Source organism: Coregonus lavaretus (assembly GCF_964263955.1).
Source record: "Coregonus lavaretus genome assembly, chromosome: 23".
Lineage (NCBI taxonomy): Eukaryota > Metazoa > Chordata > Actinopteri > Salmoniformes > Salmonidae > Coregonus > Coregonus lavaretus.
This window is the reverse complement of record NC_140010.1, coordinates 43,063,772-43,130,821: the sequence shown is the minus strand read 5'-3', so window position 1 is coordinate 43,130,821 and position 67,050 is coordinate 43,063,772. Positions and strand designations below refer to the sequence as shown.

Here is a 67,050-nt window from a genome sequence, read left to right as displayed (position 1 = left end):
GAAAATCACATTGTATGATTTTTAAGTAATTAATTTGCATTTTATTGCATGACATAAGTATTTGATACATCAGAAAAGCAGAACTTAATATTTGGTACAGAAACCTTTGTTTGCAATTACAGAGATCATACATTTCCTGTAGGTCTTGACCAGGTTTGCATACACTGCAGCAGGGATTTTGGCCCACTCCTCCATTCAGAACTTCTCCAGATCCTTCAGGTTTCGGGGCTGTCGCTGGGCAATACGGACTTTCAGCTCCCTCCAAAGATTTTCTATTGGGTTCAGGTCTGGAGACTGGCTAGGCCACTCCAGGACCTTGAGATGCTTCTTACGGAGCCACTCCTTAGTTGCCCTGGCTGTGTGTTTCAGGTCGTTGTCATGCTGGTAGACCCAGCCACGACCCATCTTCAATGCTCTTACTGAGGGAAGGAGGTTGTTGGCCAAGATCTCGCGATACATGGCCCCATCCATCCTCCCCTCAATACGGTGCAGTCATCCTGTCCCCTTTGCAGAAAAGCATCCCCAAAGAATGATGTTTCCACCTCCATGCTTCACGGTTGGGATGGTGTTCTTGGGTTGTACTCATCCTTCTTCTTCCTCCAAACACGGCGAGTGGAGTTTAGACCAAAAAGCTCTATTTTTGTCTCATCAGACCACATGACCTTCTCCCATTCCTCCTCTGGATCATCCAGATGGTCATTGGCAAACTTCAGACGGGCCTGGACATGCGCTTGCTTGAGCAGGGGGACCTTGCGTGCGCTGCAGGATTTGTATCCATGACGGCGTAGTGTGTTACTAATGGTTTTCTTTGAGACTGTGGTCCCAGCTCTCTTCAGGTCATTGACCAGGTCCTGCCGTGTAGTTCTGGGCTGATCCCTCACCTTCCTCATGATCATTGATGCCCCACGAGGTGAGATCTTGCATGGAGCCTCAGACCGAGGGTGATTGACCGTCATCTTGAACTTCTTCCATTTTCTAATAATTGCGCCAACAGTTGTTGCCTTCTCACCAAGCTGCTTACCTATTGTCCTGTAGCCCATCCCAGCCTTGTGCAGGTCTACAATTTTATCCCTGATGTCCTTACACAGCTCTCTGGTCTTGGCCATTGTGGAGAGGTTGGAGTCTGTTTGATTGAGTGTGTGGACAGGTGTCTTTTATACAGGTAACAAGTTCAAACAGGTGCAGTTAATACAGGTAATGAGTGGAGAACAGGAGGGCTTCTTAAAGAAAAACTAACAGGTCTGTGAGAGACGGAATTCTTACTGGCTGGTAGGTGATCAAATACTTATGTCATGCAATAAAATGCAAATGAATTACTTAAAAATCATACAATGTGATTTTCTGGATTTTTTTTTAGATTCCGTATCTCACAGTTCAAGTGTACCTATGATAAAAATTACAGACCTCTACATGCTTTGTAAGTAGGAAAACCTGCAAAATCGGCAGTGTATCAAATACTTGTTCTCCCCACTGTATGTGATAATTACCTGTATCACCTGTCGCAGCCGGTGTAGCAAGTGCAGGGGCAGACGACTGCAGCTGTGAGGGCTGTGGTTGAGCTAATAGGGGTGTCAGATCTAAAAGAGAAAGGAACAATTTTCTTAAGTGAAAATAATTATACAACAAAACAGTGAGTGATTTGAGTGAGTGAGTGTGTATACGTTTGTGTGATAATTACCTGGACCACATCCCACTGCTTCAGGTCTACAAGCCTCTGGAAGTTCCATCATGCCACTCCAGGCCTGGAACAGCTTGGTGGAAACACGATTACCTGTCACCCACTGAGCCTGGTTGGCAGATCTGAAAGACAGGCACAATATAATTTAAATGACAAAGCCTTGCCTACACACTAACCTAAACAGAACAGACTATGTGAGGTGCACAGTACTACATAGAGCCATCACTACATGGAACTCTATTCCACATCAAGGAACTCATGCAAGCAGTAAAATTAGATTTAAAAAACAGATACAAATACACCTTATGGAACAGCGGGGAATGTGGAGACACAAACACAGGCACAGACTCATGCATACGCACGATAACATACGCACTATACACACACGTACACATGGATTTTGTGTTGTAGATATGTGGTAGTAGAGTAGTGGCCTGAAGGCACACACTTAATGTGTTGTGAATGTATTGTTTTTACAATTTTATAACTGCCTTAATTTTGCTGGACCCCAAAAGAGTAGCTGCTGCCTTGGCAGTAGCTAATGGGGATCCATAATAAATACAATACAAAAAAATGTATTAAGTTTGTGTGTGTGTGTAGGTGTAGTGCTCAGTTGGTAGAGCATGGCGCTTGCAACGCCAGGGTTGTGGGTTCGTTTCCCACGGGGGGCCAGTATGAAAATGTATGCACTCACTAACTGTAAGTCGCTCTGGATAAGAGCGTCTGCTAAATGACTAAAATGTAAAAATGTAATGTGTGTGTGTGTATCGGGCAACCACGCAGCAGACTTCATTTTCCCCAACTGCTCATTGTACATGCCCTCGCAATTTATGGTGTGCGTGTGGTCTGTGTTATTGTGACTTAAAAGTGTCAAACTGACCACATCCTTGTAGTAAGACATTCAGTGATTAGCTTTGGAAAAAATCACTATCAACAGGGTACAGGAAAAAGGATCATATAAAATATTCAGATCTGGATTGACAAGTAGGCTAAATCATGTGAAGTTACAAAACCTATAGGGCTTGGTCTACACTTAAATTAAATAAAGGATGCAGAACCTGAGCTCTAGGACCATGCCTCAGGAATACCTAGCCTGATGACTCCTGGCTGTCCCTGTCCCCAGTCCACCTGGCCATGCTGTTGATCCAGTCTCTGCTGTTTCTGTCTGCGGCTATGGGACCTGGACCTACTCAGGGCTCACCGAAAGTGCTACCTTGTCCCAGACCTTCTGTTTGATCCTCTCTCTCTACCGGACCTGCTGTCTCAACCTCTAAATTCTCAGCTATGAAGAGCCAACTGGCATTTACTTCTGAGGTGCTGAACTATTGCACCCTCTGTAACCACTTTGATTATTATTTGACCCTGCTGGTCATCTATGAACATTTAAAAGTCTCAATATATAATCTCCACCAGCACAGCCAGAAGAAGACTGGCAATCCCTCGGAGCCTGGCTCCTCTGGGTTTCTTCCTAGGTTCCTGCCTTTCTAGGGAGTTTTTCCTAGTCACTGTGCTTCTACATCTGCATTGCTTGCTCTTTGGTGTTTTAGGCTGGGTATCTGTATAAGCACTTTGTGACAACTGCTGATGTAAAAGGGGCTTTATAAAATACATTTGATTGATTACTTGTATATGCTTATATTCATGTCAGTAACTCTAAATATGACATTGAGTTATCTTAAATTTCCTCAATAGGAAGTTGTACCTTAAGCCAACATTCTTTCCTGGTCTTTCCTGCTGGGGACAGGGGGCTTCAGGTTTGGGAATGGAGGACCTAGTGAATTGTAATATGAACAATAATTAGTTCCCACATTTATGAATGAAATTCAATTTGGGTTAACTGTGTATTTCATCTGATTGATAATTGCTGATGATATACTGTATATGTCTATTTTATTTTTTGAAAATCTACAACTGATTATATCTAGTGAGAGTGTACACAACTGTTATCTTATTTTACCAGGTCAAAAATAACAAACAAAATTCAAGGGAGACCTGGCAAAGAGTGCAGAGCTCTCAAGTAAAAGGCTTATCCATAGCAGCAGCTACGGTATGGATAAAGACAATGTGACACCACTACAGCTGCATTAACGTGTGATCTTTCTATAATATTAGCTAATTTAACCATTTCCAGACCCAACGAACAACAGAACAGTAGGAAGGCTATTGTTGCTGTATTGTAGCCTACTTTACCTCACCCCATCAACCAACTACTAGCTAGTGACAAGCCTACGTTGTTATCATTTAGTAATGTTGTACTGTAGCCTAATGTACCCCGTATCAACCAACTTGTCAACCAGTAATTCTGTAACGGTACTGTAGCCTACTGTACACCACATTAACCACCTCCTGTAGTTAGGTAGTGATAGCATAGCTAGCTAGCGCCAAAGAAACAACCAATGACATCAACAGGCTTTTTAACTAAATATATATCTAGCTAGTATGATTGCATGTAAAACAACTTTAGAGATGATTACAAAGTTCGAAAGCAAAGTTGACTTAAAGGTCTGCTGCTCTTGGGAACTAGATGGAGGCATCCACATAGGCCGTTATAAAACTATCTATGCAGCAAGAATGTCGAGGTCAAAAACAAAATAAACTATGTTAAGCCATGCTGATTTAGTGAGATAAGTCCAATCGGACTGAAATAATTAACAGGCTGAACGTAAATTTATGTGACTCACTAGCTAACTTTAGCTTGCTAGCTTAGTGACTGCTGCTGGGCGAATATGCAACTCTTCCTGTTTACAGTGTTCCCTATGGGAAATCAGACTAGTGCCACAAAACCGACCAGTGGCACGATTTATATCACACCCGGGTTGGTTTAGAAACCCCATTGACAATGCATGGGAAATGGTTTAGGGCTGTTTTCTTATTTCATTGAAAAGCAAATCTATGAAAAAAAAACTAAATAAACTATAAGTATCATGAAAAACAACATAATATAGGTTGAATGATGAGTGTTTCCAGCTTACTCCATTCCTCACTTGAACCCCATGTAAAGTGATGTGCTCTACAATACATGTCTTCTTGTTTGTCTCCCTACCAGCAGACCCTTTCTCTCCACCCGCAGCCTCTCTGATGGACTGTCTCCACCTTCCATTACCGTGCACCAAATACTCAAAATGTAAATCTGAAGGCTGGCACCCTGAGCCTGAGCTGGTGTGGCAGGACAGTAAAGGAGTCAATCACAAATGTGAAAACTGTTCAAGGGTGTGTAGACTTTCACTACATTTACATTTTAGTCATTTAGCAGACGCTCTTATCCAGAGCGACTTACAGTTAGTGCATACATTATTATTTTTCATACCCCCTGTGGGAAACGAACCCACAACCCTGGCGTTGCAAACGCCATGCTCTACCAACTGAGCTACATCCCTGCCGGCCATTCCCTCCCCTACCCTGGATGACGCTGGGCCAATTGCGCGCCGCCCCATGCGTCTCCCGGTCGCGGCCGGCTACGACAGAGCACTGTATACCCATTGACTCTTGAAGAAAATAAGTTATAAATGCTTGTTGAGCTTAGTTTAACTGTTCTTCCCCATCAGAACCAAACATAGGCCTGTTTAACTGAAAACAAACGCTGTATAGCCTCAAAACTCCTGAGTGGGGCAGTGGTCTAAGGCACTGCATCGCAGTGCTAACTGTGCCACTAGATCCTGGTTCGTATCCAGGCTCTGTCGCAGCCGGCCGCGACCGGGAGACTCATGGGCGGCGCACAATTGGCCCAGCGTCGTCCAGGGTAGGGGAGGGAATGGCCGGCAGGGATGTAGTTCAGTTGATAGAGCATGGCGTTTGCAATGCCAGGGTTGTGGGTTCGATTCCCACGGGGGGCCAGTATAAAAAAATATGTATTCACTAACTGTAAGTCGCTCTGGATAAGAGCGTCTGCTAAATGACTAAAATGTAATGTAAATGTAAAACATGGTTAAAACTATAATTTGTATATAATGGATGGCCAATCCTTGCATCCATAGTTCCTATATGTTTATGGTCAGTGCTAACTGGGATCCTTGGGATGTCCTTACCCTAACCTTACACATAACCAAATCCCTTACCTACCCTTAATCATTTTAATTGTCAACTTCAGTGGGGTAGGGACGTTCAAAGGAAGCTGAATAGCATGGACCATATGTTTATCATCTGAGAGCTGTATCCATGAATACTGTGCAGGGGACACAAGATAAGAGAGACTGGTGTGAGAGACAGACAGTGGCCTGACCATAGAATTACGAATTAGAATACTATTATGACATAGCCTGACAATAGATCATAGAAAATAATGATTTTCAGAGAGAAGTTGATCTGAGATCTTTGCGGCCTGCGTGTCGCCAGTTGCCCATCCCTGACCTAGAGTCCTGAAATTCTGTGCATAGTTCCATCTTCTCACAAGAACATTTTGAATTTTAGAAAAACACTTAAATGACATCTCCTCCGGAACCACAGGGCCGATCTGGAAGAAACTTGATATATGGATGGCATCTATGGACCAATGCTTTCAACGCAATAAACAACTGACCAATAAACATTCATGTGGGTGTGGTCTGGCAAATAAATCAGACACAGATATTTGTATTGTAACCAAACCTGGAACACATGTTCCAAACCCTGTCAAGACTTAACAAATGCGAGCACATTCAGATTGACCACACGGTGGCACTACAACAGGCACATATTTATATCTCTTGATCTGTTTGACTCGGTGTTGAAATTGAAAACCTCTGTAGTTATTGTGTTGTGTTGATTTGCTTCCCATTTGAGGTCTGGATTGTGATTCCTAGGAATTTTGTGTGGTGTCAAAATCTGACTAATTGTTGTAACTACTTATTTCGCTATTTTTTTCTGTAATTCAAAGGTGCTGTCAGGAGAAACACTTTCACATCCAAAGGCTGCAGCTTGCACCAGACAGAGACGGAGGCAGAAAGTATAGGACCGAACACAGCAAGGAAAGGGCGGATAGACCCAGAGAGACATAGATACATTTACACACATACATGTAAGGGATAAACACTGACGCTTTGTACATTATCTGGAAATAATGGACGATTTGGTACTGCCCAACTTTATTCGTTCTAGATAATGTACAGAGCGGTGGCGTTTATCCCGCTTATATCACTGTTGCCAAAGAAAACAAGCACACATTTACTAGTAAAAATGACATGTTTTCATTGAGATTTTCATTTTGATAAGTAAATGCATACTCTTTCTTCCGTCCACTAAACCTGGTTGTTAGTTCTATCGGTTAGGTTGCTAGACAAGCGGACTTGTTGTTCATCATTTGTTTGATTGCTATGCAGGCTGGCAATGTTCTTATCCCTTGCTTGCTAGCTAGCCAACTATGGCTAACACTGCAGCCAGAATGTGCTGCCATCTTGTTAGAAGGTAACAGATTTATTTTATTATAGTGATTAAGAGTGACTTTCATTGTGTTCCATGCTGTTTAGCGCCCCCTAGTGGAGCTTTCTGGTACTTAGAATTATGTACGAAAACCCGGAAGTAAAGTTGTTATTATGCACGCGACAAGCAGCTAGAAACAACGTTACTGTACAGTTCTTTCAGTGCAACTATTTCTTGTTACGCTTCAGCCTCGGAAAATATTTGTTTGTAAGTTCAATTCAAGCATATTGCAAGTGATGATAATATTGTTATTGACAGAATTGCTTACTTATCAATGTTAATTGGTTACATTTACTCACGCAAATTGCATTGACTTTCATGGATGCCGTTAGCTGTATTAGTTTGCTCGTGCGTCATGTAAAAGAAGTGTAAAACATACTATAGTTTGTTACTGTTTCTAGTGTAATATGTTTTATTATTGTACAGAGGTGTTTGTACATTATTAGAGTAATGAAAGGAGTTGGCTAGTTGTTACTCATAGAGTAATTATCTATTTAGTTGTCGTCATGCCAGATATATGGTAACTTGGCACTTGCTTTGTATTTATGCAACTTTCAACTTGAAATGTATAATGTACAGCTACAGTATGTCAATGTGAATTGAATACTAAAGTATATTCTTTTCTGTATTTGCAGTTTCACAACATAAACGTTTTCAATACATTCGTTCAAGAAAAGTCACGCCTTGGAAGTTTTATTGAAGACTCAGTTGTTAGCTATCTGTCTAGTTTTGCACGGGAACGCAACTCAAGGGCAGAATAGTGAAAAAACATCATCACGGCGGGCTCAAGCACAAGAATAATCGCACGTGGTGGTTATGATTCTACGTTCATTGGCCAACAAAGCCTCTGATCCTAGGGATGACCAGCAATCTACGATGCAGCAACCAGAGGCAAGTGTTCGACAGAAAGAGGAAGAGGAGCGAGTAAGAGAGATGGAGGAGCCTCTTCAGCACATTGAGACCAAGTCTCAGTCTACAAGATCAAGGTCATCAAAACAGTCAAGCAGATCCTCAACGGCGAGTTATGCAGCCATCAAAGCACGTGCCAAGGCGGACGCAGCGCGTGCTAGAGTCTCCTATGCTGAAAAGGAAGCTTCTATGATGAAACAAAAAGCGGAACTGGATGCAAGTTTATATGTTCTCCAAGTTGAGAGAACAGCTGCTGCTGCGTTGGCTGAAGCTGTAGCCTTTGAAGAAGCTGTAGAGTCTGAACGCAGAGATCTCCACAGAGAACTCAACACAGGGACACAGCCCTTAAGTCCAGTCCAACGTACTCGTGAGTATGTGCAACAACATGCTAGGCCCTACTTTGCTGAAATGCCATTTGAAGTAGAGACACAAGAGCTTAGTGTTGACCCAGATACAGGCCACAATCCAGAAAGTAGCAAACAACGGAGCATGAGCAGAGACTCTCCGTACAAAAGAAATGAAAAGCAGCATGGTGGAAAGGGAAAACAGACCCACTTCCAGTCACCGACACAAAGCTTCCCTGAGTCACAAGTGGCACCAGAACTCACCAAGTACCTCCTGCGCCGTGAGATGGTGAGTTCCGGACTCCTGAAGTTTGATGATCGTCCTGAAAATTATTGGGCATGGAAAGCATCTTTTCTCAATGCGACCAGAGACTTGAATCTATCAGCCAGGGAAGAGTTAGATCTAATTACCAAGTGGCTAGGGGCAGAGTCGTCTGAGCAAGCAAAGAGAATTAGATCTGTCTATATTCTCAATGCAACAGCAGGGCTTAACATGGTCTGGCAACGACTAGAAGAGTGCTATGGTACACCCGAAGTGATCGAGAATGCACTGTTGAAGAAAATTGATGAATTTCCAAAACTGTCTAACAAAGACAATCACAAACTAAGAGAACTGGGTGACATTCTTCTCGAACTGGAGTGTGCTAAAGAAGAAGGGTACCTTCCAGGCCTCGCTTATCTGGACACATCTCGTGGGGTAAACCCTATAGTAGAGAAACTTCCATTCAGCTTACAAGAGAAATGGATAGCACAGGGATCCAAATACAAGGAGGACTATCGGGTAGCATTCCCACCATTCTCGTTTTTCTCGAGATTCATCAGGAACCAGGCGAAAATTAGAAACGACCCCAGCTTCACCCTCTACACCTCAACTACCCAGGTGTCTGTGAAAAATGAGAAACCTGTCAGATACAACAGCAAGACACCTGTGACTGTACACAAAACAGATGTGTCATCTGAGCCCTCAGACCACCAAACCAAACCCAGTAAGACAAAGGTTGAAAGCCCTGACCATCACTGTCCAATACATAACAAGCCTCATCCTCTTAAAAAGTGTCGCGGATTTAGATACAAAACTCTAGATGAGCGCAAAGCATATCTCAAAGAGAATGGCATTTGTTTCCGATGTTGTGGGTCAACTCAGCACAGAGCTAAAGACTGTAAGGTGTCAATCAAGTGCTCCGAGTGTGACAGCGACAGACATCTTGCTGCTCTGCATCCAGGTCCAGCTCCTTCAACGATAGATACCGCTACAGCAGAGAAAGAGCATGGCGGGGAGAAAGGTGAAGATGCTCTTCTATCAGTCACCTCAAAGTGTACCGAGATCTGTGGTGAGGCAGCCAATCCAAGATCATGTTCAAAAATATGCCTAGTCAAAGCTTATCCAGCTGGGAAAAGAGAGAAAGCTGTCAAAATGTATGCAGTGCTTGATGAACAGAGCAACAAATCTCTGGCCAAGACAGAGTTTTTCAATCTCTTCAACATCAATGACAACTCTGCTCCATACACCATGAAGACCTGTTCTGGGGTAACAGAGACTTCAGGCAGGAGAGCCGTCAACTTCATGGTGGAGTCTATAGACGGACACAAGCAGCTCACTCTCCCTACTCTGATAGAGTGTGACATGATGCCAGACGATAGAATGGAGATTCCCTCCCCAGACATTGCGCATCATCATCCCCATCTGCAACCAGTGGCGGACAAAATTCCAGCTGTGGACCCAGACGCTCCCATCCTCCTGCTCTTAGGACGAGACATCTTAAGGGTACACAAGGTACGAGAACAAATCAATGGGCCCCACGACACTCCTTATGCACAGCGACTCAACCTCGGGTGGGTCATCGTGGGGGAAGTTTGTCTGGGAACGGCTCACCGACCAGCCAGTGTTAACGTGTTGTCGAGATTGCGTAATTCAAATCTGGTATTGGAATAAGAATCAAGAGATCTTCAATCCAAGCTTAATTTATTATATGCAGAATGTATTGTATGATAAGTATGAAAGTTCGTATACGGGCTCACTGTCAAACCACGCAGGGCCGACAGAGAACTAAGAATCTGTTTTCAGATTCTTTCTCAAATACTCTGACAGAAAGCAGTCCCTTCTTCTGTTGGCCAACCAGAGCAAAGGACTGAGTGTGGTTCAGCCAATCCGTTGGCGCAGGGGTGGGCCCAACTCCTCGGCACTCCATTTGTTACTAGACATGGTTGCTATGATAACCTGCAGAGCCAGCACCCAGAAAGACATCCTCCCACTGTACTCCATGTTCAAGGACAGTTTTACAGAATACAAAGAGGCAGTGAGGTCTAGTACTTTGAGACACAAGTTCTTATCTCCCCTTACTCCCTAAAACAGCTCCTCACATTAATCACAGCTTGCCAAGTGAAACAATCTACATCAATGCATTCCTTCCAAGGTAGTCATCTCATACAGATCCAATTATGAGAAAAATAAAACCCAACAATTCCCTCTTTTGACGCCCTCTAGGGTGTCACTCATTAAAATACAATACAAACAAAAATAAACACTTTTATTAATAGACAATTTGATAATAAAAGTCCTTCAGTCCTTCAGTCCTTCCATCGACACCCAACTTGCAAACTGTTACTAGTCATCAAAGAAGTTCAAACCATCACATAAGGAAAGACAAACATTCACATGGCTAACTTGATTAATAAAGCATAAAACACAGGATTAATAGAACACAAAACACAAGATTATTAAAACTCTAGGGTGTGATTAAAGATTTTTAAAGGGACATTTTTGAATTCCCTCTTTTGACACCATTTATGGTGTCACTCTAAACAGAGTATAATCACCCTTAAGAATAACAGGATATGGAAATTAAATCACAACATTTAATGTTAATAAAAAATAAAAAATTATAATTTTAACCCTCTATTCCTCCCCTACACCTAACATGTACTGAGTTGGCTACCAGCCACCCAGGAATCCTTTACCTTCACATCAGGAAGAATAAACAATCACAGTGGTTAGTAAAAACATAAGGTAATAAATGAGCAAGAACTGAAAATAAATGCGTGTATGTATTTTACTAGGCAAACCATGGATCATCCAGCTTGGTCTCAGAGTCAGTAGCAGAGTCACCCGCATCATCCTGGGCCGGTAACAACAGCATCATACCTGACGCCTGCACCACTCCTACCACTGACCTCCTGAGACAGGGGACGATGCAAGCAGCACAACACATTAACAGCAAAAACACAATTATTAGGGTCAGAAATCCAGTAACCACCATAGAAGTGTACTCACCAAACCAGTCACTCAGCCAGGAAATAAGACAACATCCACAAATAACAAGTATACCCATAGAAGCTATAACTTCATCCAGAACAGTCACAACAATAGTTTTCCATTTACCAAATATGTTATCAAACCAACCGTTTATGGAGCTATCAATACCAGAGTTCTCAACCAGTTCGTTCGCCAGCGTGGTGATGGTCACTCAAGCGCTTTGGTCACGGGCCCGTCCGGTGCTATATTGTTGAAGATGAAAGTACAACACATATATCCAAACAGAACACAAACCCCGCCCCTCTCAGCCAAAAGCATATCTAACGCTATTCTATTCTGCTTTGTCATTAAGATAGTTGCCGCTGTCTGCTCAGCTAATCCCTTTATTGCATCACGAGTGTGGTTTATAAATATTTTGCTGGTTATATTAAATATAATTTATCCAATCTATATTTTTATTAATTGTTGACCATCAGAAAATACTTGATTCAAACTCAGCTGCGATCTGATTCCTAGCTTTGAATTGTTCTGTAACCTCTCGAGGTACTCCTATCCCATCACAGGATCCTTTCATCAAAGGATCCCGGGAGGAGGTCCTACTTTCTATTTGACAACTCACCAGTCTCTGACACGTTTGATTGTTTACATATGTAGTTGAGTTCACAATCAGTTATCACCACACAACCATCAGATGTCAGCACAGGCCTGGTTTTGGGTCCTACAATCCTCTGTCTGCAACAAATAGGAGAGATTAGTCATGTTCTCTTTCAGTTGTGATATTCTCTGTGTAGGAGCAGAGCTAAGATGCCCTACTCTGTATCCTATCTTACTAGTCCTAGAAAAACAATTAGAATCCCCTGAGACTTCAAACGTAGGCAACCCAGGTCGGGACGACCCCGTTATCGGGCTTGCATGGAGGATAAACCTGACAGAGAGTCAAAGCCTGTCAAGGGGAACGGAGTAGTTGTCAACCCTGGTTTGGCTGTCCCACAGGCAAAACAGTCCTCTTTAGACATAGTTTTTTGCCGTATACTGAATCCATTCCAACCACAGGTTAAGATTTCTATACCCCGTTTCCACCTGTACTACTTCCTCCAGGTCTATAGTTTTGCACTATCTTTACCACAGCCCCGGTCTCACTACCTCCCTCAGAGAGGTTTACTCTAGAATTTCCCCTTTCCCTACGTCTAGCTGTCTCCTATGCCTTTTCAACTTGTGTTAGGTTAACTACTACTTCTGGCTGAAACAGGAGGGTCCGTGTGTGTTAGGAATATGGCCCCCACAATCAGACAGCTACCTACCGTCGGGAGACCTGTGAATCCCCACCCTTGCCCTGAGAACATGTCAGATGCCAGAGGCCAACCCATTGCTTCACCTTCTACCGAACTCACACAGGGATGATCAGACAGGGTAAGGGAATCTTCGTTAAGGAGCCAACCCCCGGACCCTTGTGGTTATCGGATCTTTCTCCTAACTCTGTGTTTGTTCGTCAGGTGTAGCTGGGTTTGCCTTTTTACAGTGTGTGACATGCACCCAGATTGATCTAATAGGACTTGATAGGGCCCTTCCCAACAGGCCTGCTTCCAGTTTTTCTTCTTTTAGGGACTGGATCCACACTCAGTCTCCTGGTGTGATAGAGTGGGTCACCTTCTCCTTTAGTTCACCTGTGGGGCACAAAACCTCTGACATACAGGTGTGGTTAATAAACTATCATACATGTTTTTTTTTTAAAAGTATTTTGTCCTCTCCTTCGTATATATTTAATATTTAATATTTAATATTTAATCCAACCATCCCCCTCTTTGACACATGATTTGGCCATGTGTCAATATTACCACCTATCTAAACAATCACTTTAGTTAATATTGGTAATTCATTATCCAATTGCCATTCCTCCACTCTCTCTTCTGTTATTTTATGGTTCAAATCAAATATATTATTACCAAATTATAATCTTCTTCACAATTTTCACAGTACTATAAATTACCCTCAACTTAGTAAAATAAACTATCTTAAAGTCCTCCTCTCATGCCTTTAGAATTTACTAGTGTGGATGATTAAAATAACACCAGAATGTTAAAACAGAGTTCAGAGGCCATTGAAATCATTTAACGAACTGTTTAATCCCATAGTATACTAAACATTACCATTATTCTAAATATTTCATAAATGTTAGTTATCCCAAGTGTTCATTAAATCCTCATGACATTCATTCTCATAAGAAATCATATATACCCCAAACTCAGCCAAAAGCTAAAAAACTCCATAAAATTCACTGTGTGCTCCTCTAAGACCTATCACCCTTGACCTGCTGAAACCCCCCAAAATTGAAACAACAAGGCTTTATAAACATCATACTAGGTGTGTTGTTTTTTATTTGAAAACCCAATTTGAAAAACAACCACAAATAGCCAGGCCTTAATTTGGTAGTTCACTTTTATGACCTAAATACGGCCTAACTTCACTACTGCTCCCCTAGCCCTTGGCAACATTCCAACGAGATGAGCTAATCTCTTTCTCCTAGTGATATTCTAAAGATGGTAGTACACACAAAACATGATAGATATTCCCAGTCTTAACCCATCAATAATTGTTTGTATCATTCTAATTCCTCCTAACTAATCCATTAAACCACTCAAAATTCCTCGAGTATACTATGATTATTTAATTGATTACCCTAACTCTGCTACATGTGATCTCATCTCAAATGATCCATTTATCAATTATTTATTCAACTCCCTAGGAAAACCTGTCTTCCCTTCTATTGCTCCTGTCCTCCCTGTATATGTCATATTTGAGTTTTTAGCCAATACAATCACAGTTACATCAAATGTTCCCTAATTTAATGGTATTTTCTTCCTAATATAACTTCCCTAAATGAGATTAAATCCCCTGCCTTCCTCTACTATCCTTATATCATTACTGGATCAATGATAATAACTGTAATAACTATCAATAATAATTGTAATAACTATTTCACATTAAATTGTGTCTTTTTTCTGATAATGTCATAATTGTAGCCTATTCCATCACTTTTAGTTTAAAATATAAGTTTATGTAACAAATCCATAACCCACCACAGGCTGGCGCCATTCCCCCATCACAACAGCCAATGTCACTTGCATCCACTTAACCAAAATACATTATCGTTCTAAAATGTACCAAAAAAAATATTTCCCAGCTAAACCATTTCAGTTCGCTATTCAATTTATTTAACTGTTCTCTCTGATTATGCCCTAATTAATAAAACAAATACTTGCTATCGTTGATTAGCATACATTTAATTATGTTCCTACCATCTGAACTGTACTGTCTCTCACCCTCCCCTTTCTCCTTCGGAGAGAGCGCATGGTAACCTTATAACATATTTACATAGCTTAAAATAGAAGTATTCTAGAAAAGTATATCTAATTCAACCTTTCAGGTATATAGCCCCACTGCGTAAGCTTTATCTACTGTCCCTACCTGTGTTCGAACCAGGGACATCGCCAGTCACTTCACACCTATTTAACCCCTAAACACGCTCGCTACAAATAGTCCATTCAACATTACCAAACCAAATACTCATCGTACCCATTCAATCAACACATCAGCCGTGGAATTTACACTCATAAATGCAGATTATTACTCCAAGCCTTGAAATGATAAATAGATTTCCACTAATAGTACCATTAATGATCTCATCTTACCCTCTGACACAAAATGAAGTTCCCTCACTGTACTATGTTAGCTCTACCATGATAATTAGTTCAATTTAACCCTCTATTTGTTTTGTACTCTATTATACATTACGTCTAAAACAACATTACTTATGGTCAGTTTAATCCGCCATCATATTATCCAACAACGCCACAATCTTAAACTCATATGGGGCGGCTGGCAGTTTAGTAACCATTAGCGCCGCGCCAACAACCGAGAGGTCACCGGTTACAATCCCCGAGCCGACCAGGCGAAAAATCTGCCGATGTGCCCTCGAGCAAGGCACTCAACCCCAATTGTTCCTATAAATCGCTCTAGACTAGAGCGTCAGCCAAATTACCACAAATGCAAATGTAACATTTTCTACTTTCTCACCCACGACGCTCGGGTGAGCAAGTTCAGAACATCTCTCGTCAGAAACCCACATGCACCTCTCAAATAATCACCCCGTGGTGTTCCCAGCCAACTCCCAGTCTTTCCTCGCTCCAAAAGCCACAGTTTCGCTCTCTCCAGCCCCTCCCCTCGCAACTCTCTCTTCAGCTTTTGAGGAGAGCAGGCCTTTTGAAGAGCTGTTTTTCGTTTTAGTGTTCCAAATATTCTGCCGTTATTTAAACTACTTTAGTCTAGTTATTTAAATCAAATTATTCCCACCTAATTAGTTAAAGTTGGTGCATGTTTATATTTAAATGATAAACCGAATTATTTCAGTCTAATTGTTTAACCAGTATTTTGCAGGGTCAAACATTAAACGTTAAATCAAATAATAAACCAAAAAGCTTCAACCCAAACACCTAGAACCAGTATTATGCTATGTCAAACATCAAACACTGAATCAAATAATAAACCAAATTGTTTCAACACAACTATTCAAAACCAGTTCAGTCACACAATTAATCACTTTAGCTTTATGTTCCCAATTGTTATTGATGGGTTATATGGTTTAAACAATCACGAACCCAACAGTTATCCCCAAATTACACAGTTTGGACAGCCACAGACGTTTTAACTTCCAATTAGTTTTCTAACAAAGTATACAGGTTTGTCATTCACACTCTCATGCATACGACAACACTCGCACTGTCTAACTTTTAAAGTACCAACAATAGGTACGTTGCCACGCCCTTACCCCTTTCGTTTAACCTACTCTATTTCTTATGTTCCCATTTACACCCTATTGGTGCAAAGACAATAAGTTTATACTCTCTCCTAATTTGCAGTATCTCACTTATGTTCCCATTTGCACCCTATTGGTGCAAAGACAATAAGTTAATACTCTCTACTAATTTGCAGTATCTCACTTATGTTCCCATTTGCACCCTATTGGTGCAAAGACAATAAGTTAATACTCTCTACTAATTTGCAGTATCTCACTTATGTTCCCATTTGCACCCTATTGGTGCAAAGATAATAAGTTAATACTCTCTACTAATTTGCAGTATCTCACTTATGTTCCCATTTGCACCCTATTGGTGCAAAGACAATAAGTTAATACTCTCTACTAATTTGCAGTATCTACCCATGTTCCCAGTTGTCCCGGACAACGACAAATGGCGATTTATACTGTCTTCTAAGTTTTTAGGAGTGCTGTCCTATGATCCCAACTATATTCAAACTATGTTCCCAATTATATCCATCCCAGACCGATACAATGACAATAGATTTTTATAGAATATAGTGACAAATAGCGTACACACTCGAGTGCTGTCCTATGATCCTAACTATATCCAGACTATGTTCCCAATTATATCCAGCCCAGACTGATACAATGACAATAGATTCATTAGTCTATGTTCCCAATTATATTCAGCCTAGACTGATACAATGACAATAGCTTTTTATGGAATATAGTGACAAATAGCGTACACACTTTTATCCAATAATTCCCTATATCCCCAGCCCACCCCTGGTGGTACCTAGTCTGGGGATTTCAGTATTTTCCCAGAACCGCTCTTCTGTGGAACAATACTCAATATACCATGGCTTTTAACCCTCACATTTATCAAACATTTGCATAGTATATTATGAAATCGAAATAGTATACTGTAATCGTTATTTATAGTACAATAGGGTTCACTTACATCAAACAGGTGCTTCACAAAATTAATTTGGATAAAGCCAATGTGCAAAACTTCAGTTATATTACAATAGGTGTTTTGCTTACCTTTTTAAAAGCCCGGGCAATTTGTGAAACACAGTTCGATGACAGTGATGTCCAATAGGCTGGGTGAATTCCAGCGAAGTTCCGCCACCAGATCACGTCGGGGTCACCAATTGTCGAGATTGCGTAATTCAAATCTGGTATTGGAATAAGAATCAAGAGATCTTCAATCCAAGCTTAATTTATTATATGCAGAATGTATTGTATGATAAGTATGAAAGTTCGTATACGGGCTCACTGTCAAACCACGCAGGGCCGACAGAGAACTAAGAATCTGTTTTCAGATTCTTTCTCAAATACTCTGACAGAAAGCAGTCCCTTCTTCTGTTGGCCAACCAGAGCAAAGGACTGAGTGTGGTTCAGCCAATCCGTTGGCGCAGGGGTGGGCCCAACTCCTCGGCACTCCATTTGTTACTAGACATGGTTGCTATGATAACCTGCAGAGCCAGCACCCAGAAAGACATCCTCCCACTGTACTCCATGTTCAAGGACAGTTTTACAGAATACAAAGAGGCAGTGAGGTCTAGTACTTTGAGACACAAGTTCTTATCTCCCCTTACTCCCTAAAACAGCTCCTCACATTAATCACAGCTTGCCAAGTGAAACAATCTACATCAATGCATTCCTTCCAAGGTAGTCATCTCATACAGATCCAATTATGAGAAAAATAAAACCCAACAATGTTCAGGACAAACATACTTCAAAATGGTCGCACGTCCTATCTGAGCCCTTGCCCTGACATCATCCAGGTGAAAGAGAACTACAGCAGCGTAGATCAGCAACACATTTCTCTCTCTACAGGGCACTCGAGAGATCCAAGCACAACTGTAAACACTGACAGCAATCCAGCAGACCATGCAACCAGGCCCATACGAGCCGCACTCTTAAAGCACACCAATTGGTTCTCAGGTCCCCCTTTTCTGGCTCAAGCAAACTCAAGTGAGTCTGAGACCATCAATTTTGACCTTGTAGAGCCTGACGCAGACGCAGAGATTCGGCCAGACGTCACTGCCTTCGTCACTAAGGTTTCTGGAGCTCAATTCGGCTCTCATCGCTTTGAGAGGTTCTCGAACTGGAAAGCTCTCAATCGAGCCACAGCACGACTCATTCATGTTGCCAGATCCTTTCACAAAAGTGCGGACGACAACAACTGCAGAGGCTGGCATCAGTGTAAAAAACCATGCAGTACAAGTGAGTTGTCACAAGCCAAAACAGCAATCATTCACTGTGTGCAACATGAAGTCTTCAAAGAGGAATTCAAATGCCTTGAGAAAGGAAAAGAGTTACCAAAACAAAGTACACTCAAAAAGCTGAACCCAGTGATTGATGAGGATGGGTTGCTGAGGGTGGGAGGCCGATTATCCTCTGCCGACCTGTCACAAGACGAAAAACATCCTCTCATCATCCCACGGACGCATCATGTCGCCACTCTGCTGGTAAGACATTATCACGAGCAAGTGGCTCACCAGGGCCGTCATTTTTCAGATGGAGCTATTCGAGCAGCAGGCTTCTGGATTATTGGGAGCAAACATCTGGTCTCTGGTATCATCCACAAGTGTGTCACCTGCCGTAAGGTTAGAGGAAAGTCAGTTGACCAAAAGATGGCGGACTTACCTGCAGACAGACTCACATCAGAGCCACCATTCACCAGTGTTGGACTTGATGTGTTTGGACCATGGAATGTCATAACTCGTCGCACTAGAGGTGGTAGTGCAGACTCCAAGCGCTGGGCGGTACTCTTTACATGTATGTCTACTAGAGCAGTCCATATTGAGCTCATCGAATCCATGTCCACATCCAGCTTCATCAACGCGCTGAGGCGTTTTTTCTCTATCCGTGGTCCAGCAAAAGTGCTATGCTCTGATCGAGGTACAAACTTTATAGGTGCCTGCAGGGAACTGGGAATCGACACAAATGACTCAGAGTTGACTAAATACCTCTCAGACAAGGGATGTACTTGGATATTTAATCCCCCACACTCGTCTCATATGGGTGGTTCTTGGGAGAGACTCATTGGGGTTGCCAGACGTATCCTTGATGCTATGCTGTTTCAGACGGGCTCCACTCGTCTCACACATGAGGTCTTGAGCACTCTTATGTCTGAAGTTATGGCAATAATCAATGCGAGACCCCTAGTGTCAGTGTCAACCGATCCTGACATGCCTGCCATTCTTACACCCTCAATGTTACTGACACAAAAGACCAACGCTACCTCAGCCCCTTCTGGATATTTCCACATGAACGATCTTCATGGAAAACAGTGGAAGCAAGTCCAGTGTCTCGCTGACACTTTTTGGAAAAGGTGGAGACAGGAGTACCTGACAACACTGCAGAGACGCAGAAAATGGACAGCAGAAAAGCCAAATGTGAAAGTGGGAGATGTTGTCTTATTGAAAGACAGTCAGACGCACAGAAATGACTGGCCAGTCGGACTTGTGGTCAAAACCTTTCCCAGTACTGACGGAAAGGTCAGGAAAGTAGAACTAAAGGTTGTCAAGCAAGGGATTGCTAAGGTGTTTCTGAGACCAATCTCAGAGATTGTTGTTCTTCTTTCTGAAGCATCCTAGAGGAGAAATATTTTATTTCATAGTGGCACAATCTCATTATACCAGGCGGGGAGTGTGCTGCCATCTTGTTAGAAGGTAACAGATTTATTTTATTATAGTGATTAAGAGTGACTTTCATTGTGTTCCATGCTGTTTAGCGCCCCCTAGTGGAGCTTTCTGGTACTTAGAATTATGTACGAAAACCCGGAAGTAAAGTTGTTATTATGCACGCGACAAGCAGCTAGAAACAACGTTACTGTACAGTTCTTTCAGTGCAACTATTTCTTGTTACGCTTCAGCCTCGGAAAATATTTGTTTGTAAGTTCAATTCAAGCATATTGCAAGTGATGATAATATTGTTATTGACAGAATTGCTTACTTATCAATGTTAATTGGTTACATTTACTCACGCAAATTGCATTGACTTTCATGGATGCCGTTAGCTGTATTAGTTTGCTCGTGCGTCATGTAAAAGAAGTGTAAAACATACTATAGTTTGTTACTGTTTCTAGTGTAATATGTTTTATTATTGTACAGAGGTGTTTGTACATTATTAGAGTAATGAAAGGAGTTGGCTAGTTGTTACTCATAGAGTAATTATCTATTTAGTTGTCGTCATGCCAGATATATGGTAACTTGGCACTTGCTTTGTATTTATGCAACTTTCAACTTGAAATGTATAATGTACAGCTACAGTATGTCAATGTGAATTGAATACTAAAGTATATTCTTTTCTGTATTTGCAGTTTCACAACATAAACGTTTTCAATACATTCGTTCAAGAAAAGTCACGCCTTGGAAGTTTTATTGAAGACTCAGTTGTTAGCTATCTGTCTAGTTTTGCACGGGAACGCAACTCAAGGGCAGAATACAGAATAACAACAGTAGCTGCATTTGCTTTGTTTAAGCTGTTTTCTGGTGACATTTATTTGGATGCATCCATGCTACAGTACATACGCAGTGCCTGTTGAGGGATGACACCCACACAAAGTCAATTTCATCTATTTAAATAAAAGCTTTAAAATGAGAAAATGTCACGTCTTTTTTATGTTTCTGTTGTTCATAGTTCAGTTAATAGCTGGAATATTACTACCTACATTTAATATAATATTACTACCTACATTTAATATATATATATATACACCTTACCCAGCAATATATATATATATTGTGGGTAAGGGGGAAGAGTGGATTTGGATTTGGGCCATTGCTGGGCCCTAAAATGGCAGCTTTGGCTCAGTTCAGGCTGCCAGATCTGGAACGAATGACTCGGGTCTAGTCTGTACCATCATTCATTTCGGACTCGGGCTGGATCCGGCTCCAAGACCCAGGCCAGCAGTCTTAGATCTGGCATGCCGGAATCAGGCCAGATATACACAAAAAAAATAATTATGCACGCACGACTGTAAGTCACTTTGGATAAAAGCGTCTGCTAAATGGCATATTATATATTATATATTATAGATATGGGCCAGATGTTTGTGCTACCTGGGTAGCTAGCTAGCTACATGTCTAAACAAAAAACTCCACTATGCAAGTAACCATTTCACTATACCGTTTACACCTTCTGTATCCTGTGCATGTGACAAATAAACTTAGATTTTATTTGATATAGTATGTGTTTAAAAGAGACGGTAATGTGAAGAACAACATTACCTGCAGCAAAGTCAAATTAGGATATAAAGCTAGGCCAGTGGCTTAGTTCTAAAATTCTCTGGTAGAATGCCCTGATTTTATTTAGTCACACTCACAACCGTAAGCTATTTTCTGTAATTGGCTCGCCATTAACTTGTAAGTAATGATCTTGTTGTGAGTTTATTTTCCTGTAATAATGAATACAAATTAGATAAAGTCAAGACGTTGTCAGCTATATGAACTGGCTAGCCAGCTAATTTAACATTAGCTAGCTAGCTAACAAGCTAGAAACAAACCAAAGCATTGTTTAGTTTCTAGATTGACATATACTAAATTCATTTTTAAACGGGTGGGTTTATTGGTGTTAAAATACATCAGTTATGCTATTTTGGACCACCTGGTTGCTGATGTTATGCAGCCTGTCGTTTTTGTGATTATACTTTTTCATAAAGACAATGACAAGTTTGATGTCGGACGACAATAGAATGTTCATGATTTCACTGCAACAACTGTCGATAGACGTAGAAACCAGCCTTTAGTCTTGACATTTTTGGTTGTTTAGTGCATGGCCTCGCATGTAAATCCTTAAAGAGATGGGTGGGGCTAAGGCTTAAGAGGGTGTGAATGATGCTGAATGGGTGTACCAGAAGAGCTCTCCAGTAGGTGTACCAAAACATTCAAGGGCCATTTTCTCAAAAGTGGGGTTACAAGTTTATCAACTTTCAAAGCAGCATTACTTTCCCATTGTTCCTCAACTGTAGTGTAAGATATACCATTTTGTAGCTCTGAGTCACTACTTTTTTCCAATGTAAAAATCACAATTTCACATTTTGCTAAATAAGACGAATTGAGCCGGTCCGTCACATATTACAAAAAATGTAATTGTTTGCTTTACTACAGATTGGTCAGGACTTCGACATTTTAAACTTGCTCGGGGAAACTCACTGATAACTGGATCGAGGTCTTCAAGGAAAAAAAACTTCGCTTCCCCAGCCAAGGGAAACAGGCCCAAGATCTTCTCTTCAAAGTGCAAGTATAGTTTGAAATGACCCTGCTGGTGGTGCCACAGATGCTCATTCATTTTTAGCCTGAAACAATCAAGTTATTCACTTAACATTTTTCTCTCCAGATACACAAGGTGACATTGCTTTGAGACTTCTGCCAGTGGTCCTCCCAACACCAGTCTACAAGATTGGCAGGAAGACATTCAGACCCAGCTTCAATGACCAGAAAGTCCTTCATTGACTTGCAGCCTGTAAGTTTAAATAGTGGATAGGCATAGGGAGATTGATGGGGAAATTAGATGATAGTATTTTGTAAACCTTGAATGAAAGAAACAGCATTCCATAATCTGTTTTGCATAACTGCACACTCCAAGACATTAGGTAGGTTTCCATCCAATTTGCGACAGATTTTAATGCGAATATTCTAAAATCTGCATAAAACAACATGCACATTTTCCCACCAGAGATGTGTTTCCATCAAACATACTTTTTGAGGATAAAAGGCTTTGCGTGATGACATAGTGCACATAAAAATTACTAAAGAAGTTACAGGTCTGTGAGAGCCAGAAATCTTGCTTGTTTGTAGGTGACTAAATACTTATTTTCCACCATAATTTGCAAATAAATTCATTAAAAATCCTACAATGTGATTTTCTGGATTTTTTTTCCTCAACTTGTCTGTCATAGTTGACGTGTACCTATGATGAAAATTACAGGCCTCTCTCATCTTTTTAAGTGGGAGAACTTGCACAATTGGTGGCTGACTAAATACTTTTTTCCCCCAACTGTATATACAAAAAAAACATGGGGGATTGGAAGTGATGCAGACAATTACATTGAAAGAATATACAATCTATCTGCAATATTAAGCTGATTTTAAAATGATTTTGTACGTTTGCCCACTGACAAATGAATGATCAGTCTATAATTTTAATGGTAGGTTTATTTGAACAGTGAGAGACAGAATAACAACAAAAAATCCAGAAAAACGAATGTCAGAAATGTTATAAATTGATTTGCATTTTAATGAGGGAAATAAGTATTTGACCCCCTCTCAATCAGAAAGATTTCTGGCTCCCAGGTTTCTTTTATACAGGTAACGAGCTGAGATTAGGAGCACATTCTTGAAGGGAGTGCTCCTAATCTCAGCTTGTTACCTGTATAAAACACACCTGTCCACAGAAGCAATCAATCAATCAGATTCCAAACTCTCCACCATGGCCAAGACCAAAGAGCTCTCCAAGGATGTCAGGGACAAGATTGTAGACATACAGAAGGCTGGAATGGGCTACAAGACCATCGCCAAGCAGCTTGGTGAGAAGGTGACAACAGTTGGTGCGATTATTCGCAAATGGAAGAAACACAAACGAACTGTCAATCTCCCTCGGCCTGGGGCTCCATGCAAGATCTCACCTCGTGGAGTTGCAATGATCATGAGAACGGTGAGGAATCAGCCCAGAACTACACGGGATGATCTTGTCAATGATCTCAAGGCAGCTGGGACCATAGTCACCAAGAAAACAATTGGTAACACACTACGCCGTGAAGGACTGAAATCCTGCAGCGCCCGCAAGGTCCCTCTGCTCAAGAAAGCACATATACTTGCTCGTCTGAAGTTTGCCAATGAACATCTGAATGATTCAGAGGAGAACTGGGTGAAAGTGTTGTTGTCAGATGAGACCAAAATGGAGCTCTTTGGCATCAACTCAACTCGCCGTGTTTGGAGAAGGAATGCTGCCTATGACCCCAAGAACACCATCCCCACCGTCAAACATGGAGGTGGAAACATTATGCTTTGGGGGTGTTTTTCTGCTAAGGGGACAGGACAACTTCACCACATCAAAGGGACGATGGACGGGGCCATGTACCGTCAAATCTTGGGTGAGAACCTCCTTCCCTCAGCCAGGGCATTGAAAATGGGTCGTGGATGGGTATTCCAGCATGACAATGACCCAAAACACACAGCCAAGGCAACAAAGGAGTGGCTCAAGAAGAAGCACATTAAGGTCCTGGAATGGCCTAGCCAGTCTCCAGACCTTAATCCCATAGAAAATCTGTGGAGGGAGCTGAAGGTTCGAGTTGCCAAACGTCAGTCTCGAAATCTTAATGACTTAGAGAAGATCTGCAAAGAGGAGTGGGTCAAAATCCCTCCTGAGATGTGTGCAAACCTGGTGGCCAACTACAAGAAACGTCTGACCTCTGTGATTGCCAACAAGGGTTTTGCCACCAAGTACTAAGTCATGTTTTGCAGAGGGGTCAAATACTTATTTCTCTCAATAAAATGCAAGTCCATTTAAAAAAATTTTGAGATGGGTTTTTCTGGATTTTTTTGTTGTTATTCTGTCTCTCACTGTTCAAATAAACCTACCATTAAAATTATAGACTGATCATTTCTTTGTCAGTGGGCAAACGTACAAAATCAGCAGGGGATCAAATACTTTTTTTCCTCACTATATATATATATATATATATATATATATATTGAAATTGGCCTTTACTACATTCCATAGAAACGCATTGAATAACACATTTATAAATGGCAAAAAAGACTAAAGGAATAAGGTTTTGAAATGTCTCTCCTTGTCACACCCTGGCTCTGGGACTCATTATGTTGAGCCAGGGTGTGTTCATTTCTATGTTGGTGTTCATTCTAGTTTGTTGTATTCTATGTTTGCCTGAGTGACTCCCAATCAGAGGCAACGAGTGTCAGCTGTTGCCTGGTTGTCTCTGATTGGGAGCCATATTTAAACTGTATGTTTTCCCTTTGTGGTTGTGGGTTTTTGTTCCGTGTTCGGTCTTTGATACCGTGGACGTCACGAGTCGTGTTTTGTTTTGTATTTTGACGCTTTAACTAATTAAAGTCATGTTTGTTCATCACGCTGCGCCTTGGTCTACTCCTTACCTCGACCTTGACAGAAAAACCCACCATGCAACGACCAAGCAGCGTGTCCAGGGGCATCCCTTGGGGTGGACATGGGAGGAAGCGCCGGGAAAGGCCCTGGCGAAAGAGGAGCAGCGTGTCCAGGAGCAGGCAGCCTGGACTTGGGGGGAAATCCTGGCCGGGATGGATCGCCGGCCATGGAGTGAGACAGTGGAGAGGCGACGGAGAGAGGAGCAACGGCGTGATCAGGGTCGTCGTCGGACGGTCGTGAGGCAACCCCAGAAAATTTTTAGGGGGGGGCACACGGCATGGACGACGGGGCTGACGGAGGAGAAAAGGGGGCGGATCCAGAAGGCCACCAGGCCAGGGGTTCACCGCCCTGTACGTCCTGTGCGGATGCCTCACACAGAGTGTGTGAGGGTAGGCATTCAGCCAGGACGGGTGGTGGCCGCTCTTCACTCCAGGCCTCCTATCCGTCTCCACAGCCCGGTTCGGCCTGTCCCTGCTCCACGCACCAAGCCTACGGTGTGCGTCGCCAGCCCAGCCCGGCCTGTCCCTGCTCCACGCACCAAGCCTACGGTGTGCGTTGCCAGCCCAGCCCGGCCTGTCCCTGCTCCACGCACCAAGCCTACGGTGTGCGTCGCCAGCCCAGTCCGGCCTGTCCCTGCTCCACGCACCAAGCCTACGGTGTGCGTCGACAGCCCAGCCCGGCCTGTTCCTGCTCCACGCACCAAGCCTACGGTGTGCGTCGCCAGCCCAGTCCGGCCTGTCCCTGCTCCACGCACCAAGCCTACGGTGTGCGTCGACAGCCCAGCCCGGCCTGTTCCTGCTCCACGCACCAAGCCTACGGTGTGCGTCGCCAGCCCAGTCCGGCCTGTCCCTGCTCCACGCACCAAGCCTACGGTGTGCGTCGCCAGCCCAGTCCGGCCTGTCCCTGCTCCACGCACCAAACCTACGGTGCGCGTCGCCAGCCCGGTCCGGCCTGTTCCTGCCACCCGCACCAAAGTCTACGGTGCGCATCGCCAGCCCGACCCGGCCTGTTCCTGCCACTCGCACCAAACCTACGGTGCGCGTCGCCAGCCCGACCCGGCCTGTTCCTGCCACTCGCACCAAACCTACGGTGCGCGTCGCCAGCCCGGTCCGGCCTGTCCCTGCCACCCGCACCAAGTCTACGGTGCGCGTCGCCAGCCCGACCCGGCCTGTTCCTGCCACTCGCACCAAACCTACGGTGCGCGTCGCCAGCCCGGTCCGGCCTGTTCCTGCCACTCGCACTAAGCCAGGGGTGCGAGAAGTCAGCCTGGTAAGGCCCGTCCCTCTTCCACGCACCAAGCCAGGGGTGCGAGTCGTCAGCCTGGTAAGGCCCGTTCCTCCTCCACGCACAAAGCCAGGGGTGCGAGTCGTCAGCCTGGTAAGGCCCGTTCCTCCTCCACGCACAAAGCCAGGGGTGCGAGTCGTCAGCCTGGTAAGGCCCGTTCCTCCTCCACGCACCAAGCCAGGGGTGCGAGTCGACAGCCTGGTAAGGATCGCTCCTGTTAAGTCCAGTCCTGCTCCAGCCGGCGGGGCCAGACTGGACCAGGGGCACTATGGGGGGTGTATTGGAGGGTGGTGGTCAAGGCCGGAGCCAGAACCGCCGCCGAGGAGGTATGCCCGCCCAGCCCTCCCCTGGTTTGTTTAGTAGAGGCGCGGTCGCAGTCCGCGCCTTTAGGGGGGGGTACTGTCACACCCTGGCTCTGGGACTCATTATGTTGAGCCAGGGTGTGTTCATTTCTATGTTGGTGTTCATTCTAGTTTGTTGTATTCTATGTTTGCCTAAGTGACTCCCAATCAGAGGCAACGAGTGTCAGCTGTTGCCTGGTTGTCTCTGATTGGGAGCCATATTTAAACTGTATGTTTTCCCTTTGTGGTTGTGGGTTTTTGTTCCGTGTTCGGTCTTTGATACCGTGGACGTCACGAGTCGTGTTTTGTTTTGTATTTTGACGCTTTAACTAATTAAAGTCATGTTTGTTCATCACGCTGCGCCTTGGTCTACTCCTTACCTCGACCTTGACACTCCTATATTTTTGAGATGTAAGACAATTCAGAAATGTTTTATTTAATTTGTGGACACATTTTACCCCTTATTTTTCTTGCCATAAAACTACTACGATACTTCCATTCGTTTCTATGGGTTACCTTCAGACGATTTCCGTGACAGTTGTGGGGTCATAGAGCAAAGGAGAACACCATCATGTTCATGAGAGTCTCCCCTTTCCATTGAGTGGTCATAATAGTTTGAAGGCCAAACCGTTCAGACGCTACAGTTTCGTGAGAAGACTGATTTTTGGGATGTCTCATGGTCTGACAAACGTCGCAGTAGCTCGGCCAGCTTCCACGGCAGATGTGGAATGGTTACATAGGCGGATGTGGTGGTTTGAGACAGCCCATGCAAAAAACCTGATATCTAGTTTAAACTGACAGATTTTGATGGGGATTTTTTAAAATTATATTACAGAATAATATTCACTCGGCTGGGATGACATCCCTATCAAGACCGACCACCGCTGCTGCTTTCTCCCAGCCTCAGACAACCCCATTCCCAAGGTCGCTTCACCGGAAGACCCTTTGCCAGCAGCCCTAATCTTTCTCACAACGCCAGCCCCCCCAAAAAATATTAATAAAAGCCGACGGACTCCCAATGGAATTTGAGCCGAGCTGGAGACAATGGTCACACAAACTGGTCCAAGCCAAAGCCTCCTGAGTGTGTTTCCACCCCAGGCAAACAGGACAGCACTCGTGAGTATCTTTAATCTTCATTGTGAAACCACCTGCCCTAGTGCACGTCGGAGGTTCAAACTCGTCTGGTTAGCCTTTTTGAACTTACTCTTACCACTGGCCATCTTACTCAAGCAAGGAAACACTGGCTACAAAAGCAGAGTATAGAGGATAGGGTGTGTAGCAAACACAAATCCTACCCAAGCAAGGAAGCATTAGCTACACAAGCAGAGCAGAGCAGAAAGTAGTTAGCTTTTAGCAAACACAAAAACAGATACCAAAACCCCAAACTCGCAACATCTAGGGGGATGAGTGCTCTCTCCCCACTAACAGACACCTAAGTTGAAGCAGAATCTCGTAGTCTTTGTGTGCTTGAAAAGTTAGTAAATTGCGTGACACGTTCTTCCTTCAGGCGAGCCGAAGAGCGAACAATTAAGGAAATGGATGCAAGTCCTGGTATTATAGCCAGAAAGGCGGGTTTTCCGAGGGCGGGCTCGGCATCCATTGGCCCGTTAGGGCATGATTTCAGTTTTCTTCAGGAGAATATGATTGGTCGTTGACACCCCATAGTATGTTACACCGGGTGACTGACTGAAAGAGAACCTTATTTTTTTTCTGTGTACTGTAACCTAGAACAGAAAAACTAGAAGAGAAAAAAAAAGAGAAAAGAAAAGAAAGGAGAAGAAAGAAAGAAAAGAAGCGACAGAGAAAGTAATTAAGCAAACCAGATACAATATAGTAGATGGTGCAGATGTCACCAACGTACACACACAAAGACTAGTGTTTTTTATTTGAATAATTGGTTAGTGTGATAGATTTCAAAAGTGAATGGTAAACAGCAGTTATAAAAATACCAATATGCCTAAAACATTGTAAACATTAGAATTTAGAAATGGTGCCGGAGGGGATGGCTGCCGTTTTATGGACTCTTAACCAACCATGCTATTTTGTTAGTTTTTTCACATTGTTTGTAACTTATTTTTTACATAATGTTGCTGCTACCGTCTCTTATGACCGAAAAAAGCTTCTGGACATCAGAACAGCGATTACTCACCTTGAACTGGACAAATATTTTTTCTTTAATGAGTCGTACGAGAGTGATTTGCTGCCCAGTGACACGAGCCTACCAGACGAGCTAAATTACTTCTATGCTCGCTTCGAGGCAAGTAACACTGAAACATGCATGAGAGCATCAGCTGTTCCGGACGACTGTGTGATCACGCTCTCCATAGCGTAGCTCAGCTGGTAGAGCACAGCGCTTGTAATGCCAGGGTAGTGGGTTCGATCCCCGGGACCACCCATACACAAAAATGTATGCACGCATGACTGTAAGTCGCTTTGGATAAAAGCGTCTGCTAAGTGGCATATTATTATTATTATAGCCAATGTGAGTAAGACCTTTAAACAGGTCAACATTCACAAGGCCGCAGGGCCAGACAGATTACCAGGACGTGTACTCCGAGCATGCTCTGACCAACTGGCAAGTGTCTTCACTGACATTTTCAACCTCTTCCTGTCTGATTCTTTAATACCAACATGTTTCAAGCAGACCACCATAGTCTCTGTGCCCAAGAACACTAAGGTAACCTGCCTAAATGACTACTGACCCGTAGCACTCACATCTGTAGCCATGAAGTGCTTTGAAAGGCTGGTCATGGCTCACATCAACACCATTATCCCAGAAACCCTAGACCCACTCCAATTTGCATACCGCCCCAACAGATCCACAGATGATGCAATCTCTATTGCACTCCACACTGCCCTTTCACACCTGGACAAAAGGAACACCTATGTGAGAATGCTATTTATTGACTACAGCTCAGCGTTCAACACCATAGTGCCCTCAAAGCTCATCACTAAGCTAAGGACCCTGGGACTAAACACCTCCCTCTGCAACTGGATCCTGAACTTCCTGACGGGCTGCCCCCAGGTGGTAAGGGTAGGTAACAACACATCTGCCACGCTGATCCTCAACACGGGGGCCCCTCAGGGGTATGTGCTCAGTCCCCTCCTGTACTCCCTGTTCACTCATGACTGCATGGCCAGGCACGACTCCAACACCATCATTAAGTTTGCCGATGACACAACAGTGGTACAGCGATTACTCACCTTGAACTGGACAAATAATGTTTATTTAATGAGTCAGACGAGAGGGATTTGCTCCAGACACCCGACAGGGCCCTCATCCCCATCATTCACAGTAAAAATAAAATAAGATCTTGCGAAAGGAGATCGGGGTGCATGGTAAGGAGCCGGCGACGAGTGGCTAATCTGCCTTTAACAACGTGCAATCTCTTGATAATATAGTGGACGAACTAGAAGCACATATATCCTACCAACAGGACATTAAAAACTGTAATATCTTATGTTTCACCGAGTCGTGGCTGAACAACGACATGAATAACATACAGCTGGCGGGTTATACACTGTATCGGCAGGATAGAACAGCAGCCTCTGTTAAGACAAGGGGTGGCGGTCTATGTATATTTGCAAACAACAACTGGTGCACAATATCTAGGGGTACGTGCTCAATCCCCTCCTGTACTCCCTGTTCACTCATGACTGCATGGCCAGGCATGGCCAGACTCCAACACCATCATTACGTTTGCCGATGACAAAACTGTGGTAGGCCTGATCACCGACAACGACGAGACAGCCTATAGGGAGGAGGTCAGAGACATTAACCTCTCCCTCAATGTGATCAAGACAAAGGAGAAGATTGTGGACTACAGGAAAAAGAAGAGGACTGAGCACGCCCCCATTCTCATCGACGGGGCTGTAGTGGAGTAGGTTGAGAGCTTCAAGTTCCTTGGTGTCCACATTACCAACAAACGAACATGGTCCAAGCACACCAAGACAGTCATAAAGAGGGCACAGCACAACCTATTCCCCCTAAGGAGACTGAAAAGATTTGGCATTGGTCCTCAGATCCTCAAAAATTTCTACAGCTGCACCATCGAGAGCATCCTGACTGGCTGCATCACTGCCTGGTATGGCAACTGCTCGGCCTCCGACCGCAAGGCACTACAGAGGGTAGTGCGTACGGCCCAGTACATCACTAGGGCCAAGCTTCCTGCCATCCAGGACCTCTATACCAGGCGGTGTCAGAGGAAGGCCCTAAAAATTGTCAAAGACTCCAGCCACCCTAGTCATAGACTGTTCTCTCTGCTACCGCACAGCAAGCGGTACCGGAGCGCCAAGTCTAGGTCCAAGAGGCTTCTAAACAGCTTCTACCCCCAAGCCATAAGACTCCTGAACATCTAATCAAATGGCTACCCAGACTAATTGCATTGCCCCTCCCCCACCCCCCTCTTTTACGCTGCTGCTACTCTCTGTTTATTATCTCTGCATAGTCACTTTAATAACTCTACCTACATGTACCTATTACCTCAATTACCTCGACTAACCGTTGCCCCCGCACATTGACTCGGTACCGGTACCCCCTGTATATAGCCTCGCTATTGTTATTTTACTGCTGCTCTTTTATTATTTGTTACTTTTATTTCTTATAATTTTTTTATTGAATGTTTTTTTTGTCTTTTTTTTGGTATTCTTTCTTAAAATTGCATTGTTGGTTAAGGGCTTGTAAGTAAGCATTTCAGTGTAAGGTCTACACCAGTTGTATTCGGCGCACGTGACAAATAACATTTTATTTTATTTGACAAGTACCCAATCTGTATTTAGGCCCAGTTTAAGCCAGTGAACATTACTAAAGGATAGTATTACTATTCATAGTAGATGCTGCAGGTAAAGAAACTAGACGCGTAACACCTAACCACCTGATGCATTAAGTCCTAGCTAAGAGGATTGGAGATTCACAGGCTCCTCACACACACACACACACACACACACACACACACACACACACACACACATCAACACACACACACACACATCAGCTGGAAAGGCTGTGTAAGTCCACTGCGCTTCAGTGATCTGATCTTATAGACAGAAAGCAGGTAAACCCAGGTTGTATGCTGGAGAGTGAGAGGAAGAGAGTGGAGGTGAAACAGATTGTGTATGAAGAATAGAAAGAAGTGGAAATGAGAGTGTACGGGTGCATAAACAGATGATCTAATGGAGAACAGAATTTAATTGGGCAAAGCAGGTGTATTTGATCATTTAGGGATTGGAAGGGTTGTCAATTCTTGTCCTGCAGCTATGCTTCTCAACACCTTCTAATGGCATTGATTGGGAAGCAAATTAATCCAGAACCTCTGTGAAGATTTTTCTCACTGCAACTTTCCCCTAGCCAAGGTACTGACAGACTGTGTGTGCATGTGTGTATTGTATTTGCATAATGTGTGCCTGTGTGTCACCTGTCTGTCTGCCTGCCTGCCTGTCAGTCAGTTTGTCTGTGCCTATGAGTTAATCTAAACACTATGCTCAGGAAGTTGAAATGGACCCGGGGGGCCCCTCGCCCCTCATGCATTTTGTGGTGGCGAAGAAGACTATCAACGGTATATTTGATAAGCTGCTGGAGTATGTCAAAGAGAGCTCAGAGTTTGTGGATGGTAAGATTAGCATCAATAGCATTTTATACTTTTAATAAAGATTTATACACAACATCATAGGTATAGATGGTCTTATGCTATAATCTGCATCTCAAAGGGCACGCTTCAGACAATTGCCTTGTTAACTTTTGCGTGGCTACCTATTACATATTAACACGTACACATGGTGGGCTACCTTACACTAGTGTGGGGTTTTTAGTTGTCATCTACCACAATATCCATTCTTGTCTATCTGCTTCTGTGATGCCCAGAGACATGGCGAAGTGCGGATCTGGAGCACGTCGCAGTCGAGGAGCAGTGCCTTGAAATCCAGACCTGTGCTAGGAAACTGGCCACCATTCAGGAGGTGCTGGCTCGCAGGCACATGAAGGTAGCCTTTTTTGGGAGGTGAGAGTCAATGGTTTATGGGAAATAGAATTGAACCCAATAATCAACACAACATTATTGAGGGTCCATATGTAAAGGACATTTATATTATACAGTTTGTTGCTGGATTGGTATAATTAAGTAGTCTCACAGTTATTCCAGATGTTTTTCATACTACCTAGGTATATAAGTATGGTGTAACTATTGATACAGCATAGGTAAACATTAGTACCAGAACTTTGGATGTGCAGAATTATTTTCCCCAAAGTTAGTGTAACAGAGGTGGAAGATGTGTGCTAGCTTGCTGAGCTACCTAGGCTTTATCTCAGCAGGTTAACCATAATTAATGTGGTTGCGACCATAATTGTAAACATTTCTGTCAAAGGAGTAAAGAGACATTTCCTCTCCCTGGCAGGACAAGTAACGGTAAGAGCACGGTGATCAATGCCATGCTGAGGGACCGTGTGCTGCCCAGCGGCATTGGCCACACCACCAACTGCTTTCTGAGGGTGGAGGGCACAGACAGGGACGAGGCCTACCTCACCACCGAGGGCTCTGATGACAGAAAAAGCGTCAAGGTCTGTGGTCAAACCAGGGGGTCGCAGACTGATCTACTGTGTATATATATACAGTGAGGGAAAAAAGCATTTGATCCCCTGCTGATTTTGTACGCTTGCCCACTGACAAAGAAATGATCAGTCTATAATATTAATGGTAGGTTTATTTGAACAGTGAGAGACAGAATAACAACAAAAAAATCCAGAAAAACGCATGTCAAAAATGTTATAAATTGATTTGCATTTTAATTAGGGAAATAAGTATTTGACCCCCTCTCTATCAGAAAGATTTCTGGCTCCCAGGTGTCTTTTATACAGGTAACGAGCTAAGATTAGGAGCACACTCTTAAAGGGAGTGCTCCTAATCTCAGTTTGTTACCTGTATAAAACACACCTGTCCACAGAAGCAATCAATCAATCAGATTCCAAACTCTCCACCATGGCCAAGACCAAAGAGCTCTCCAAGGATGTCAGGGACAAGATTGTAGACCTACAGAAGGCTGGATTGGGCTACAAGACCATCACCAAGCAGCTTGGTGAGAAGGTGACAACAGTTGGTGCGATTATTTGCAAATGGAAGAAACACAAAAGAACTGTCAATCTCCCTCGGCCTGGGGCTCCATGCAAGATCTCACCTCGTGGAATTGTAATGATCATGAGAACGGTGAGGAATCAGCCCAGAACTACACGAGAGGATCATGTCCATTATCTCAAGGCAGCTGGGACCATAGTCACCAAGAAAACAATTGGTAACACACTACGCCGTGAAGGACTGAAATCCTGTTGTGGTCAGATGAGACCAAGATCGAGCTCTTTGGCATCATCTCATATCGCCGTGTTTGGAGGAGGAGGAATGCTTGTCTATGACCCCAAGAACACCATCCCCACTGTCAAACATGGAGGTGGAAACATTATGCTTTGGGGGTGTTTTTCTGCTAAGGGGACAGAACAACTTCACCGCATCAAAGGGACGATGGACGGGGCCATGTACCGTCAAATCTTGGGTGAGAACAGCCAGGGCATTGAAAATGGGTCGTGGATGGGTATTCCAGCATGACAATGACCCAAAACACACAGCCAAGGCAACAAAGGAGTGGCTCAAGAAGAAGCACATTAAGGTCCTAGAGTGGCTTAGCCAGTCTCCAGACCTTAATCCCATAGAAAATCTGTGGAGGGAGCTGAATGTTCGAGTTGCCAAACGTCAGCCTCGAAACCTTAATGACTTGGAGAAGATCTGCAAAGAGGAGTGGGACAAAATCCCTCCTGAGATGTATGCAAACCTGGTGGCCAACTACAAGAAACGTCTGACCTCTGTGATTGCCAACAAGGGTTTTGCCACCAAGTACTAAGTCATGTTTTGCAGAGGGGTCAAATACTTATTTCCCTCATTAAAATGCAAATCAATTAATAACATTTTTGACATGCGTTTTTCTGGATTTGGTTGTTGTTATTCTGTCTCTCACTGTTCAAATAAACCAACCACTAAAATTATAGACTGATCATGTCTTTGTCAGTGGGCAAATGTACAAAATCAGCAGGGGATCAAATATTTTTTCCCTCACTGTATATTCATATTTTAGGGATTTTCCAATTTGATTGAACAGATATTGAGAGAGAATGAAAGTGGAGAAAGATAGAAAGAGGCTGTGCCGAAAAACTGAAGGCCAGATTCAAACCTATGCCGATAATGTAGACGTGTGCCGGAGGCTGACGCTAGACCAGCCTTTTTCGATGTGCAGTACAACACACAAGTGTTAGCAATGATAATGTAGAACTGGCTAAATTAATCTTGACGTGGACCACGGACTACATAGTGCGAGGAGAATAGTTTTAGATCGTACACTGCTGATGCTTTCTCTCCTTCTCTCGCTGTTATTCTCTGTCTATTTCCCTCTGTTCTACTACTTTGTGTATGTCTCTGCTTCTTCTTCTTCTTCCCCCCCTTCCAGTCTGTCAATCAGCTGGCCCATGCCCTGCATATGGAGCGCAGTCTAGACTCAGGCTGCCTAGTGAAGGTGTTCTGGCCCAAGTCCAGGTGTGCCCTGCTGAGGGATGACCTTGTTATTATGGACAGGTACACGCTAGGGTTTAATACCGGTGACCGGTATCTCAGAATTTCCCTGACCAAGCTCCTTCCCGTTTCCCAAGAAAAATAATGACGGGACCCGTGGACCAATAATATAGCCGTTCTATGCCGCACAAAAAAAAATACAAAATGTGCAGGTGCAAATAGCTACATGAAACGGACATATGAACTCTGGCTTCATTCATACATTCGACCCGTCATCAACGCTAGTAGCCTACCATATTTACTCAACATAAAGTTATTTTCTTACTTTCATGGCTTGAATTGCTAACTATCATAAATAGGCTACACGCAACCTGTCGACACAGTTACGGTAGACAATCTCCAAACTAGCTGTGTGGCACTGGCAGAGGCTCAAAATGTGCCACTCACTGTTAACAAAATGGATGATACACTGGGTCCGAAATAGCCTAGACATTTGCAACATTGTTCAATGATGTTACACTACAAAAGCGAGAGCACGGCGGGCTTAGTCAGATTCTCAGGCAATTGATTAACCGCGGCGCTATCCATGGTGCATATGTTCTATGGAGCGATTTCAGTGCCAACAGAAATTGAATTTGAATTTCATAATTTTGAATTTGTATCAGGATATTGAATTTGAATGTAATATTTTTGTATTTGTAATGCACAAATTTAGTCATTGAATTCATAAATTGAACTTGTATTTCATGATTTGAAACTGAACAGAATGAATATTGCATTTCAATTTAAATGAATGTTCAATTTCAATATTTCAATATTCAGTTTAAATATGGTATATATTTCATTTATTGTCTGTGTATCAAACTTTTAATTTCAAGTTGATCAAATATTTACCTTCCCAGATACAAAAGTATGTGGACACCCCTTCAAATTAGCGGATTAGGCTATTTCAGCCACACCCGTTGCTGACAGGTGTAAAAAATTGAGCACACATCCATGCAATCTCCATAGACAAATATTGGCAGTAAAATGGCCTTACTGAAGAGCTCAGTGACTTTCAACGTGGCACCGTCATAGGATGCCACCAAGTCAGTTCGTCAAATTTCTGCCCTGCTAGAGCTGCCCCGGTCAACTGTAAGTGCTGTTAGTGGAAACGTCTAGGAGCAACAACGGCTCAGCCGCGAAGTGGTAGGCGACACAAGCTCACAGAACGGGACCGCCGAGTGCTGAAGCGCATAAAAAAAATCTATCCTCGGTTGCAACACTCACTACTGAGTTCCAAACTGCCTCTGGAAGCAACGTCAGCACAATAACTGTTCGTCGGGAGTTTTGTGAAATGGGTTTCCATGGCCGAGCAGCCGCACACAAACCTAACATCACCATGTGCAATGCCAAGTGTCGGCTGGAGTGGTGTAAAGCTCGCTGCCATTGGACTCTGGAGCAGTGGAAACGAGTTCTCTGGAATGATCAATCAATCAATCAAATTTGATTTATAAAGCCCTTTTTACATCAGCAGATGCCACAAAGTGCTATACAGAAACCCAGCCTAAAACCCCAAACAGCAAGCAATGCAGATGTAGAAGCACGGTGGCAAGGAAAAACTCCCTAGAATGGCAGAAATCTAGGAAGAAACCTAGAGAGGAACCAGGCTCTAAGGGGTGGCCAGTCCCCTTCTGGCTGTGCCGGGTGGAGATTATAACAGTACATGGCCATTAAGGCCTGATATTTCTCCAAGATGTTCAAACGTTCATAGATGACCAGCAGGGTCAAATAATAATCACAGTGGTTGTAGAGGTTGCAACAGGTCAGTACGTCAGGAGTAAATGTCATAGCCGGGCACTTAGAGGTTGAAATAGCAGGTGCGGTAGAGAGAGAGAGTTGAAAACAGCAGGTCTGGGACAAGGCAGCACGTCCGGTGAACAGGTCAGGGTTCCATAGCCGCAGGCAGAAGAGTGGAAACTGGAGTAGCAGCACGACCAGGTGGACTGGGGACAGCAAGGAGTCATCAGGCCAGGTAGTCCTGAGGCATGGTCCTAGGGCTCAGGTCCTCCAGGAGGGGAGGGAGAGAGGGAGAATTAGAGGGAGCATACTTAAATTCACACAGGACACTGGATAAGACAGGAGAATAACACCAGATATAACAGACTGACCCTAGCCCCCCGGCACATAGCCTATTGCAGCATAGATACTGGAGGCTGAGACAGCGGGGGTCGGGAGACACTGTGGCCCCGTCCAATGATACCCCCAGACAGGGCCAACCAGGCAGGATATAACCCCACCCACTTTGACAAACCACAGCCCCCACACCACCAGAGGGAAATCACCAACCTATTACCCTGAGATAATGCTGAGTATAGACCACGAAGATCTCCTCCACTGCATGAGCCTGAGGGAGCGACAAACCGAAGAACACCATCCCAGTGATGAATCACGCTTCACCATCTGGCAGTCCGACGAATGCCAGGACAACGCTACCTGCCACAATGCATAGTGCCAACTGTAAATGTTGGTGGAGGAGGAATAATGGTCTGGGGCTGTTCTTCATGGTTCGGGCTAGGCCCCTTAGTTCCAGTGAAGGGAAATCTTAACTCTACAGCATACAATGACATTCTAGATTATTCTATGCTTCCAACTTTGTGGCAACAGTTTGGGGAAGGCCCTTTCCTGTTTCAGTATGACAATGCCCCGTGCATAAAGCGAGGTCCAAACAGAAATGGTTTGTCGAGATCGGTGTGGATGAACTTGACTGGCCTGCACAGAGCCCTGATCTCAACCCCATCGAACACCTTTGGGATGAATTGGAATACCGACTATGAGCCAGGCCTAATCGCCCAACATCAGTGCCCGACCTCACTAATGCTCTTGTGGCTGAATGGAAGCAAGTCCCCACAGCAATATTCCAATCTAGTAGAAAGCCTTCCCAGAAGAGTGAAGGCTGTTATAGCAGCAAAGGGGGTGACCAACTCCATATTAATGCCCATGATTTTGGAATGAGTTGTTCGACAAACAGGTGTCCACATACCTTTGGTCATATGGTGAATTATGACGCCATACCTGAAAGCTCTCTGGAACATGGACATGCCTTCTGATCCCCTCTTTGATGATCACAGGCAGCGCAAGACACGTTAGAAGGGAGTGTCACAAAAAGCGTGATTTGTCCCCCATGAGAATATACACTGAGTGTACAACACATCAGGAACACCTTCCTAATATTGTGTTGCACCCCCTTTTGCCCTCAAAACAGCCTCAATTTGTCCAGGCATGGACTACAAGGTGTCGAAAGCGTTCAACAGGGATGCTGGCCCATGTTGTCTCCAATGCTTCCCACAGTTGTGTCAAGTTTGCTGGATGTCATTTGGGTGGTGGACCATTCTTGATACACATGGGAAACGGTTGAGCGTGAAAAACCCAGCAGCGTTCCAGTTCTTGACACAATCAAACCGGTGCGCCTGGCACCTACTACCATACCCGTTCAAAGGCACTTAAATCTTTTGTCTTGCCCATTCACCCTCTGAATGGCACACAATCTCAATGTCTCAATTGTCTCAAGGCTTAAAAATCCTTCTTTAACCTGTCTCCTCCACTTCATCTAAACTGATTGAAGTGGATTTTACAGGTGACATCAATAAGGGATCATAGCTTTCACCTGGTCAGTCTATGTCATGGAAATAGCAGGTGTTCCTATTTAGCCAATAGAACCTAGAGAGTGTTCTTCAATGCAAGCTTCTCTAACATCAGATATGTACAGTGCGGTGTCCCTCAGGGCAGCCTACTTGGGCCGTTACTCTTCTCTATTATTATAAAGGATTTGACGCTGGTCTTAAACAAAGCTAGAACAACTATGTATGCAGATGATTCCACACTCTACATGTCAGCACCCAAAGTCAGTGAGCTCACTGAAATTCTAAATAAGGAGTTACAGTCAGTATCAGAATGGGTGATTAACAATAAACTGGTCTTAAATACAGCTAAAACTAAAAGGATTCTATTTGGTTCAAAACATTCTCTAAGACCTAAACCCCAATGGAGTTGTGGGTGTGACCATTGAGCAAGTTGAGGAAGCTAAACTCCTAGGTATAACATTGGATGGTCAATTATTATTATCAAATCATATTAACAAAGTTGTTGTGAAGATGGGGAGTGGTATGTCTGTTATAAAAATATGTTCTGTGTTTTTTACACAAAAATCAACTGTACTAGTTGTTCAGGCTCTGGTCTTGTACCATCTTGATTACTGTCTGGTAATATGGTTAAGTGCAGCAAAGAAAGACCTAGCAAAGCTGAAGATGGCTCAAAACAGAGCAGCAAACCTTGCCCTTAACATACAGAACTAACATCAACAACATGCATGCCAGTCTTTCCTGGTTGAGGGCTGATGAGAGATTAACTGCATCAATTCTTGTTTTTGTGAGAAATATATAATTGTGTTAAAATTTCCAAATTGTCTGTATAATCAACTTACATATAGCTCTGACAGATATACTTACCCCACCAGACATGCCACCTGGGGTCTCTTCCCAGTCCCCAAATCCAGAACGAATTCAAGGCAACGCATAGTATTATATAGAGCCATGATCATATGGAACTCCCTTCCATCTCAAATTACTAAAGCAAACAGCAAAATTAGCTTTAAAAAACAAATTCAACAACACCTAACAACACAGCGCCTTTCCCCTATCTGACCTAGTTGTAATGACTAAAATAAATTCAACAAGCTACATTGGCTTCAGAAACCACCAGAAGCTTCTCTTTTAACACAGAGAGCGTTTGTTCTCCTCTACCTTTCCTGACTGGCAAAGTACCAGGATGTTGTCTCAGGTTTTGAATCTCAATTTGAGATCTGAATTTGAAAACATGCATCTGAGAAGTTGAATATATGTAACTTTGATCAACTTGAAATGAGTTTGTACACAGACCATTAATGCAATATCTACCATATTTAAACAGTTTAAATATTGAATTTGAATATTCATTCAATTGAAATTGCATTTTAAAACTGAATGCAATATTTATTCAATTCAGTTTCAAATCATGAAATACAAGTTCATTTTATGAATTCAATGATTCAATATGTCCATTACAAATTATAAAATATTACATTCAAATTCATATCCTAATTCAAATTCTAAATTATGGGATTCAAATACAATTTCTGTTGTAACCAAAAAGGGTTCTCCTATGGGGACAGCCGAAGAACCATTTTGGAACCCTTTTTTCTAAGAGTGTACAGTGTCTTCAGAAAGTATTCACACCCCTTGACCCTTTCCACATTTTGTTGTGTTACAGCCTGAATTTAAAATTGGGTAAATTGAGATTTTGGGTCACTGTCCTACACACAATACCCCATTATGTCAAAGTGGAATTATGTTTATAGATTTTTTTACAAATTAATAAAAAATGAAAAGCTGAAATGTCTTGAGTCAATAAGGATTCTTGTTATGGGAAGCCTAAATAAGTTCAGGAGTAAAATATTGCTTAAAAAGTCACATAATAAGTTGCATGGACTCACTCTGTGTGCAATAATAGTGGTTAACATGATTTTTGAATGGCTACCTCATCTCTGTACCCCACACATACAACTTTCTGTAAGGTCCCTCAGTCGAGCAGTGAATATCAAACACAGATTCAACCACAAAGACCAGGGAGGTTTTCCAATGCAAAGAAGGGCACCTATTGGTAGATCGGTAAAAAAAGCAGACATTGAATATCCCTTTAAGCATGGTGAAGTTATTAATTACACTTTGGAGGGTGTATCAATACACCCAGTCACTACAAAAATACAGGCATCCTTCCTAACTCAGTTGCCGGAGAGGAAGGAAACAGCTCAGGGATTTCACCATGAGGCCAATGGTGACTTTAAAACCGTTACAGAGTTTAATGGCTGTGATAGGAAGAAACTGAGTCATTTTCAATACTACCCTAATACTAACCTAAATGACAGAGTTAAAAGAAGGAAGTCTGTACAGAATAAAAATATTCAGAAACATGCATCCTGTTTGCAATAAGGCACTAACATAAAACTGCAAAGAATGTGGCAAAGAAATTAACTTTAAGTCCTGAATACAAAGTGTTATGTTTGGGGCAAATCCAACACAACACCTCACTTCATATTTTCAAGCATGGTGGTGACTGCATCATGTTATGGGTTTGCTTGTCATCGGCAAGGACTAGGGAGTTTTTTAGGATAAAATTAAATGGAATAGAGCTAAGCACAGGCAAAATCCTAGAGGAAAACCTGGTTCAGTCTGCTTTCCAACAGACACTGGGAGACAAATTTACATTTCAGCAGGACAATAACCTAAAACACAAGGCTAAATATACACTGGAGTTGCTTACCAAGACGACATTGAATGTTCCTGAGTGGCCTAGTTACAGTTTAGACTTAAATAGGCTTGGAAATCTATGGCAAGACTTGAAAATGGCTGTCTAGCAATGATCAACAACCAACTTGACAGAGCTTGAAGAATTAAAAAAATAATAATGTGCAAATATTATACAATCCAGGTGTTCAAAGCTCTTAGAGACTCACAGCTGTAATCGCTGCCAAAGGTGTTTTGAATCAGGGGTGTGAACACTTATGTAAATGAGATATTTCTGTATTTAATTTTTTTCTAAATTTGCTAAATTTTCTCAAAACAGGTTTTCACTTTGTCATTATGGGGTATTGTGTGTATATGGGTGAGAAACATGTTTTATTTAATCCATTTAGAATTCAGGCTGTAACACAACATAATGTGGAATAAGTCAAGGGGTATGAATACTTTCTGAAGGCACTGGTACAACGCGGACTGGCTCTGTTACGCTGGGTTGTCCTGACTTGTCTGTGCAGTGTTTGTATATTTTGTATTTCATGAAAACTGTGTTCACTTTGTATGTGTTCAAGTTGTATTCTTTTACTTCCTCTTATCAATCAATTCCACTTGTATGTTGCATTATACATGCGCGTGCACACACACACAGCCCAGGGACTGATGTGACCTCTTACCTGGACAGCTGGATCGACAAGTTCTGTCTGGACGCTGACGTCTTTGTGTTGGTGGGCAATGCAGAGTCCACACTGATGAACACAGTGAGAAAACTAACTAAACCACTCTTGTAACTCTTTACCATTAACACTAACGTACATTAACATTACCATTAATCGACAGAAAACGTTAAGAATGTTTTTTGCCTTTCAAATATATTTTTTGCATTTTTATCTTACTGGCCTATGGTTTCTAATAATTACAAAATTCCCCCCATTCCTACTGGAAATTACGCCTATGCACACCACTATGAGCATAATCAATGATTATATTGTAGCTAGATGTTTCGGTGTCTCCCATGATGCATTTATGCACTTGTTTTTTTGTTTATTTAAAACCTGTTTTTCTTTCCATTGCTTCTCTACTTATATATGTGTTTCTTGATGTGTCTATTACACTTTAAAGGAGAAGCTGTTTTTCCACAAAGTGAGCGAGCGCATATCCAAGCCAAACATTTTCATCCTGCACAACCGCTGGGATGCCTCTGCGTGGGAGCCCGAGTACATAGATGAAGTGAGTTTGACTGTGAAACTACACTGCAAGCATTTCATAAGCGTTGTTTTTGCCATGCTACACCAGAAGCAGCAAAAGGAGGAAGCAATCAATAGTGCAGCAGTGAAATAATTGAAATAGACACTTGAAATAGACATGCTTCATTCACTTGCTGCTTGCTCAGCTGGAGTATAATTTGTCTTTGCTCACAGTGGTTCAGTGTCATCCACGCTTGCGCTTTGTGTATGCTATGCTTACGTTACATGTCTTGTGTAGTTTGGCCGTAAGAAAAACAAGATGGGTCCCACTTATAAAGGGCTTATGGGCGCTTCATTGAGCCCTTCATTCGATTTGCCTACTTTTTGAGCGACCAAAATATCAAACCTAATGGATAATGATCTCCCCCAGGTGCGTAAGCAGCACATGGACCGCTGTGTGAGTTTCCTGGTGGAGGAGCTGAGGGTGGTGAGTCAAGAGGAGGCGCCGGGACGGATCTTCTTTGTGTCGGCCAAGGAGGTGCTCTGCTCCAGGATGCACTGTGCCCAGGGCATGCCCGAGACAGGTGAGACAGGTGAGGAGGGACCAAAGGCTAGGTGGGCGGGGTTGCATGATGCTGGCTGGCTGACTGGCTGGGCTGGCTCGCTGGTATGAGGCTTGGGAACAATAATTATGTGGTATTGATATGGTTATGGTCATTTAGCAGGCAAAATAACACTTTACATGAATATATAGGCATTCATAGAAACTTGACAAGCAGTTGCCAGCACACTCCTGACAGATTTTCCTCCATCAGCCCTGTAACAGGCATCTCTCTCCTGTTACTGTCTCGCCTCGAAAACATCAATGCTATCTTAAAGCTTTGAACTGTTCACCTTACCCGGCCATCCATGAAAGCCCACACTAACTATAATTGAATGTGTTGGTGGTCCCCCGTTACTATTTTGTCTTTTGACTTATGCTGGTCTTTCTAGGTGGCGCTTTAGCAGAGGGATTCCACGAGAGACTGAGGGAGTTCCAGAGATTCGAGAGAACATTTGAGGCAAGTACTGAAGCATAACTGATTGTCATGGTCCATTGTAATATCATTGTCAATTTCACGTTGTGTGGCATTGTCACACTAACCTACTGTATTTACGACTGCACAGGAGTTCATCTCACACTCTGCGGTCAAGACCAAGTTTGAGCAGCACACGCTCAGTGCGTGGCAGATCACAGAAGCAATCAAAACAGTCATGGACGCCATAAATATTGCATCTGCCGAAAGGAAGTGAGTTTCTCCCCCAGTTATTTTAAGAACCATTTTTGATTCTGCATCCCCACTCTTTTGTTTTTATAGGGGCATTGGTAATGTGATACTGCCATACTCCCCCTAAACAGTATTGATTGTTAATCATTAGATTAAAGGGATACTGCGAGATTTGGAGAGTACTTACTCAGAGTCCGATAAACTCATGGTTACCATTTTTATGTTTCTGCGTGCAGTTTGGAGATGATTGAAGTAAGCATATCGTTAGCTTAGCGCAATTGCTGGAAGTCTCCCGGTACAGTAGCCAGCTCCTTTCAAAAGCAGGGGAATAGACCTTCTAACTACTCCAAAACTGGGTGGTTGGTCATTTATAGTCTTACAAAGCTATACATAGTAATGGATAAATAGATTAAAGACCTAAATATTGCAGTATCCCTTTAAGGTCCAAATGCTAACTTGAGATATGTGCGTGTAACTCCAATTTTCACACTAACTTCCTACTAACATCCATGTACTGTACGAATTGCGCAAAACTCTGACTCAAATGTGTATCTCAGCATAGGATTTAGCCTTGAAAGAGAGAAGCTTTCCAATTTGCTCCTACCTATGACAACCTTTGCTCTTTCCCCTTTGACCTCTCCGTGTGCAGGATATTTTCCCTGGAGGACCGAGAGGACCAGAAGGACCGTCTGGAGTTTGTCAGAGGCCAACTTAACCGCCTGACCGAGAACGTCAAAGAGAAGATCGAGACCATAACAGATGAGGTGGCCGCCAAGGTAGAAATTCGCACTCACAAACGTAGAGTAGTATAAAAAGGGAGTGTCTGTTAAACCAAATGACAAAGGGGAATAGCCTATTTTTTACTATGATTCAGAGTTGAGATAAGCGCACAATCTTTGACCTTTGACCTAAATAATTCATTGATGTCAATGGGAGAACATTTTCATTAAAGCACACAGATCTCAAAGCAAAATAATGTAAGGATAACGGTGCGTAAATGTGTGAGTAAATTATTGGTTTTGGATCAACAGATGAACAACCCTCTCATACACCACATATTTTTGTCCATAGTTGGCCTGACAAGCAGTTTGTGTTCATGATTTTGTGTTCAAGGATATTTTGTGCATTGTTAGCCACATATAAATATTGTTGGCAATGGATAGATTAAGGTTGGTAAATAACGTGTTGGTTTATGATTTTACTATACATTTTTGTTTAGGTGACCGTTGCCATGCTGGAGCAGATTTCTGGTCTCCCAGCGCTGGTTGATGAGTTCAGTGCTGATTTTATACCAACCCCACATGCATTGCCGCTCTACAAAGCAGTGAGTTCTGTGTACATCCCATATCCTAGTAATATTAACCCATGATCAACAGTTACAGTGGGGGAAAAAAGTATTTAGTCAGCCACCAATTGTGCAAGTTCTCCCACTTAAAAAGATGAGAGAGGCCTGTAATTTTCATCATAGGTACACGTCAACTATGACAGACAAAATGAGAGAAAAAAAATCCAGAAAATCACATTGTAGGATTTTTAATGAATTTATTTGCAAATTATGGTGGAAAATAAGTATTTGGTCAATAACAAAAGTTTCTCAATACTTTGTTATATACCCTTTGTTGGCAATGACACAGGTCAAACGTTTTCTGTAAGTCTTCACAAGGTTTTCACACACTGTTGCTGGTATTTTGGCCCATTCCTCCATGCAGATCTCCTCTAGAGCAGTGATGTTTTGGGGCTGTCGCTGAGCAACACGGACTTTCAACTCCCTCCAAAGATTTTCTATGGGGTTGAGATCTGGAGACTGGCTAGGCCACTCCAGGACCTTGAAATGCTTCTTACGAAGCCACTCCTTCATTGCCCGGGCGGTGTGTTTGGGATCATTGTCATGCTGAAAGACCCAGCCACGTTTCATCTTCAATGCCCTTGCTGATGGAAGGAGGTTTTCACTCAAAATCTCACGATACATGGCCCCATTCTTTCCTTTACACAGATCAGTCATCCTGGTCCCTTTGCAGAAAAACAGCCCCAAAGCATGATGTTTCCACCCCCATGCTTCACAGTAGGTATGGTGTTCTTTGGATGCAACTCAGCATTCTTTGTCCTCCAAACACGACGAGTTGAGTTTTTACCAAAAAGTTCTATTTTGGTTTCATCTGACCATATGACATTCTCCCAATCCTCTTCTGGATCATCCAAATGCACTCTAGCAAACTTCAGACGGGCCTGGACATGTACTGGCTTAAGCAGGGGGACACATCTCGCACTGCAGGATTTGAGTCCCTGGCGGCGTAGTGTGTTACTGATGGTAGGCTTTGTTATTTTGGTCACAGCTCTCTGCAGGTCATTCACTAGGTCCCCCCGTGTGGTTCTGAGATTTTTGCTCACCGTTCTTGTGATCATTTTGACCCCACGGGGTGAGATCTTGCGTGGAGCCCCAGATCGAGGGAGATTATCAGTGGTCTTGTATGTCTTCCATTTCCTAATAATTGCTCCCACAGTTGATTTCTTCAAACCAAGCTGCTTACCTATTGCAGATTCAGTCTTCCCAGGTCTAAAATTTTGTTTCTGGTGTCCTTTGACAGCTCTTTGGTCTTGGCCATAGTGGAGTTTGGAGTGTGACTGTTTGAGGTTGTGGACAGGTGTCCTTTATACTGATAACAAGTTCAAACAGGTGCCATTAATACAGGTAACAAGTGGAGGACAGAGGAGCCTCTTAAAGAAGAAGTTACAGGTCTGTGAGAGCCAGAAATCCTGCTTGTTTGTAGGTGACCAAATACTTATTTTCCACCATAATTTGCAAATAAATTCATTAAAAATCCTACAATGTGATTTTCTGGAAAAAAAATTATCCATTTGTCTGTCATAGTTGACCTGTACCTATGATGAAAATTACAGGCCTCTCTCATCTTTTTAAGTGGGAGAACTTGCACAATTGGTGGCTGACTAAATACTTTTTGTACATGTAGCCCACAGGTCTAATCCTCACAACACATTTTTTCAGGACAGAAAAAGTGTCATTAAAATTGTAATTCCCTTTAACTATTTCACCCTTTCTACACTATCATGTTTTTTAAACGTGACATTTAACCTTCACACCCATGGGCAAACACTCAGACTTGCGCACAGACACACACACACACACACATACACACACACACCAGGGTTTCCGTTAGGAAAATGTGGCGCCGGACAATGTGACCAGGGATGTTTTAATTTACCGGCCATTTGAGAAATGTATCGGACCCATACAGTGTATGCATTGGGTGTCTAACCCATTAGGTCATCCACCCACGGTGCTCAGAATGATAGAACATTTAGATCACATTTAGATTATGGTAATTCATCTTAACAGAACATGCAACTCCTGTAATGAAGCAGCCAATAAAACATAATTTTCTAACATTTGACAAAATGCAATTGGCAGGAAAACACCATTCTAAACAGCAAGCCTGATGTGAGCGGTTCCATATGTGAAACAGATTAAAATCTCTGTTAGAAACCTAGAAAGAGGGGGAATCTAAAGATGCAACAATTAGGATGTGTTGCTAATATGACTAGGATTGTGCCTTCAGCTTCTGGATAACGAAAGAAAGTTGATATGAAAACCTATAGAACAGGAGAGAAAAGCTGGTAGAGCGCAATGGGACAAGGAAATCCCGGCCGGCCAAACCCTCCCCTAACCGGGACGACGCTGGGCCAATTGTGCGCTGCCTCATAGGTCTCCCGGTCACAGCCGGCTGCGACACAGCCTGGGATCAAACCCAGGTCTGTAGTGACGCCTCAAGCACTGCGATGCAGTGCCTTAGAACGCTGCGCCACTCGGGAGGCCATGAGGAAGTCTTTATAAAATAATCGCCTCCACGTTTCTATGGTCCGATTTTGCCTAGGCTACTTTGAAGCAAGGTAAGACATGCCTCATAATATGAAGTAAAATGTTCAGGTTTCAAACAATGACGTTTATGTTTTCAAAATGCATACTGCCTCCAGCTCACATTGCAAAGTGGTGGGTGACGCACTAATAGCCTGCCTACCGTTGTCTATGCACTTGAATGGCGTGATTCAATTAGCTATTTTTAATCGTGGCCATCAAAACTGTTTTTAACACGCGATTGCGTTTAGAATTGTTGCGCAATGACTTGTTTCACTCCAGCAGCAACAACGGTCAAATGTGTTTACATCGACTGATATTTCAATCAATTAATAAAAGTAACTTTTGTTGCGGTCACGCCTGCACCCGCTCCTCCCTGGCGCTCGAAGGGCACCAGGCTACCGATCATTACGCAGACCTGTTACCATCTTTACGCGCATCAGCGCTCATTGGACTCACCTGGACTCCTTCACTTTGTTGATTGCCCCTTCTATATCTGTCTGTTCCCCAGTTTGATCCCGGTGTCTGCATTGATGTTGTTTCGTTTCCCCCGTCCAGACGCTGTCGGTGTTTTGTTCCATGTCTTTTATTTATTAAATCATCCCCCTGTCCTTGCTTCCCGTCTCCCAGTGTCTGTCGAACCGAGATTGTCACAGTTCCACCAGCAACTGTGGCGGGTAGATGAAAAAATATACCAGCCAAATATTTTTTGCAACATAATTACATACAGAAACTGATGACCATGCTTTGTAATGTTTCTAAAACCAGAAATGTATTCGTAAGAAGTAATGTGGTATATTGCTCAATTTCTTTTCTTTTTTCTTCTGGTGACCTGAGTCTTAATACCAGAGACAAAATGTTCAGCTGCTCCTTTAAGGGCGGGAGATTACCGTGGTAACGGGGTCACTTGAGTCATGTCAAGTGTGTGTGATTTGGGATGTGACTAGTAGTAGACAGCGTCTACAGCGTCTCTTCGCTATCAGTTGAAGCAGCAGACTCAAACTAACATTGAAAAACAACCGAGCTTGTGAACAAAACAATGTAAATAGCCAAGAAACAGGAGGACAAAGTCTCACTTTGCTGACTTGAGTAAATTAGACCAACTTTTATGTGCCTCCAAAAACGAATCTATTAGTGCTTCACTCACAGTGCGCAAAGCTGTTGCTGTGCAAGATGGGATGTTTTAAAACAGCTACTTCAGCATTTTTTGGCTAGAAATAGCAACTTGCTCATACTTGACTTTTGACTCTATTTTTATTCACAAATTCGAATGTAATGCTCGCACTGTAGAGCCCTGAAAATGTACCACCCACCAATGTGGCTGGTGAAATAGACATTCTTACCCGCTCACGGTGAATTTGGACGGCAACCATTTTATTTATTGCTTTTCTTTTCTTTTTTTATCAGCCAAAAGCCGGAAATTACCGGCTAACGGAAACCCTGACACACACAATCTCAGTGTACCCTATCTGATCAGTACAGCTGGCTGGAGAGTGAGCGATCACTCTAAACAGGATTGAAAGAAAAGCCTCTTAGAGTCCTGCTGGTCAGAGGGGGGTGGATGGGGTCAATAGGCATAGGGTCAATAGGGCGTAGTAGTGTGTGTGTGTGTCTGAATGACTGTGTATGTGCACATCTGCATTGGCACGTGTGTGTGTGAATGTAAACTTTGTTTACATCTATGGATGATAACACAGTGGTGTAGAAACTTTAGAAGTACTGGTCATTGTCGTTTAAATTCTCATTTTGTTATGGCATTAGCACTTGGTTGTGTATGATTGTCTAAAAAATATAATGATGGTAAACTAAATCTTCACTGCCATTGTCACGTACGTTAAGGAACGGGACGGACCAAGGTGCAGCGTGAAAGGCGTACATGTTTATTAAAGAATAAACACACGACACAGTAACCAAAATAACAAAACTTAACCGTGACGGTCCAAAGGCTAACACACAAGCCTACAACAGGAACACAACAAAAACCCACAACACAGGCAGGAAAACTGGCTGCCTAAGTATGATCCCCAATCAGAGACAACGAGCGACCAATTGGGAACCACACCCGGCCAAACATAGAAATACAAACCTAGAAATTCACACCGTGACTGTACCCCCCCCCTAAAGGTGCGGACTCCGACCGCACAAACCTGACTGAATAGGGGAGGGTCCGGGTGGGCTTCCAGCCTCGGTGGCGGCTCCGGCTCCGGAGTGGAGCCGCTGACCGGAGCTGGATCAGGCACCGGTGGAGCGGACTACTCTGGCTCCGGAGTGGAGCCGCTGAAATACAAACCTAGAAATTCACACCCTGACCAAACTAGATAGAGTTCTATAGGCCAGGGCGTGACAGCCATCCTTTTGAGTAATAGTGTGTGTGTGTGTGTGTGTGTGTGTGTTTGTGACCAACCAGGTTTAAACCCAGGTTGTCTACTCACCACAACACTGTTAGCCCGCTGAGCTAAAGCCTGGGCAGAGCTTGGGGAGCTAACCTAGGTATCCAGGTCTCCGGTAAGGTTACTGATCACGCGAGCGTGGTTCACTGAACCACCTCCATTACATCTCATCATCAATTTCTCCTCATTGTTTTGCCTGCAGAAGCTTATGATGCATGTGGAAGAGAGAATGAGTACATCTTTGGCCTTTCGTTGTTCCACTGGGATCATTGGCAAAATGCAGTCATCCCAGAAAAACATGATTGGTAGGTATAGTACATTTTACATTTTAGTCATTTAGCAGACACTCTTATCCAGAGCGACTTACAGTTAGTGAGTGCATACATTTTTTCATACTGGCCCCCCGTGGGAAACGAACCCACAACCCTGGCGTTGCAAGCGCCATGCTCTACCAACTGAGCTACACGGGGCCTAGTACAAACTTAGCTTGAGCCGTGAATGCATTTCTTGAAATTCAAAACAGTTTGGTGATCATGGGCATAACATTGTTATTATATTGGTCCTCTGTAGCTCAGCTGGTAGAGCACGGCGCTTGTAACGCCAAGGTAGTGGGTTCGATCCCCGGGACCACCCATACACAAAAATGTATGCACGCATGACTGTAAGTCGCTTTGGATAAAAGCGTCTGCTAAATGGCATATTATTATTATTATATTATACCAAATAGATGGAGTGGGAATAGAAACCGTGTTGCTCCTGTGAAAGGCAAACAATGGTACACATTAAGGTTAACCCAGTTGGGGGGAATTGTAACGTGGGCTCATTAGTGAGGATTGCTACACTGCCCCCTCCGAACACAAAGGCACGTCACCGTGCTGGACCATCTTTCGGGTTATGCAGCACGTACACCCGTGCATTGCGATGGCCTCACTTGCGCCATCCCAAACCTCTGTCACCAATATAGCAAAAGGAAGGAGCAGCAATAGAACCCAGATCGCTCTTGTGAAAGGCAAACATGCTACACATTGCTCCAATAGGGTTAACCCACTTGGGGGGAATTGTAACGTGGGCTCATTAGTGAGGATCGCTACAATATCAATCCAAGAATTAGGAAGTAATTGATTGATATAGTTTTAGTATTATTATTATTATTATTATTATGTGTAGTTAGACCCATGACGATGATTCTGTATTTCAGAGAGTATTCGGCCACTGCTGCCCCCTGATGTCCAGGAGCAGCTCCACATTCACCTACCCAGCAGGAAGTTTGACTTGACCTACGACCTTAACCTGGCCACCCTCTGCACTGACTTCCAGGAGAACATCGACTTCCAGTTCTCTCTCGGCTGGACTGCCCTTGTCAGTCGATTCATTGGGCCCAGCAATGCCAAGCAAGCCCTGACGGCCATGAACCATAAGTTTCAGGTTAGCCATGGTCAGGGCCTGTATTCAGTCTCTCAGAGTAGTGCTGATATAGGATCAGTTTAGCCTTTTAAATCATATTTGAAAAATATTGCATGGCCAGTGGGAAATTATCCTAGATCAGCACTCCTACTCTGAGATGCTACAAAAAAAAAAGTTTACTTTGACTACTGTAGGATAAATGAGTGATATGCCAGGGGTGGCCAGCCGTCCTCTTGAGCTACTGGGACTGCAGGGTTTTGCTCCAACCCTATTCTTAACCCACCTGATTCAGCTAATCAAGGTCTCGAAGAACAGCTGAGTAGTTTTAGCAGGGTTGGAGCGAAAACCCGTACACCCAGTAGCTCTCCATGAGGAGGGTTGGTGTAGGTGGCCACCACTGTCATATGCCCTTAAATTTTCTCTCCAGAATACCTCTCCTACTGCACTCCAGGAACAGGGTGGAACCAGCCTACAGGACCACATGGTCTTCTCCATGGCAACAGGTGTAGTGTCGCTCACCTCCAGAGCCTCCATGACTGTGCTTGTCATTGGCGGAGTGGTATGTGCACTTTCTCTTCAAACCAATTATGTTTGTATTTCATTTTATAATGTACTCTATTTGCTAACAGCTACTGATAAAACTGAAAGGTGCTTGTATTGTCACCGCTAACACTGACACATGCATTGCTAGCCGTTTGGCACACTAACACTTACTTGTTTGTAATGATAACAGCTAACTTGCGTGCCAAAACTGACACAGTAAAGCAAACACTGACACATGATTATGTTGCTAATTTGCTATTAATACTGACATCTGTTTGTAAAAGCTAATGCTAACACTGAGTTGTATTGCTAGCCTAGCACTGCTATCGTAGCAATGTTTACATGGCTAATGGCTGAGAGCTAATGCTAAAGCAGGTGATCTCATCCCGTCCTGTGCGGCAGGTGTGGCGCTCAGTGGGCTGGAGACTCATCGCCTTCTCCACAACACTTTATGGCCTGCTCTACCTGTACGAGAAGCTGACGTGGACCAACGCCTCCAAGGAAAGGGCTCTGAAGCAGCAGTTTGTGGAGCTCGCCATCCACCGACTAAGGGCCATCATCCCCTTCACCAGTGGGAGCTGCAGCCAGCAGGTTCACCAGTGAGTCCCAGTTCTACCGAAACAGTTTGAGAGAGAGGATATGTTTTCATTTAGTTTTGGTTTCTGTGGCTTTCGATTTAATGTAAATTAGTGTATGGTAGTGTTGAGCGATTAACCGATTATTATTATCAATTATTTGAATTCCATTTTGTTCCGTTTTTTTCTGTGAGCTCAATGCACACACTTCACAGTTTCTCTAGAGCAGTGGTCACCAACCTTTTTTGAGTGGAGATCACTTTCTGAGTCAAAATGCAAACCGAGATGACTTTAAAAACATTCAATTATACAACATTAACCTATTAAAAACAGTACTGTAGTAATGAGGTTTGTGCAGTAGGCTATAGGCCCAAAACATTATCACTGCATATGTGACCGACCGGCTCGATTCGGTCTTATGTAGCAACATTTGAAATTATGTTTTTTTTTTACATTGGATATAAGTAAAGACTCAGAGCTAGAAAATGGTATATCATACACTACAGTTGAGGAACAATAGGAAAGTAATTCTGCTTTGAAAGTTGATAAACCTGTAACCTCACTTTTGAGAAAATGGCCCTTGAATCATTTGGTAAACCTACTGTAGAGCTCTTCTTTGTCTAGACCCATTCAGCATCGTTCACACCCTCTTTAGCCTTAGCTCCACCCGTCTCTTTAAGTATTCACATGTGAGGCCAGTTCAATTAATGACCATATCATAGAGCTGACAACGTCTTCACTTTAGCTAATTTGTCTTCATTATTACAGGAAAATAAACTCACAACAAGATCATTATTTTCAAGTTAATGGTGAGCCAATTACAGAAAATAGCTTACGGTTGTGAGTGTGACAAAATAAAATCAGGGCATTCTACCAGAGAATTTTAGAACTTGGACACTGTCTCATTAGCGTAACGTTATATCCTAATTTGACTTTGGTGCAGGTCATGTTCTTCACATTACCGTCTCTGGTAAACACATGCTATGTCAAATAAAATCTAAGTTTATTCGTCACATGCACAGGATTCAGAAGGTGTAGTGAAATGATTACTAGCATAGTGGAATCTTTTGTTTAGACGTGTAGCTAGCTAGCTAGCTAGCTAAACAATGAACCATAATCCCAACTCATAATGTTACTACCCTGCATGAATTTGCAGGTAGCTAACCAACCAGGTTCAATGTTATCTAGCTAGCTAACATTAGGCTATAACTAGCAATGCAAATGGTGATGAGATACAAATAATATTACTACACAGATCATACACGTAACGTTAGCTAGCAAGCCAGTCAGATAACATTAGCTAGCTAGCTAACAGTACTCTTTAACTTTCTGACAAAATTAGAAACGTATAATGTCTGAAAATTTAGCTAGCTAGACTCTCTTATCTGTATACATGGATGGACGCTTCTCCCTCTCTGTCAAGGATGCCATGGTTGCCCTTAGTTTGAAGATGTAATCCGGAAACAGGTGTTTTATACAACAGCCTTCTGTGTGTTCTCTTTTCAACTCCCTCTGCATATTTGCAATCAAAAGCCAGAATTGTCTCCATCTCCTTAGCAATCATACTCTAATTCCACCGGGCATTCCACTGATTTCAAATCTCGGTCCTCCAGAAAGTGGAGAGCAACACTTTTCAGTTCTACTACGCGATATCTTTCAAAAAAATCTGCGTTAGAAAGGATTACCTACACATGCTGACCAGCTCATGTTATAGACAGAAGCGTGCTACATGGCAGACCAATCCGAACTCATCTCTCGGCATGTCCAGTCCATCCATTATCTCAGCCATTTTTGGCTAGTGGGAAGGTTCCTGTCTTTTTCCGTGGCTAAACCAACTAGGCTCGTAATTTAACAATTGTATTTGTATTTACAGATGGCATACACGTTTGTTATTAAGGCACATGAAAGTTCACATATTCCAGTAGGTATTTCTGCCAAAAATGGATTTAGATTTTTTTTTAAAGTTTACGTTCAAATGCCTTTCCTGTGAAGTAGTAACGTGCGACATACATCTAGTTTCCTGAAACTAGTCACATATTGGTTTTTCTTGAATTGCCCTGCATTGTGGTTCTTCTCAGACCATTTTTTAAAATTATATTTCAACATTTGAGGTAGGCTATATGATTACACCGGTAATAGATCAGTTGTTGTATTACTTGTGAGGCACAGCTGAGTGAGCATACATTTTAATAATTTGCTTTTTTTATTTTACTGGTCTGATGGAGCCTGTATCAGATGGTGACTCTCATCAGAGGGAGAGGTCAGCAGATTGAGGGTCTGCCTTTCAATGTCCCTCCGCTCTCCCTTTCCTCCACTGACACTGACCAAAAAGGGACACTGTCTTCCAGATGATGGCGAAACTTGAGTCGCACCGCATTATTTCTGCCTCATGCACAAATTCATGTTATTACTCCTATGACTGGGGAAAATTAAATATTCCTCGATATTAAAAAAGACCCAAGCCACTAATAATAACAACGCAAGCCTATTTATTCACTTTCCTACTCATTCATTGCATCTGCATTGCTGCAAATTGACCTCGAAAAGCATTAATCGCTCAGCACTAGTGTATGGTGAGTAGAATACTAACCTTACAATGAAAACCGTGATTATTTATAATCGAATCGAAACCAAATCGACCTCAAAAAGCATGAATCGCTCAGCACTAGTGTATGGTGAGTAGAATACTAACCTTACAATGAAAACCGTGATTATTTATAATCGAATCGAAACCAAATCGACCTCAAAAAGCATGAATCGCTCAGCACTAGTGTATGGTGAGTAGAGTACTAACCTTGAAAAAAAAATTACAGATACTTTTGTAACTGCAGGGTTACTACAGGGTGCTGTATACAGTGCAGTAATTTTGCTTTTAACTGTGGTTATTTTACAGTTATACTGTCACGTGTAGCCTATGTAGCCGCAATGTGGAATCACTCGCTAATTAGGTATGCGCTAGTAGTGGCAATCTTCCAAGTGATGTCATCCTCTCTTTGACCTAGAGATCGTGTCACCCTTGCTCAACCAAGACCATGTTTTTTGTAGAGCAATTGGTTAGAATGTTGCTTTGTGGGTGATGTGGGTCTCTGGTTTGCGCCCAGCTCGGGCCAGAACAGAGACAGAAGCTATACTGTTACATGTACAGTACTGTATGTGTATTTTCCAACTCTCATGCCCTCCTAACCTGACCTTTTGGCTGTGGCAGGGAGTTGGCAACGACCTTTGCCCGTCTGTGCCAGCGGGTTGACCTGAGCGAGGTGGAGCTGGAGGGGCACATCCGACAATTGAGCGGCAGGATCCAGAGACTGGAGAACGTCCAGCGACGCTCCAAGACGCTCAGGTCAAATAGCCACTCTACCTTGCTTTGTTCATCTCAGCTTTTTAATGTCTGATAGTAGGGCTTTCTGCACACATTGTACACACACACACACTTCACTACACACTGCTGAGATGAAAAGTTAGAAAGTAACAGATGAGTGATAAATCTTCTGTTTCCCACAGACACCGAGCCACAGATCTGGAGTCTCAGCTGGAGGCGTTCTCTGCCCAGTATCTGCAAAATCAGTGAACAAGGAGCTACATTGAGGTTTTCAATGGAACTGGTTCTAAAATGGTCTGCTGTACCATTATCATTCTATACAGAATATACTCAATTTCCAAGAACCAATTTAAAACCAAAAACAGACATTCCCACAACTTCCAAGGAACCAAATGTTCTAGCTGGATAGCATCTGGATGTGTCATTGCATGTGTTGTCGCATGGGGCACATACAGGTAAAGCGTATTCAGACCCCTTTACTTTTTCCACATTTTGTTACGTCACAGCCTTATTCTAAAATTGATTGAATTGATTTTTTCCCCCTCATCAATCTACACAGAATACCCCATAACGACAAACAAAAAACAGGTTTTTAGAAATCTTTGCAAATTTATAAAAAATAAAAACGGAAATATTATGGGGTATGCCGCTACAAGCTTGGCACACCTGTGTTTGGGGAGTTTCTCCCATTCTTCTCTGCAGATCCTCAATCTCTGTCAGGTTAGATGGGGAGCGCAGCTGCACAGCAATTTTCAAGTCTCTCCAGAGATGTTCGATCGGGTTCAAGTCCGGGCTCTGGCTGGGCCACTCAAGGACATTCAGAGACTTGTCCCGAAGCCACTCCTGCGTTGTCTTGGCTGTGTGCTTAGGGTCGTTGTCCGGTTGGAAGGTGAACCTTCTCCCCAGTCTGAGGTCCTGAGCACTCTGGAGCAGGTTTTCATCAAGGTTCTCTCTGTACTTTGTTCCGTTCATCATTCCCTCGATCCTTACTAGTCTCCCAGTCCCTGCCACTGAAAAACATCCCCACAGCATGATGCTGCTACCACCATGCTTCACCGTAGGGATGGTGCAAGGTTTCCTCCAGACGTGATGCTTGGCATTCAGGCCAAAGAGTTAAATCTTGGTTTCATCAGACCAGAGAATCTTGTTTATCATGGTCTGAGAGTCCTTTTGGTGCCTTTTGGCAAACTCCAAGCGGGCTGTCATGTGACTTTTACTGAGGAGTGGCTTCCGTCTGGCCACTCTACCATAAAGGCCTGATTGGTGGAGTGCTGCAGAGATTGTTGTCCTTCTGGAAGGTTCTCCGATCTTCATAGAGGAACTCTGGAGCTCTGTCAGAGTGACCATCGGGTTCTTGGTCACCTCCCTGACCAAGGCCCTTCTCCCCTGATTGCTCAATTTGGCCGGGCGGCCAGCTCTAGGAAAAGTCTTGGTGGTTCCAAACTTCTTCCATTTAAGAATGATGGAGGCCACTGTGTTTTTGGGGACCTTCAATGCTGCAGACATTTTTTGGTACCCTTCCCCAGATCTGTGGCTCGAAACAATTCTGTCTCGGAGCTCTACAGACAATTCCTTCAACCTCATGGCTTGGTTTTTGCTCTGACATGCACTGTCAACTGTGGGACCTTTATATAGACAGGTGTGTGCCTTTCCAAATCATGTCCAATCAATTGAATTTACCGCAGGTGGACTCCAATCAAGTTGTAGAAACATCTCAAGGATGATCAATGGAAACAGGATGCACCTGAGCTCAGTTTCGAGTCTCATAGCAAAGGGTATGAATATTTATGTAAATAAGGTATCTCTGTTTTTTATTTGTAATACATTTGCAAAAATGTCTAAAAACCTGTTTTCACTTTGTCATTATGGGGTATTGTGTGTAGATTGTTGAGGGGGGAAAATAATGTAATCCATTTTAGAACAAGGCTGTAATGTACCGAAATGTGGAAAAAGTCAAGCGGTTTAATACTTTCCAAATGCACTGTATACAGGGTCAAGCTGATTCAGTAAAACACAATAAAACAACAGGCATAATGCCATTCAGTATTTTATTTAGACAGTTGTGAAATCACAGAGGGGTAGACAGAGAGATGGGAGAAACAGTATGATGTTTTAGGGCTTGTTTGACGTTTTAGGGCTAGATTCAATCAGCGCTATAGTTCGCTTGAAATGTTAAGGTCATTTCCAATTGAGCCGACATATGCAGCGTTAACCGTGGATGCAGTCTCCGCAAAGGCGGGAACATTGTCTTTAAATTAAAATTGCGCTATAGCGCTCAACTTCGGCATTACGGATTGAATCGAGCACTTAGAGTGAAGAATGAACCCCGGTCTGCGGTGGGGAGGCCTTGCGAAAATATTCACCCCCTTGGCATTTTTCCTATTTTGTTGCCTTAGAACCTGGAATGAATATGGATTTTGGGGGGGGTTGTATCATTTGATTTACACAACATGCCTACCACTGTCAGGGCGTGTTGTAGGTGTAATGTAGGAATCAAACGCAGGACGCAGACTGAATGTACCAAAGGCTGTAATACTGGCCCAACACAGGCAACAGGACAACTAAGCCCGACAGCAAAAACACGCACGAAGGCGAAAGGTAATTGCGCACTAACAGGTGCGACAAAATGTAACGGTGCACACACAGGTGCAAATAAGCTCCAGCACAGTGGAGAAATACGCTCAACCGAGCAAAACACAATACTGACGGAAACAATCACACACAACACTAGACAAACACAACGAGAAACTTATAGGACACTAATTACGTCAAAACAGAAACAGGTGTGGAAACAAACAGACAAAAGCAAACGAACATGAAACATATAGCGGTGGCAGCTAGAATTCCGGAGACGACGAACGCCGAAGCCTGCCCGAACAAGGGAGAGAGGCAGCCTCGGCCGAAACCGTGACAGTACCCCCCGCTTGACGCGCGGCTCCAGACGTGCGCCGACTCCGGCCTCGGGGACGACCAGGAGGACGCGGAGCAGGGCGCGTCGGATGCCTCCGATGGAACTCCGTCAGGAGCGACGGGTCCAACACGTCTCTCCTCGGCACCCAGCACCGCTCCTCCGGACCGTACCCCTCCCACTCCACTAGATACTGGAGACCCCCCATCCGACGTCTCGAATCCAAGATGGATCTCACGGAGTACGCCGGTGCCCCCTCGATGTCCAACGGGGGCGGAGGAGTCTCCAAGATCTCATCTTCTTGGAGTGGGCCCGCTACCACCGGCCTGAGAAGGGACACATGGAACGAGGGGTTAATACACTTATACTCCACAGGTAGCTGTAATCTATAACATACCTCGTTCAACCTTCTCAGGACTTTAAATGGCCCTACAAACCGCCGACCCAGTTTCCGACAGGGCAGGCGGAGGGGCAGGTTTCTGGTAGAGAGCCAGACTCGATCACCAGGTGCGTACACCGGTGCCTCACTGCGGTGGAGATCAGCGCTCGCCTTCTGACGTCGGAGGGCCCGCTGCAGGTGGACGTGTGCAGCGTTCCAAGTCTCCTCCGAGCGCCGCGCCCACTCATCCACCGCAGGAGCCTCGATCTGGCTCTGCTGCCAGGGTGCCAGAACCGGCTGGTAACCCAACACACATTGAAATGGAGTTAGGTTAGTGGAGGAATGGCGTAGGGAATTCTGGGCCATCTCGGCCCAGGGAACGTACCTTGACCACTCCTCCGGCCGGTCCTGGCAGTATGTTCTGAGAAACCTACCCACATCCTGGTTTACGTGTTCCACCTGCCCATTGCTCTCCGGGTGGTAACCCGAGGTGAGGCTCACCGAGACCCCCAACCGCTCCATAAACGCTCTCCAGACTCTGGAGGTGAATTGGGGACCCCGATCAGCCACAATGTCCTCGGGTACCCCGTAGTGCCGGAACACATGGGTAAACAGTGCCTCGGCAGTTTGCAGGGCCGTAGGAAGACCCGGCATGGGGAGCAAACGACAGGCCTTAGAGAACCGGTCCACAACGACCAGGATGGTAGTATTCCCTTGGGAGAGGGGAAGGTCTGTTATAAAGTCCACTGAGAGGTGGGACCATGGCCGTTGTGGAACGGGCAGGGGTAGCAACTTACCCCTAGGTAGATGTCTAGGCGCCTTACACTGGGCGCACACCGAGCAGGAGGAAACATAAACCCTCACATCCCTTGCCAACGTGGGCCACCAGTACTTGGCACTAAGACAGTGCACTGTCCGGCCGATACCCGGATGTCCAGAGGAGGGTGACGTGTGAGCCCAATAGATCAATCGATCCCGAACCTCGAGCGGAACGTACTTCCGACCCTCCGGGCACTGTGGTGGACTAGGGTCGGTGCGTAACGCCCGCTCGAGTTCAGCATCGACCTCCCACACTACCGGTGCCACCAGACACGACTCAGGCAGTATGGGAGTGGGCTCCACGGACCTCTCCTCCGCGTCATACCGCCGAGACAGCGCATCTGCCCTGCCATTCTGTGACCCAGGGATGTACGTGATCTTAAAAGTAAACCTGGTCAAGAACATACTCCATCTTGCCTGGCGAGGGTTCAGCCTCCTCGCCGCCCGGATGTACTCCAGGTTACGGTGGTCCGTCAAAATGAGGAAAGGGTGTTGAGCCCCCTCAAGCCAGTGCCTCCACACCTTTAGAGCCTGTACCACGGCTAACAGCTCCCTGTCCCCTACGTCATAGTTCCGCTCCGCCGGACTGAGCTTCTTAGAATAAAAAGCACAGGGGCGGAGTTTAGGTGGCGCGCCAGACCGTTGTGAAAGCACGGCTCCTAAACCGGCCTCCGACGCGTCCACCTCTACTTGGAACGGCAAAGAGGGATCCGGATGCGCCAGCACCGGGGCCGAGGTAAACAGGTCCTTCAGCCTCCCAAACGCCCTGTCCGCCTCGGCCGACCACTGCAGACGCACCGGACCCCCCTTCAACAGAGACGTGATGGGAGCTGCCACCTGTCCAAAACCCCGGATAAACCTCCTGTAGTAATTTGCAAACCCCAAAAACTGCTGCACCTCCTTCACAGTGGTTGGTGTTTGCCAATTACGCACGGCCGACACCCGGTCTACCTCCATCTTCACCCCTGACGCAGACAACTGATAACCCAAAAAGGAGACCGACTCCTGGAAAAACAGACACTTCTCTGCCTTCACATACAGGTCGTGCTCCACCAGCCTCCGCAACACCCTGCGCACCAGGGCCACATGCTCGACACGGGTAGGTGAGTACACGAGAATGTCATCAATGTACACCACCACCCCCTGCCCCTGCATGTCCCTGAAGATCTCATCCACAAATGATTGGAAAACTGACGGAGCGTTCATCAACCCGTATGGCATGACCAGATACTCGTAATGGCCCGAGGTGGTACTAAAGGCTGTTTTCCATTCATCACCCTCCCTGATGCGCACCAAGTTGTATGCGCTCCTGAGATCTAATTTCGTGAAGAAACGCGCCCCATGCAACGACTCAGTCATGGTCGCAATCAGCGGGAGTGGATAACTATACTTCACCGTAATCTGATTGAGACCACGGTAATCGATGCACGGACGCAAACCACCATCCTTTTTCTTCACGAAAAAGAAACTCGAGGACGCGGGGGAAGTGGACGGCCGTATGTATCCTTGTCTCAGCGATTCGTCTATGTAAATCTCCATAGCTTTCTTCTCCTCCTGAGACAGAGGATACACATGGCTCCGTGGGAGCGCAGCTCCTGCCTGGAGGTTTATCGCACAATCCCCCTGCCTATGGGGTGGCAACCGCGTCGCCCTCGCCTTACTAAACGCAATAGCCAAATCCCCATACTCAGGTGGAACGTGCAATGCGGGCACCTGGTTTGGACTCTCCACCGAGGTAGCCCCTACGGAAACGCCCAAACATCTACCCACACACTGAGCAGACCACTCCATCAGAGCCCTCTCCTGCCACGAAATCGCTGGGTTATGGGTACTCAACCAGGGCATGCCCAGCACCACCGGATACGCAGGAGAGTCAATCAGGAACAGCTGAATCATCTCCTGATGATCCCCCTGCGCGCACATCCTAAGTGGCGCCGTGACCTCCCTGATTAAGCCCGTACCCAACGGACGACTATCTAGGGCGTGAACGGGAAAAGGAACATCAACAGGAATGAGGGGAATCCCTAACGCTAAACAAAACTTTTTATCAATAAAATTCCCAGCCGCGCCTGAATCTACCAGCGCCTTATGCTGGGAATGAGGTGCTACCTGTGGAAAACGTACAGGCATACAAAAATGGGCAACAGTGAGCTCTGGGTGAGTGGGGCGCCTACTCACCTGGAGGGAATCCCCAGTGCGGGACCTGTCGTCATCTCCCCTAGGAGGCCATCCCCAGCACCTAGCCGCGGTGTGTCCTCCCCGACCACAGTTGGTGCAGTGGATGGACCCCCTAGCCTGCCGACTCCTCCTCTCTCTAGCGCCAGCGCCCCCGAGCTCCATAGGACACGGCTCGGAGGCGCTGGAGGGTGGAATGGACGGACCCTCCGCAGGACGTCCGCGGGTAGCCAGCAGGGTATCCAGCCTGATGGACATATCAACCAGCTGGTCGAAAGTGAGGCTGGTGTCCCTACAAGCCAGCTCCCGACGGACGTCCTCTCGTAGGCTACATCGGTATAGATCGATGAGGGCCCGATCATTCCACCCTGCATCTGCCGCTAGAGTACGGAATTCGAGCGCGAATTCCTGGGCACTTCTCCTCCCCTGCCGGAGGAAGACCAGACGCTCCCCCGCCGCTTTCCCCTCCGGGGGATGGTCAAACACCGCCCTGAAGCGGCGGGAGAACTCGGTGTACGTAATCGTCGTGGCGTCGATCTTCCTCCACTCCACGTTGGCCCACTCCAACGCTTTTCCGGCCAGGCAGGAGATCAGGGCGGACACGCTTTCATGCCCTGAAGGTGCCGGGTGCACTGTGGCCAGGTATAGCTCTACCTGGAGCAGGAATCCCTGACACCCAGCCGCGGTCCCGTCGTAGGCCCTCGGGAGAGATAGTCGGACTCCTCGAGGTTCCGGCGCTGGAATGGGCGGGCTGGCCGATGGTGCTGGCAGGGCGGGCGGCGGTGGAGGCGAACCCCAGCCTCGGAGTGTAGTAATCACCTCCTGCAGGGCGGTCCCCATCTGCAGGAGCTGCTCTTGCTGGTCCCGAACCTGGGCTTCCAGTCTCGTCTGGGCTGCTTCGGCTCCTGCTGATTCCATTGGCGGTGTGTGATTCTGTCAGGGCGTGTTGTAGGTGTAATGTAGGAATCAAACGCAGGACGCAGACTGAATGTACCAAAGGCTGTAATACTGGCCCAACACAGGCAACAGGACAACTAAGCCCGACAGCAAAAACACGCACGAAGGCGAAAGGTAATTGCGCACTAACAGGTGCGACAAAATGTAACGGTGCACACACAGGTGCAAATAAGCTCCAGCACAGTGGAGAAATACGCTCAACCGAGCAAAACACAATACTGACGGAAACAATCACACACAACACTAGACAAACACAACGAGAAACTTATAGGACACTAATTACGTCAAAACAGAAACAGGTGTGGAAACAAACAGACAAAAGCAAACGAACATGAAACATATAGCGGTGGCAGCTAGAATTCCGGAGACGACGAACGCCGAAGCCTGCCCGAACAAGGGAGAGAGGCAGCCTCGGCCGAAACCGTGACAACCACTTTGAAGATGCAAAATATTTTTTCTTGTGAAACAAACAAGAAATATGACAAAAAAACGGAAAACTTGAGCGTGCATAACTATTAATCTCCCCAAAGTCAATACTTTGTAGAGACACCTTTTGCAGCAATTACAGCTGCAAATCTCTTGGGGTATGTCTCTATAAGCTTGGCACATCTAGTCACTGGGATTTTTGCCCATTCTTCAAGGCAAAACTGCTCCAGCTCCTTCAAGTTGGATGGTTTCCGCTGGTGTACAGCAATCTTTAAGTCATACCACAGATTCTCAATTGGATTGAGGCCTGGGCTTTGACTAGGCCATTCCAAGACTTTTAAATGTTTTCCTTAAACCATGCGAATGTTGCTTTAGCAGTATGCTCAGGGTCATTGTCCTGCTGGAAGGTGAACCTCAGCCCCAGTCTCAAATCTCTGGAAGACTGAAACAGGTTTCCCTCAAGAATTTCCCTGTATTTAGCGCCATCCATCATTCCTTCAATTCTGACCAGTTTCCCAGTCCCTGCCAATGAAAACATCCCCACAGCATGATGCTGCCACCACCATGCTTCACTGTGGGGATGGTGTTCTCGGGGTGATGAGAGGTGTTGGGTTTGCGCCAGACATAGCGTTTTCCTTGATGGCCAAAAAGCTAAATTTTTGTCTCATCTGACCAGAGTACCTTCTTCCATATGTTTGGGGAGTCTCCCACATACCTTTTGGTGAACACCAAATATGTTTGCTTATTTTTTTCTTTAAGCAATGGCTTGTTTCTGGCCACTCTTCCATAAAGCCAAGCTCTGTGGAGTGTACGGCTTAAAGTGGTCCTATGGACAGATACTCCAATCTCCGCTGTGGAGCTTTGCAGCTCCATCAGGGTTATCTTTGGTCTCTTTGTTGCCTCTCTAATTAATGCCCTCTCTAATTAATGCCCTCCGTGAGTTTTAGTGGGCGGACCTCTCTTGGCAGGTTTGTTGTGGTGCAATATTCTTGAAATTCTTTAATAATGGATTTAATGGTGCTCTATGGGATGTTCATAGTTTCAGATATTTTTTTTATAACCCAACCCTGATCTGTACTTCTCCACAACTTTGTCCCTGACCTGTTTGGAGAGCTCCTTGGTCTTCATGGTGCCGCTTGCTTGGTGGTGCCCCTTGCTCAGTGGTGTTGCAGACTCCTCGGGAATTTCAGAACAGGTGTATATATATACTGAAATCATGTGACAGATCATGTGACACTTAGATTGCATACAGGTGGACTTTATTTAAGTAATTATGTGACTTCTGAAGGTAATTGGTTGCACCAGATCTTATTTAGGGGCTTCATAGCAAAGGGGGTGAATACATATGCACGCATCAGTTATTTTTTTCATTTCACTTAACCAATTTGGACTATTTTGTGTATGTCCATTACATGAAATCCAAATAAAAATACATTTAAATTACAGGTTGTAATGCAACAAAATCGGAAAAACGCCAAGAGGGATGAATACTTTTGCAAGGCACTGTATGTGTCTTGATCCTGGGGTCTACCGCTAGACTACGGGCTCTGCACACACCATAAGTATTGACATGAAGACACTTTTGTTTTACAGATGGGACCTGTTTTGACTTCCTATGATCTAAGTCAGTAGTAGGGTTTTTCAATCGTATTGTACAGTATTTGTAGTTCAGGCTACTGAGTTTGAAATGAATCAATTTTTTGCAACTTTACAAACATCAGTTATTTTCCTTATAGGATAATAATAGGATAAATATATGGTATACGGTTCGTTGTGCTGCTAAGTTCTATGACCAGTTTCGTCACCTTTGTACCAAGTAAACTCAAATGTATAGTACTTGCATTTTCTGCAACTCTGGGGTATCTTGCACATTACATTTGGTATATTAGAAAGAAACTCTTTATTTATGACTGTGCTATTAATCTTCAAACAAGTGAAGAAATGAATAAACAGCATTAGTTACTTCATATCTACTAAGTGTGATAAATCTGACCAGATATGTCTTGGGTCTGTGTTTCTTGCCTGTTGAGGATTTGCCACAGCAAGGGGGAAATATTGCCTGATATTCTTTCGGATATTCTAAGTAGAAATGTTGCACCAATGTTGAATTTTAAAAGCCTGCTATATTAAATATAGTGCCCTTTAATACACTGAGTGTACAAAACATTATTGATGTCACTTGTTAACCTCTTAAGGATCTGACCCTTTTTTCCAATTTTCCCCTAAAATGACATACCCAAATCTAACTGCCTGTAGCTGAGGACCTGAAGCAAGGATATGCATATTCTTGATACCATTTGAAAGGAAACACTTTGAAGTTTGTGTAAATGTGAAATTAATGTAGGAGAATATAACACATTAGATCTGGTAAAAATTAATACAAACAAAAAAACATGCGTTTTTTATTTATTTATTTTTTATCATCTTTGAAATGCAAGAAAGGCCACAATAAAATATTTCAGTTTAGGCGCAATGTAGATTTTGGCCACTAGATGGCAGCAGTGTGTGTGCAAAGTTTCAGATTGATCCAGTGGACTATTTTGTATCAAGTCTGCCCAAATGTGCCGAATTGGTCAATTGATACATTTTCAAGTACATAACTATATATATATATATATATATATATATATATATATATATATATATATATATATATATATAACTATAGAGAACATACAAAAATGACATGGTAATACAAAATGTAAGTTTACACACTCCCAGGAATGTCATACATGATGGATCATTAGCTTATACACTAACTTTCACACATCTAGATGGCCGGGCGGGGTGGATGTGGAGCCAGAGACAGCAGGGGTTCAAA

At 44.0% G+C, this 67,050-nt stretch overlaps 1 protein-coding gene across 1 annotated transcript; it reads left to right on the top strand.

The window, feature by feature from the left end:
- Positions 1-32,651: 32,651 nt before the first annotated feature.
- Positions 32,652-56,814, top strand: mfn1a (mitofusin 1a; the record flags this gene model as incomplete). Its single annotated transcript, XM_084188276.1, has 17 exons — positions 32,652-32,766; positions 33,018-33,153; positions 33,548-33,710; positions 35,639-35,763; positions 42,661-42,769; positions 43,131-43,250; positions 43,626-43,779; positions 44,189-44,256; positions 44,363-44,484; positions 45,113-45,239; positions 45,683-45,787; positions 50,927-51,029; positions 51,923-52,149; positions 52,556-52,687; positions 53,074-53,270; positions 56,452-56,586; positions 56,748-56,814. The coding sequence occupies 17 exons, from the start codon at positions 32,652-32,654 to the stop codon at positions 56,812-56,814; spliced, it is 2,205 nt and encodes a 734-aa protein (XP_084044402.1).
- Between the last annotated feature and the right edge of the window lie 10,236 nt (positions 56,815-67,050).